Here is a 69,470-nt window from a genome sequence, read left to right on the forward strand (position 1 = left end):
GAGCATGAACTGGAGGTGGGGTAAGGCTATAAACTCTCAAGGCCTTCTTCCAGCGATGCGCTTCCTCCAGCAATACTGCACCACTTCCCCAAACAGTGCTACCAACTGGGCGGTAAATGTTCAAAGACCTGAGCCTCTGGGGAACAGTTCTCCTTCGAACCACCACAGACTTTCTGCAACACTGCCTTTGGGATGGCTGTTAGCGTTCTGTAGTGTGTGTCTATCACAACCTACATAATCCTTCTTATACAGGAGGATTTCCTTCTCTCTTTCTTTTTCTCCTTTTATGATCTACATTGATAGACATTTGTAGAAGAATTTTTGTGTTTGTCTTTGACTCTCTTCATGGGATACATTTCTAGGAGTGCTGTCCATGGTGCCACATGTCTTTGAATTCATGCACATAAGATAAAAATAAAGGACAAATGGAGTCTAAGTGAATGTTTACTGTAATCTTTTTTTCTTTTTCTTTTTCTTTTGGTTTTTCGAGACAGGGTTTCTCTGTGTAGCTTTGCGCCTTTCCTGGGACTCACTTGGTAGCCCAGGCTGGCCTTGAACTCACAGAGATGCGCCTGACTCTGCCTCCTGAGTGCTGGGATTAAAGGCGTGTGCCACCACTGCCCGACTACTGTAATCATTTTTAAACCTAATGAATAAAACTGTCTGAAACCTGAACTTCACTTATTACTGAGATTCAACATGTTTCATGTACCTCTATCCTTTTGTCTATTATTTGCTTGCTGAAATTTACTCACTGCCCTTTTATTTAGGTGCTTTTCCCTGATGATTTTAAGGTTTTAACAAGATAAATTAAGACTAGTCTTGATCAAACCAACCAGAAGTTATTCTAGCATTCCTTCACATGGGGGAAAACACCATGTACTCTTGGTGTCGTCTAAATGTTAAAGGAAGACAGTTCCCAGAGGAATTTTTGCATAATTTCTTAGCATTGAGAATTATTGAGCAATGTGTTCTTGAGACTCTCATCATTCCCAAGATTTTTTTTTTTAAACCAGTCAGGAACAATGTCCTAAATCAAACCAAGAAGCAGTCTGATGAGGACACCAATTGCCACCTCCTCTGAGCTCCAAATGTGCCATCTGGCTGACTGGTGCTGCTAGCTCTGGGCACCGGAGCCCACACGGCGGTACTGCTGAGCATTAAAAAAAATGAAAAAAAAAAAATGTGTAACGAGGATCCAGATCTTAAGATCTTCTGTCACACAAAGAGCTCAGACTTGAGCATTCAGCAAGATGGCAGTGAAAGTGACTGATGATGCTGAGCCTGATTAGGTTCACATTCTTGAAGATCATGTTGGTTCCTGGGAGGAGCTTGATCACAGAGCAAGAGAGGCTTTTGGAGGACCCGTAATCAGGCTGCTGGTTTTCAGGCATGGTTTTCAACTTTTGAGACAGCCCTTAATGGAGAAGAAAGTAGCCCTTGCCAATTGCAGGATGGCTCATCCGGGTATGAGCTTGTCAAAAGCAGTGTGGAAGTCTGTCTATGTTATTTCTATTAGTTCCCCTTCTGCACACGCAGGCAGAGACCATCTCAACGATTGCCTTAGCATTGTTTGACATTACTTCCTGTTCTCTGAAACAGTGTGTTTCCCTGATGGACTGTTATTGCTTTATTCATTGATATGGCCTCTTATCCCTTTTCGCTTGGATCTTGCCATAGGGAAAAGATCATACCTGAGCTCTCTAATTGAAATTCATTGAGTCTAATCTTTGTATATGTTTTCTAACTCCCAATGTCACCCAACAACCTTCTCATATCTTGGGGTCAGTTGCAGAGTATTGTTACCCATCTCTGTGTGCTTCAGGATAATTCATAGGCTATTTGAAGAAATTAAAAATATGTACAAGAATCTGTTTTGGTTAAATTTGCATGATTGTGAAAAAATATGGATGGGACTTTAAAATGTCTAAAAACACACTTTTTTTTTCCTTCCAAGACAGGTTTTCTCTGTGTAGCCCTCTCTAACCTGGAACTTGCTCTGTAGACCAGACTGGCTTTGAACTCACAGAGATCCACCTGCCTCTGCCTCCTGAGTGCTGGGATTAAAGGCATTTGTCATCACCACCCAGCTAAAAACACACTTTTAAATATATGAAAAGATTGAAAAAGATCTTGGGCTTTCAAGCTCCCATCCATATTTTCTGCTTTTGTGGGAAAATTGATTGTGTTTCCATTTTTTTTTTTCCAGAGCATCCATTTGTTGCTCTAACTATGATAGTGATACTTCGATGCCTTCCCCTGTGACTCTCTTGGTTTTCTGGCAGAGTCAGATGTCTTCTCTTGGTAGTACCATGGCCAAGAGAAATACCTACCATGTCACATCATGTATTAGAAATGTTCCGTGAATCTCAAGTTCATAGTCAAGTGTCAGATGGCAAGGGTTAAAGAGGGATCCCCTGACAGTTGACGTCTGGGTTTCCTTGGACTCGTGGAATGTCAGAGATTATCTGGAGCAAACCCGACCCTAGAGTTCAAGTTTGCGTTCCCACATTGTCACAAGGAGTGTCACTTTAGCTTTGAATCTGCCCCTTTTCGTCCTCCTTGTTTGTGCATGAGCTCTTTTGAGTGTGTGGGTGTATGTGTGTGTGAGCACATAGTATGTGTGTATGCATGTGAGGCCAGGGAGCATCCTCTGGTGTTGTTCCTCCCCAGGGAACATCTACCTTGCATTTTGAGACAGAGTCTCTCCCTGGGTCCTAGTGCTCACTGATTAGGCTAGGCTGGCTGGCCGGCCAGTGAGTCCCCGGGACCCAGCTGTCTGGGCTGGAATGATCATTCCTGCTTTGTCATGTGGGGGCTGAGCATTAAACTCGGGTTCTCATGCTTGTTCAGCACGAACTTTGCCAACTGAGCCATCTTCCCAGACCACTTCCCTCCTCCTCTACTGCTTGTCTTTCTTTTCTTTTTTTGAGACAGGGTTTTGCTATGTATCCTAGGTTGGTTCTGAATTCATGGGCCTCTGACTTCTGTCACTCCCAAGGACTGGGACTAGAGGCATGCCATCTTACCTGGACAATTTTGAGTCACGTCTTTACTGTGTCTCTTACTAGGTTCTAGAAGAATCTTGGACCTTGGAGAAGCCAGGGCCATTTGAGGAATCAGTCTGGGAGGGTCTTGAGGGCTGTCATCAGATTTGAAATTATTGAGGCAAGAAAGAGAGAGAAGGTTATAAGCAACTCTTGAAATTTTGCACTCAGACTTAAAAATCTTATATTGATTTTTCAAAAATTAAAAACATGAAGTTTTCCAAAGAAAGTCTTATCAACATTTTACATAAAATATCAAAAGCCACAGAGTATGGTGTTTGTAGAGTGGCTCCAGTGGCTGATTTCATATCATAATTCTAAAGGAAATGTTTGGACTGGAGAAATTACTTCCCTGATTCTTCAACACACCCACTAAGCTGAAGGTTAGGATCTGGGTTCTGACTAGGAAATGCTGCTTGATTTCCTTTGTCACCGAGTTGTGGTCACAAGTGATCCTGCCAGGGCTAGACATTTGCTGCCCAATTTTCTGACCTCATCCAAAGATAAGATTGAGAAGCTGTTCAAGTAGGCGGTGGCTGGCTTGCTCGCTTGCTTGCTTGTTTGTTCTTGTGCAAACCAATGTTGACAGATTCATTTTTCCCCCTGGGGCTATGAGGATGAAGACATTCAAACTCATTCCTTATTGTCTTGCTGCTTTGTCACCATATGGTAGGCTCTGACTGTTGCCTACCAATACCTACATCCACCCATCCTTTTCTTCACATAGAAGCCTGGTTTCTCAGGAGGCTGCTGGATCATCCTTCACATCAGGCAAGATGAGGTAACTCTTGTCTTGAATCAAGATTGCCAGACATCAGTGTAGACACGTGCCTGTCTGCCCCAGAAGACCAAAGGAGAAGTCTTCAGGGAAAGGCTTCCTTTCCTCAATAGAAAGACTGTATTACCCTAGGTAAGAGATGTATGTGGATATAAGTCTTCTGCTCTTTGCTATGTCCTAAATGTAGATGCAAAGTTCAAGAATGAAGATGTCTTAATTAGGGTTTTATTGCTGTGAAGAGATGCCATGATCACAGCAACTCTTATAAAGGGAAAACATTTCACTGGAGCTGGCTTACAGTTCAGAGGTTTAGTCCACCATTGTCAAGGTGAGAAGCATGGAAGCGTCCAGGCAGACGTGGTGCTTGGGCGGTAGCTGAGAGTTCTACATTTGGATCCAAAAGCAGAAGGAAGAGAGAGTGAGCCACTGGGCCTGGCTTGAGCTTCTGAAACCTCAAAGCCCACCCCCACAGTGACACACCTCTTTCAACAAGGCCACACCTACTCCAACAAGGCCACATCTTCTAATAGTGCCACACCCTATGGGTCTATGGGGGCATTTTTATTCAGAACACCACAGAAGATAATAAAACAATATGCCAAAACAGCAGAAAATCGGAAAGAATGTGGGTCTAGTATTCCTCTATGCTGTCGTTTTCCCCCATTCTGAACTGTTAACCTCAGACATCTTTAATAAGATACTGGTTGCTAAGCTAATGTTAGCTTTTCAAATACTTGAATAAAAAGTTGAATAAACTCTTAATCAGATCATATCCTTTTATTAAGAGACATAGAGCATCCTTCAGATTTTAATTTTATTCACAGACTCTAAAATAAATGCTAATAAATGTACAAAATGTCCCCATTTGTCAAGTTTCCCTTGCGGAGGTGCTATGGAATTACATATGTTTGGCCCTCTATAAGGCATTGCTCTTAATCATGCTTGTCGTGGCTTGTACTGAAACTCTGACATAACTCCAGTTGTAAAAAAATCTGGATTAGCCTAATGAAAGTCCCAAGGGCCTCATGATTAGGCAAGATTCCTCTGGGGAAAGCTCTCAGACGCTCACATGGAAACTGCTTCTATCAAAATCACTTTAAATTCTGTCTTCACTTCCACTTTGCTAGACCTATTAATATACGCTGTTGGGATCTTCAATGAAAACATATGCTTTCTTGCTCTCAGACCTAAAGACAACAAGAGGGTTTTGAAAGGCTTCAACACTCCCGTCCTGGGTACAGCTGTCTCTCGTGGCATCAGAAGTGTGTGCACCTTCCTCTTCAGCCAGATGCTGGTTTATTTAGGCACAAGGGCCTCTGCTTAGTCATTCTGGCAGATCCTACAGTAGAGGGCACCATAGCCTCCCTGAGGTAGGAAGCCAATACTCACTGAGTCATAAGGGTAACAATAAAAAGTGTGTGCCATGAAGGTGTCTTCACAGCATCATTTCATTTAACTCACAAGGTCCTGGTGAAAGAAATCACTCCTTCCTTTAAGTAAGAAGGCAAGGCTTAGAGAGGTTGTCACGTGATCAAGCTGGATTTCAGAATCTATATTCTTTTTTTTTTAAAAAACCTTTTTAGAGCTTTGTTAGGAGGAAGGAGAGAGAGACACACAGAGAGAGACACAGAGAGAGACACAGAGAGAGAGACTGCGCAGAGGACAGAGAGAATACAGAGAAAGGCAGAACCTATATTCTTAATGACTATTCTTTCTGAAAATGAAATTCATGTAAAATGGTTACTAGTAACTACCTAATAATTATATTAAAAACTAATATAGTAAGATGGACAATTTTCACTGGGTGGTAGTGGCACATGCCTTTAATCCCAGCACTCAGGAGGCAGAGCCAGGCAGATCTCTATGAGTTTGAGTTCGAGGCCAGCCTGGTTTACAGAGCGAGATCCAGGACAGGCACCAAAACTACACAGAGAAACCCTGTCTCAAAAAACAAACAACAAACAAAAAAAGATAGACACCCAAACCCCACAAGAAATAATAGCTACTCGTTATACAGGGCTTATGTTGTGATAGGTTTCATTCTGCTGGTACTGGTTGTTGTGAGTTGCCCACATGGGTGCTGGGAACCAAACTCTTGGTTCTCTGATAGAGCTGTCAATTCTCTTAACCACTGAGTCATCTCCCCAGTCCCTATGAAATTTACTGACCTTAACTTATTTACCTGCCTCAACTAGTGCTAGAAGGCAGATGCTATTTTCAGTGGTCCTTACCCCCTGAGTAATCCCTTACCCCATGCCACTGCCTTTCTGTTTATGTTTGCTAGAAAATGGAGTCGTAGGGTTTTTCCAAACCTTTCTTCTGTTGACCCTGGAAACAGAAGTATCTCCATTGCTGATTTTAACTGAAGTTCCCATGGCCTGGTTCCATCCTTGGTGTTTCTAATTGCTTGGTCCGAGGTATTTCCTGGTCACTGGAAGTTAAAGATGCTGGGAGCGATCAAATGCACACTGGATGCTGAGAACCACTGTCTATTCCCATTTAGCATCCGGGGGTTCTTTGCTGGTGCAACTGTCCTGTGTACCACAGCGTACTTATCAGTGGACCAGATGTCCATGGTTCCCTTTCAAGTTGTATCAACTCAAAAAAATCTCTCCCAGGTGGATGGGTCGTATTGGGGGTAAAGGAACAAGATGGCCCTGTTGAGAGTCACTGGTCTAGGGACATTTCTAGTAGCCTGGACTGTGAGAAGTCTTTTAGGAAGAAAAAACGAGAAGGGCGGCTGCTATTACACTCGCTTCTAAATGGCAGAAAGTACAGAGATGCCACCGAGGTCTGGCAGGAAACACTCCTGTCACAGAAGAAACTTCATCAGGGTGCTTTTTGTTCTTTGAAGTTTTTCATTCCAAGCCAAAAGATGGCAATTTTTTTTTTTAAGGAGCATCTTGGAAAATTAAGGAAATGACACAAATTTTCCTAACTGAAGGGAACTCCACACAGAAGGGAACTCATTTTTTTTTTTTTTTCCAGTTAGTGGGAACAGTCTGGCCTGGGTGAGATCTTGTCTCAGGATGCTGCTGCTGTAAGTGGAGAGATAAAGTTCAAAGTCATGGATGCTAAGTGCATGGAGACCCAGGCCAGGCATCTGGCCACCCAACCGATAATAGAGTGATAAAACGGGTTAGAGCTGAGGTGCTATGGGGCAGAGTAGGGTTCGAATGAACGCATCGAGGGAAGGCCGGGCTTGGGAATAAACTGCTTTAGTGGTGGGCTTAGTCTGGGATTGAAAGTAGCATGAAAATTGGGGGGTGAAGGGGAAGAGGGGGGTAAACAATAGGTGCATTAGTGAGAAAGTTGCCCTGTGTGGAGTGGAATCCTTTCAAGAACTGCAGGGAACCAGAGCTGAATGCAGATCTCAGCGGCACAGGACAAGAGAGCTTCCACCTTTATTCCAGATTTCCACTTGTTGTTGCCTGAGTGTTATATCCAGGCACGGTCACTTGTTAGTACTTTGCTGTGTTCTGACTGGACATCAGGAAGAGTGGCAGGAGCTGGTAGTTGGGCGCAGCCAGTTGGCATGGGTAGGGTATTAATGATGGGGTATATGCTTCAGCTACAGCGGTTCATCTTCAAACATATTTGAAGGTAGCTTTGCTGTATAATTATGTTTCATATTTATTTTTTAAATTATTTTTATTTCTAATCATTTAGCTGCTTCCTTCCGTCCCCTCCACCCTCGAGGGTTTCTCTGTGTAGCCCTGGCTGTTCTGAAACTTGCTCTGTAGACCAGGCTGGCCTCAAACTCCAAGACCCTCCTGCCTCTGCCTCCTGAGTGCTGGGGTGAAAGGCATGTGCTACCACTGCCCAGCAGCAATGCTTAATTTTGAGTAAAGATTCTGTTATATTAAAGATACCTGTACCTTACTTATTCATTTGTTTGTTTATCTGAGACCACAAAAGACCACTTCCCCAAACCGAGAGGCTATCTCAGTCCTGCTCTCAACTCTTCTTTCCACGAGTCCTTTCAGGTCCACTCAGAAACATTCTCCTGTCTCTGTTTCTCATTCATTCAGACAATGTCAGGTTTTTGGTGACGGCTGCTATTTTCTGTTTCTTTTCTTCCTTTTATGGACTCATTCCGATTCTTCTTTCAGTTCCTTGAATCTAGAAGGTGTTTTGTTGGCACGTTTCTCCTTCCCATCAGCCCACCCCTACCCCCAATGACTTCCTTCTTCCTCTTCTTCAGGTGTGGCTAAATGCCACTTCTTCCCTGGAGCCCTCCTTTCTAGAGAAAGGCCTTCCTAGTCCATCTCATTCATTGTTATATTCCAATCTATTTGGTTTTTTTATCTGACATGCTTGTAATTGTTTTGTATGTTTTTTTTATTTATTTCCCTCAGTAGAATACAACCTTTGTGCAGGCAAGGATCATAACTATATCCTTGAGGTCTCTAGTAAGGTTGCCAGATTTAGCAAAGAGAAATATTGGTTTCCCAGTTAATTATGAAGATACGATGAACCATGAATAACTTTTTAAGTATAAGGCTGTCCAAGAATTAACTAGGACATAGTACCCACTAAAATTATTTATGGTTTATCAGAAATTCAAATTTAACCGAGCATCTTGTACTTCATCTGGCAGTCTAGTCCCTGGGTCCTCACATATGACTCTCACCACATATTATTAGAGGAAAACTTGGTAGCATCAAATTTAAGTTGCTGCCATGGCAACAGAGCAGAGAGGGTTTGCTAGTCCTATAAAATCAAAGCCAGGACAGCTACCACTTTCCATATTTCTGTTCTGGCTTGCATATCTTTTCACCCCAGAAGAACATAGTCAACCCACTTCCAAAGTCTTGGGCAGCCCCATACTGGGAAGGATGATGACCTTATAAAGGAAGCTTTATAAGTTGGGTTCACCTTGCTATACAATCATGCCTCATTTTCTTGGTGTGGCCTCCTCCTTGGGTATCAGTTTCTGTCTGCTCTGTCTCCCAAGACTGATTCTTCCACTTCAACCATCCATCCAAAACACCCTGCTCTAGGGTTGGTAGTAGGGATTTCATGCAGGATTGCCAAATGAGTCCATTAATGAACTGTCCCAACTCAAGGAGGTCAATGGGTTTCCTAGGCTACAGGATGTTTCCTGCAAAGACCAGAGAAACCCAGCTCTGAGCATCCTCAGACAGTTGCTCCCCTAAAGTGGATGGATTACTACTTCTTCTTGGTGGCTGAAGTTCTTGTTTAATTTCATTGGACATGACTACCAGAATTAGATGCCTGGTGTTCTGGGTAGGCACACAGTTTAGACAAATGGCTAGTTGTTTGGAACTTTGCTGACCCCCAAGCCTGGAATGACCCTAAGGCTTGACTTTGGATTCAACCTCGGCTCATGGTTCTAATGCTTGTCCTGCCCTGCCTGGTTCAGTCATTGGCAGATACTTAGACTTGTGGTCTTAGAGTAAAGGCCCCAGACTAAGCACATGGGAATTGCCCCCACCCCCAAATCTTAGCCATGGGCTTATCTGGCCCACCAGTCCTGGACATCGAGACCTGAAAATGACCATATGCAACATCCACAGAACACATATTTATTGAGTAATGAGAAAGCCATAGCCATTTCCAATGCATTTCCACGAACACTCTGGGTTACTTGACTAGGAAAAGTGAGCTCTCATTTTAATCCCTGCCCCCATATCCCCAGAGGGTGTGAGGTTCTCAAGGAAACCGTGCAAATCTATTCTCAGTTACAGGAGCAGGCTTCAGTCTCACTTAGGTTCCGTCGGGTTCCTGGAATTGGGGGTGAAGTGGCTCTTGAGGGGCTCCCAGCATTTGTAGTAGTTCTCATCCAAGCATCTACAGGTCTTGAGTCCCCACTTGGTGACTGCCAAACTCAAGGAAGATTCAAACATGAATGCCTACAGGAAATAAGACAAAGAGGAGAAAGGAGAGGTCAGGCGACGATAAAGCGTGTTTAATTAGATGCATAGAGAAGGTATGGGTAGACCACACATTGGTCTAATAGTTATACATACTGCCATGATGAGGAGAGGAAACACAAGCCCTGGGTTCTGGATCTGGGTTACCAAATTGAAGCTGTATACGAGGTTTCTATCTACTTAGGGCCTTGAGTGTGAGACTAGAATTGCTCATAGCATTCCAGAGGCAAAGTTTTTCTTTCCAAGGGCAGACATGGGAGTATCCCGGGGTCTTCTCAGGGAGCATCACTTGTGGTGATGTCCTTGTGTGTAGAGCATACTCTTATTTCACAAAGGAAGAAACAAAGCTCAGAGCTGGGAGATGGCTTGTCTAAGATGGGTAAGTGATGGCCGAACTGAGGTCTAAGCCTGTTTCTTCAGGATCCTGACCAAGAGTTCAGCTCAGAAAAAGGAAAAGGAAGAAGGGAAAGGAAATGGTCCATAAAGGGACTGATGCTGCAAACCCCACTGTGTTCTGGATGTTTCTGGTCACAGTAGAAAGAAGCCGGAAAATATTCTGTATATACTAGACATTTCAGCTTTTTATCAGTGGTTGATTTTTCCTATCTATAGTGTCTTTTGTAAAATAATAACAAACAACCCAAACCTTTCCATTCTTTTTGTTCTCATTAGGAAATTAAAAAACACTCTAGACAGGCCAAAGGAAAATTATATTATTCTTTTGTGACACCTCTCAGAACAGCTGCATTAATATGTGGGGTCTCACATACATTAATTTCTTTTGTCTGTGTCAGTGGAGATGTGTGTCTTTGCCTGACTTCTGTGACAGCCTTCGAGGCAGAGTTCTGAATGAGATGCAAAGGTTTAAAGCCCTAGTCACACACGAGGGTAAATGTTACAGCCTTTATTATTGTTGTCTTCTGCTGACTTCTTGGGAGCTTCGCTGTCAGACTGAGCTGTGAAGAATCATATAAACCACTTCCCACTGGGATATGACAGATTGATCTGTGTCTACATTATATAATGGGGAATGGTAAAGGAGACATGAAGTTAGGCCGAGGTCAAGTTTCTATTTATGTATATGTGTGTATCTCCGTGTGTGAGTATGCACACATGTATGTGAGTGTCTGTGGAGGGAGCCTTTCAGATACCCTGGGCCTCCAGAAACCCAGTCCTTTATCATTCTAACCTCCTTCCCAAGTCAGCTTCATATCCCTAGCAATCCAGGTCTCAGACATTGCTCAAATTCTTAGTGCACATAAAAACAGCCCTGCACCTCACTATTGTAGAACACTGATGTTGGTAGTATGGCTTTCAAAAGCCCATTTGGAGGCCCAAGGGTGGTTGACGAACAACTCTAGGGTGGGTTGTGCACTTTCAAGGGCTGTCAGAGGCAATAGCCTAACTGAGATCATCAAACTGTGTCTCACCAAGATGTAGGTTCCTACAGACACTCTCAGGAGGCTCTTGAAAGGGTTAACAGGGCCTAGGCTAAGAAGATGGGAAGAACTCTATGTCCCTTCCTCCATAAAAGAAGCTCTGGCTTTGGAACTTGGGCCTAAAAGCAAACCCCACTGGACAGGTGAACAGTTAACGCTAGGGAGTTTACAAGCCATACTTTTAGTCAAGCAGGTCTGTGTTATGGGTCTTAAACTATGTAGCACTGAAGGCATTTGTTTTAAAATATGGAGCAAGTTTGCATATGGTTTAGCATAAAATTATTTCTTGTGGTCCATTAAGTCTATTTCCAAGAATGCAAAAAAAAAAATAATAAAATAAAATAAAGTCAAGGACCGCAGCCAACCGCAATCATGTTCCGCCTCGGTGTTTACAGCCTGACACAAGAGGAATACAAAGCAGGCTTTAAATCCCATCTGCTTCATCCCATGCCAAAGGAGAACAAAGAAAATGAAAAAAGCAGCTGAGATTTGCTGCTCACAAGTCCTGACTGTCGAGAGGCAAAGGCTGCTTGACCCTCCTTTGCTTTTGGAACTGGCTGAAGGTGACATCTGTCTCCTCTGCTACTGTGGTCCTCAGGATTACTTTCCATATAGAATACTCTGGACAGAGCACACACACAGGGCTGCATTTAGATCCAGCAAGAGCCTTCAAAGAGAATTAATACTGTTTCCTTGTATTTGAAGTGATTGGATGCTCCATAAGGCATTATAACTCACTGATGTCCTCTGGGTTGGACAGTATATCCATTCTACAGAAGGGGAAATAAAGCATGGAGAGGTTACATAGGAATTAAGAGGATTTGAACTGGTCTGACTCCCGGTTCAAACTCTACACTATCACACCAAAAGTTTAGTATATCCACACAGCTGATTCATACTTATAACACGCACATACAGACACAAAACAATCCTCACTCCACTTCTGTGACTTTGGAGAAGTAACACAGAGCTGCTTTTCTCTATAGATGTTTCAGAGCCCAGAGGCAGGCCCTGAAGCATTAGCTTGCTTACCATGGTGCCATCAGCAATTCTCTCGGGTGCCAGTTTGGCCTTGCTGGCCTTCTCAAAGCAGTCTGCATCCGGGCCGTGAGGGGTCATGATACTGTGCAGGCTGCCTCCCCCTGGCAGGAATCCACCTTGCTTTGCCTCATAACGACCTTTGATGAGTCCCATGAATTCACTCATGCAGTTCCCTGGGAAGGTGTAAGCAGTATTATTTTTATTATCCAAGGCGTGACCCATAAAAAAACAGTACTTCTTCTAGGAGTTCATGCCTCATATTCCAAATTCACCAAATAATTCCACAACAGCACATGGCTTCACCACATTTCTAGTTCCCAGTCTAGAAAGTAAAGTGGGGTTTGTGAGTGTGTGAGTGTGTGTGTGTGTGTGTGTGTGTGTGTGTGTGTGTGTGTATGTGCGCGCGTGTGTGTGAAGGTAATACTACAAGATAAGCTCCAGACTTACAGTCTATTATCAAGAGATAATCTATGAGCCACATGGTCGGTCTCTGTAAAACAGTGATTTATCATAACAGATAACTGAATCTGAACAGGAGAGAATCTTATTCTTCTATTCTCCTGGAACCTGAAATCTGAACATTGGAAATGATCCTTTCTTCTCCAGACAAAAGACTTTTCTAGCTCATTCCTTATGGATTACTCCCGGGATCTGCTCCGTGCCTTCAAGGAATGGACGGCTCCACAGAGCAACTTATCACGTAATTGAATAGCTCTCAGTGTTTGGTTATTTTTTTTAATAACTAAATGGACAATTTTACATCACCTTCAAGAGTCACACGGAATTTGACAAACAAAGCCTGCCATGCTTCCATTCTTTTGGTATTTTATTTCTGTGGAACTGAAACTCTTTATCCACATGGCAAAAACCTAAGGGTGAGAGTTAAAGAAATCTGACCCCTGGGTGAATGCAAATACCTTTCCAACTCTGTCTATCCACTCATCTGCCTGTTTCCCACTCCACTAGCTTGCCTGTCCATCCACGTTGAAAATGAATCATTAGATACTATTCTAACTACTGGGCTACACCGAGGAGTAAGAAATGGCCTGCTTAAAGCTGCTCCTTGCCTGTCCTGTGGGCAGATGGAGAGTGCAGAGCATGTAACACTGAGGTGGCAGCCCGTGAAGTCTAACACTTGACAGGCCAGCACCATGCCCTTCTTCCTTCCGTGTGAAATAAAAGCAGGTACCATAATCCTTCTGTAATCACCTGCACAGCCGCCCATCCCCTGCCTCCCACACAGCACACTGCTCCAGGCCCTACAGAGAAAGTGAGGCCCAGATCATAGCCCCACATGCACCTCATGAAGCAGATAAAGGAAAAGCGAATGGAAGTCCTCAGAAACGGTATGCTAAGAACAGTTCTGCACACAGCTTCAGTCTGCAGTCATACTCCTGGCTGCACTACGTGTCGCCAGGGTCACCTTCACGGCTCAATTTCCAGAAGAGAGCAAGACAGGATTTGGTTTTGATCTGAATGTGAATTTAGTTAGCAATGAGTTTGGTGAAGATATTCCACATCACTTTTGATATTTCAAAGGACAGTGGGAGGGTAGACCTTGCCTTTCTGATTAAAGCTGGATCCAGTTGACTAAGGTGCATTAAAATGACTAGAGGCAATATTTCTATAGAAATAATTCCCCAGTTCCCCTTAAAGTCACATCAAAGTAACAAAGATTTGGAGTATTGCTGAAGCAATATTTTTATATCTCTGATAAAACTAATTTCTAACTTCGGGTTCTATGGTTGTTTTTTTTTCCCAGACAGACTCGGGGCACCATATCTTTATGAGATGGAATTTGGGGACAAGTCATCAAAAACACCATAGGAGGCATTTCACAAGGCCGGCAGTCTGCAGCACAAAGGGAGATTAAGGATTGGGAGCCGAAGAACAGCAGCCCCGTTGTAGCTGCTCGGAGGGGAGAGACGCCCCCCCCCCCCCTTGCTCTCAACAGAAAGTCTGCAGACCTCTGGGTCAGAAGCCTCTGGCTTCCCAGTTCAGAGGGCAGCCTCTGAGTTCCTACTTTAAAGACAGCGAATGTAAACTCGGGGAGAGGGAAGTTTGAGACTAAACTTAAAAGAGAGAGGGTACTCTTGATGGTGACCTTGAAGGGGCACACTGCCTGTCCTCTGGCTGTGAGGGGGCCTTCTTTTATCCTGACAGCCTTACTTTCCCACCCTCACAAATGCTTAAATGGCCCATTCAGCACAGCTGTACACCATTGAGCTCTGGTACCTGGGAACTGTTACAGAGAGGAACTCATATAGACAGAGGGTCCTGTAGTTAACTATGGAAAGTAGCTTGTTTTCTAGAATGTTCCAGCTGAAAAATGCATGTTAGAGCCGTTCCAGAACTCTATGTTCAAAAAAAATGTAAAATTCTCCTGGATGCAGAATTGTACCTTGACCTTGTTTAATTTGCACAATTAAAAATGTCAACCTCATTAAACACAGCTGCGGCGTACTTATTCATTCTTGGTAATGTGTCCACCGACTGAATAAATATTTCTAGATGTGTATTATGTACAGGCCACAGCACTAGCTGCATCAATTAGCGGTCACATGTGTCTGCTTTGGCATCAGACAATCCGCAATTAAATCCTGACCCCGCCACTTAACTAACTGTGAAACCTTGAGAATTGCTCACTCCCCTGTGTCAAACTTAGCTCCTGGGAAACAGAAAGGGAGGTAATTGATATTCTCTGTCTCCTGCTGCTGTTATAACCCAAATAAGTTAATACTTTCAAAAAACTTACAATAGAGCCTTAGAAACTTGCCAACCATCGTTAGTCATCAGCCTTAATAATACAGATAAAACAAAACTGGGTTTGTTTGAATCGCCTTCTGAGCTGTGCTGGTGGCTTGGAGGAGAAAAAGCTATCGAGTGGCCTTGACCCATCAGTGAATTCTACCGATCCTACCTGTCTATAACATCAACCTGCCAGTGAGGTGTGCCTCTGTGTGCAGCAGTGGTATGACTACCATGGGGGTAACCAACTGCTCTCTCGATCTGAGGCCTGGGCCACAGAAGGGCTCCTTTGCTTGGTTTTGGTCAAAGCCCCAGCCTTGGGAGGTCGTAGACCCTGCAAGGACGCTTACTACTGATATTTAACTGCATAGCCATAGTGTCAAATTTCCTTCTAAACAGCCGTGCTCATTTCTTAGGCAGAAGCCACTCTCAACCTCACTCAAAGAGGCTTCTACTTGCAGTAGACATTGGTGAGTTTAGAGTCTCATGGCTGCTCAAGATGCTGAAAATATGTGGAAAATGGGGAACTCAGGCCTAAACAAGTTTTTATACTATCCCACCTAAGGCTCGGGGGATGTGGTGCAAAGCCAGAATGAAATACCATAAAAGCCGGAAGATAGGAAGAAGACAGCAAGCACCATTCTCTACATACAACATAGCCAAGCTGGGTATGAGCTCATGGCAGCTTCAGTGACTTGTGCAGGGCCTGCACATGGCAGGGCCTCTCAGCGGTCAGTCATGGATCGGGGAGGGGCTGATGGGAACTTTCCCCTCACTGCTGAGCTATAGGCCACTCATGGAGGGTGCAAGGAAAGGGACCAACTCCATGATGGCCGGCCATTGTCCTTAGTTTTGTACCAGTTGGTATACCCGCCAGGCTCCAGTGAGTAGAAGGTCAGAGAGAAAGTCTTAGTCAACTCAGAAGGACACCAACTAAACAAAAAGAAAGGAATGTGGGAAAGAGATGAATAGAGATGAGGGGGGTATACAGGGGATGGGGGAGATGGGAAAGGGTAGGGGTGAGGGCAAGTATGACACTGTCAAAGAATAAACTTGACAACATCCCCATCTTCCAGAATAGTTTATCTCCCAGTTTAGATTGTATCTGCGTTGTCTTGCCGAAATAATTAAAGAAGGAACATTTTACTTGTTCTTGTCCCAGATTTAAGTGTTTTCCCCAAACAAACTAAAATCACCACTCTTCCCCACCCTTTAAAAAAAATCTGGAATGAGCTGGGTGGTGGTGGTGCACGCCTTTAATCCCAGCACTCGGGAGGCAGAGGCAGGTGGATCTCTATGAGTTCGAGGCCAGCCTGGGCTACAGAGCCAGATCCAGGAAAGGAGCAAAGCTACACAGAGAAACCCTGTCTCGAAAAACCAAAAAAAAAAAAAAAAAAAAAAAAAATCTGAAATGCACTTCTTGCTTCACTCTTCCCAACATTTCTGTCTCTCTTCCGGCCCAGAGATACCGGAGCCAGGTTAGTCCATGACTCCCTGCAGATATCGGGAGGTTGGAGCCTCTTAAAGCCCAACAGTAGCCAGAGAGGCCGGACTCTAAACTCAAGCCCCGGCAGGCAGGGGATCCAAGAACAACCTGGCCATTGTCGCCAGTGCCTCGCTGCTGTTTCTGCTTTCCCGAGGTATTCTGGTAAAACCGAGACTTACGGTGGTAATACGGAGGCCTGAAGGTCTTATCGGCCACCCCCCACCGAGGTGGGAAAATAACAAAGTCGGCTATGGCCACTCCAGGTCGGGTAGACTTGGCAGTCAGCACTGTGAAAATGGAAGGATCCTGTGAATACACAAGGGGACACCGAAGGTGAGACAGACCCCTGGGAGGTGATTGGACAGCGACAGCATGTCACCTGCACATGTGACAGTTTTCTGATTTTTCAAGTGACGGTTTCTGATTAACTGACCCACGGCAGGCTTAACTATTTGGGCTCTGATTGAGGGGCAGTAATCACTCATGTGAATGTCCTCTTGCTGTGATTGAAGCAAAATGCATTCATGCCAGATAAGGGGACATTTTTAGCCTGCTGGGTCTATGTTAGGGGCTCCCTGTTACCCTACAGCTCTGAGAGCCAGAGCACCTGACTTCCACCCCAGGCTGAGGGGCGGAGAGCTTGGTGCTGCTAGGAGAATGTTGAGAAACCCACAGAGCAGCAGCACCCACATCCTGGTGCGGAGCTAGGTATGCTTCTTGGGGAGGCGGGGCATCAGAGGTTCCAGATGGTGTCCCTGGGCAGGAAAAATCTGAGAACTGGTTAAAATGAATGAATTCGGACTCTTGATGGACTCTCAGAAGGGCGTATACACTTTTTCCAAGAAGTTCCGAGATGGAAAGACCAAGGTTCAATGTAATTGATGCCCGTGTTCACTTTCAGATTGCAGCGCTGACGTCTGGTGATTCAAAGATTGGGAATCTGTTCTCTATTCCTTTAACTTGAATTGGGGAAAAGAGAATGTAGCTATGTCTTTTTCAAAATAACTCTTTGTTGAATTTGTTCTTTGACAGTTTCACGCATTTATATAGCGCATTCTGGGTGACAGTCAACCCTCTCCTGGCCGCCACCCATCCTCATCTCCTGTGACAGGATCAGGGAAAGCTTCAAAGACCTGTGACTTGAGCTAAATCTTTAAAAGTGAACAAAAGAAAGGAAGCGGGGTGGGGTGGGGTGGAAGAGAAAAGAGGAAGAGGGGGGATTTTTGTCAGGGAAAATAGAAAAGATATCAAGGTACATTGAAATTTTGTAAAGCAGGGGGAAGGTCAAAGCCAGGGGTTCTGTGAAGGACGAAGGAGGGGTGAGATGTGGTACTAGAGAAAGGAGCCCAGGGCCAGATGGTGAGGAGTATCAAATGCCATGCTTCAGAGCCCAGACTTAATCCTAAGCCACGGGGAGCCTGCAAAGATTTTCTAAAGCAGCGATGGATGGGATGACCAGATCTGAATTTAGGGGAGATAGCCACCACAGCAGTACAGAGAAGACTGAACCTCTGTAAATTCAAATGGAAGACAAAACCCAAAACCACGAACAAAGAAAAAAAAATCAACCCAACATTTCTTGCTGGAAGAGTTACCGTTTTTTCTGCCCTCTGTCATGGGAAATGGTTGGAAACTATTAAAAGAAAGACAAGGTGAGAAGGCTCAAACAGAGCGTTAGCAAGGTCTCGGGTGCTTCTCCGTGATGCCTTGGGCTTGGAATCTTGATTTTCTTTCTCCCCTTTGGTTTTTATTAAGATCCACTGTTGTTCAGAAAGGTAGTTCGGGCCCCCCAGAGATAAACTGAATTGGCTCAGAGTAATCCTTCTATCTCTGACTTTCTGGCTTCTGCCCCAATTATCCCTCAGCTTGTGGGTAAAGTTAATCTATTATGAAGTACACTGCAAAATGAGCTTCCCCTCAGGGTCTCAGAACTAGCACTGTATCGAGCATATGGGCTCTCGGGAGCCTGTACTGTAGACCAGGGACCTATCCGTGGCCCCCTTAATTGACTGAAAAATATGACTGAATTCAAACACTAGGCTTAAAAAAAAAAAATCCAAGTATTCAAGCTTTGAGCAACCTTAGGAGAGTCCTGCCTTGCTCTTCACAGCCAGAAGCACAGGCTGGTGAGCAGGTAGGCAGCCAGAGCAAGCAGAGTCCATACCCCAGGTTTACAAGGTGGCCGGGTCTGTAAATGACCTTTCCTCCTGACTTCATTATTATCATTAGCAGGATCGCCTTTTCCCATCCACGAGAGTTGTGGTTACACTGAAGAAAAGTAAATTAGGTTGAGTATTTCTTGGCTTCCTCGTTTGTCATGGAATGGATTCCTTCACCAAAGGACAAATGATCCTGTTGAGGCTTTGCAAGGATGACCTTGAAAACTTTAGATCTGTGAACACCCCGGGTATACTCTGGATCCCAACCATTCAAGGGTTGTCCCATCCCCAGGATCCATGCATGGTCCAGACTTACCGCATGGTCAAAGGCCACTGCATTGATGACCATGAAGTTCTCCAGGTTGTACTTGTAGGGTGTATAATTTCCATGCCAGGCCACAACATTGAACGGGGAGACATCCTAATCGCAGAAACCAGGAAAGCATGGTCTTAGAACGTAATGTGTCTGTAGCTGCAGACTTAACAATCCTTACCGACATAACTCTTTTTATTTGATGCTGTTCTAAATTTAATGAGACCATCCTTTGGGAGCATCATAGCTCATAATCATGCCATGGCTGCTTCACCGGCCCTCTCCTAGGTCCTCACTTTGTCACTAACCCCTTTTCCAGTTCATAAGCTGCAGCTGTCAGTCCATCACACAGACAGCAGAAGCCTAGCACACTCATCAAGCCATGCTTTTTCAGTTTTTAACATAGCTGCAGGAATCTGTGGATGCCAGCAGTTCTCCAACAATCTGGGCTTCCCTCTGCTTCCTGGCGCAGCAGGCGCTTGCTGTGATATTTCTCCTAAAGGAACTTCTCGTAGACACAGTATCTGCTGTTGAGTTCGTGGAAGAAGACACCTTGAAGAGATCCAGCCTAAGTGTTTGAGATTTCAGAATGACATTAACACTGTTCCCTATGTCGTCTCGGCTAGGAGATCACTTTTGTGCTACGGTATTAGGATCTTCCTCATGGGTACCGTGCATCTAGTCAAGGAGGATCCGAGGAAGAATATTCTAAAGTTCAGGATGGATGGATGGATGGTCACAGTGCTGAGGAATAAGAGATTTGAGTGCTCAGCCCTAAATGGGACATCTCTGCCAGCACCCACCCAGCCAGCCTAAGGCTTAAGGACCTTCTTGAAAGAAGAAGAGGCAGAAAGAATATAAGAGCTGGAAGATGAGAAGCAATGTAGTGAAATACTGTCTTCTAGACATGACATGGTTGTCAAACTAATGAACTAGAGCAGCTGAAGTCACCAGCACGTGATATGCATAAGAGAGAGCTAGCCAAAACTCTGGTAGAGATGGCAAAAATGATCACCAGGCCTCTAGGCACTGAAGACATGCCACTGTTAGGAGAGTCCCATGTTCCTGAGGATGGTCCTACATCCATGCACATATAGAGAGCACTAACTGTAATTAGAGGGGTATAAACAATAAAAAAATATTAAAATATGTGAAGTTGGGAGTAGGATGTGTTGAAGGGGATATGGAGACAGGAAAAGGGCAAAATGGGGGTGAATATGATCATATATCATTGTGTTTATGATATTATAATATTCTCAAGAACAAAGGAAAAAAACTTTAGGGAAAAGCTACTCACAAAGGCATGGTTAAGGCTAAGTGGAATGATTAGAGTGTTGAGGTATCTGAGCCTTACAACAGTGGGAAGACATTGACATTCCTGGGCATGAGGAATAAAGAGGGAAAATACTGTTATAGGATGTCAGCAAGATCTAGAACCATGGGGCTGGAGAGATGGCTCAGAGGTTAAGAGCACTGCTTGTTCTTCCGAAGGTCCTGAGTTCAATTCCCAGCAACCACATGGTGGCTCACAACCATCTGTAGTGAGATCTGGTGCCCTCTTCTGGCCTGCAGGGGTGTGTGCAGACAGAACACTGTATACATAATAAATAAATAAATCTTTAAAAAAAAAAAAAAAAAAGATCTAGAACCATGAAGAAGTGTAGTGGTATTTGCTCCGCCCATGACTTGGGCTATAGGGCCTGAAGGAGGCAGCGCTTCTTGCCATTGTATGTGACCTCTTAGAAGGAGAGGGAGAAGGGTCACATGCCCCTTCTTACTGCTCCTGCCTGCCAGGTGGAAAGGTGGATTCGCTTAGGGTCAGATCAGAGGACGACCTCAGCTGTCTACTCCGTTCTGTATTCGTGAGTGTATTTCCTCAATTTACCTTAATAAATTTCCCTAAGACTTCTTAAACGGACTCCTGTAGATTTATTGCTTTAAAGAAGAGTAGATTTGTAAATATTTTTAGTTAGTTCTCTGGGGGAAATAAAGCTCTGATTTATAGTATTTGCTAATGTCTGTGGTATGAATACTCTCACTATGATATTTTATCTCCCCCCACCAATAATAATATTTTTTCTGGTTAAAATAAAAAAAACCCACAACATTTAGTGCTTTTAGTTATGTACTGAGATCTGGTTTTGAGTCCCAACGTGACACTGCCGAGCACCAGGGTGGGAATTTTAGTTATGTACTGAGATCTGGTTTTGAGTCCCAGTGTGACGCTGCTGAGCACCAGGGCGGGAAGACGTGTGAACATCAGCTTTTACAAGTCGCAATGAACTGACCTCCCACACTGAGGCCACCCAACAGTAGTTAGATCAGGCTCATTTATGTCTTAAATAGGCAGGAAGCAGTGAAGAAATGCCCAGCTCTTCTCCCTCCTGTCATCAAGTCCCTTCCAGTTGACTCAAACAACCCATAGTAGACTAAGGAGCCCAGGCTACTTTGTGGATAAATGCCAGCCTCCCAGGGCATAGACCATGGCAGAGGAGAATGGACCAGTGGGACCATTACAAGGGCCCCCTGGGAAGTAGAAAGGTTTCTACAGCAGCTGCTGGCTACTGCCAGAACAGAGCTTCTCTATCAATTGTATATAAAATAGTAATAATAATAAAAATATAATAATAATTTCATTGCCCACTGAGAGTATTCATGTAGGTGTGAGCATTTTACACAAGGCTTTCTGATTCTAAAACAAATGGTCCCTGAACCACTTATGAAAAATCCTGACCCAGAGAACGTGAGGCTGACACATTTGCTCCAGGGTTTAAGCTGAAGTTGCAGGCTCATGTGCTTCTGCTAGCTGGCATGGCCTTTTGGTGCTACTCAAGGAAAATAACACATGCTAGGCAAATATAGACAGTACGTCAGACAAATAAAAAAAATAAAGCAAACAATAATAACAGAAGGGCGAATTGGGTACCTTTCATTACATGATTAATCTGTTCTAACATTATGCACTCAATAAGTTAAGTAATTATACGTAGTGATAGCCTGGCATGGTGGTGCACACCTGGAATGTTCTCTCTTGGGAGGTAGAAGAAGCAGGAGAATCAGGAGTTCAAGGTCACTCTCAGCTACAAAGCAAGTTCAAGGCCAACCTGGGCTATATGAGATCTTGTCTCAAAAAAAATGAACAAGAAGCCGTATAGTATTATGATAGCAGGTTATATATTATGTTATTTTTTCATGTGACATTCTTACAGAAAGGATAGACTGTTACCAGCTCTCAAAATTAATTTTATATTATTGCCTGTGATTTCATGTTCTGAGTTTACTAGGCCTCTGATATAATTGAAGCTAACTCACTAAATTCTCTGTGTTTTGGATCAACCATCAATCACTTGTATTTGAAATAAGGTGGCCACGGAGGAATATCAGTCTTGGCTGATCTTTGTGGTGACTCATCTTCTTTTTCAGGACATATTAGGTGGCCTATATGTCGTGTGCCCCACAGTCATTTTTAGAGACCTGTTTATTGCCAAATTTCCATTGCTAGATAAGTAGAAAGAGCACCACCTCGAGAGTCAGTCAAACGGCGTCACTTACTGGGACACGGACGAATTAATCATCGCTATCTGATCTGTTTCCATGACGAGGAATGTAATGGGCGGTACCTTAGAGGTGTGATAAAGACAAAGGCAATGTACCTAAGGCTGACCTGGGCACTCAACGGGTGCCTTATAACTCCACATCCACTTACCTGTTTGGAAGCAAACAGCTTGCCCTGGTATTTATTAATCACAGTGTAACCACCAGGCACCTGATGATCTTCATACCAGGCAACAGGGATCAAGAAATCACGAGGATTGGCCAAGCCATTCGCTCCTAGAACACAGTGCCCCGAACCCCGTTTAGAAACTTGGGCAGCCAAAGGAAAGATGCCACAAAGGGGAAGGCTTTCATCTGTGTCATGAGTCATTCCACAGATTACTTTCATCACCACAATCCTTACTGGGTTCCCAGCCGGGGCTATGGCTGAGTGCCTGCCCAGCATCTATGAGGCCCTGGGTTCAATCCCAAGCAGCACAGAATCTGTTGGATCTGAGTCTGGTAGATTTGTAGAAAGATCCAAGAGATCTGGTTGAAAAACAGAAAATTTCAAAAATCCTCATGAGCAGCCTTGTCTTCTAAAGTTGAAGAGTGATGTGGCTCGGATGCTTTTTATATACATTACCTCATCACTAATCATATACCACAGGTGAGAAAAGGGGAGAGGAGAGACTGGAGAGGAGGAAAGGGAAGAGTTGGGAGAACAGCGGGTCTCTGTCCCAGGAAGCCCTCGGGACTCCCCAACACACCCTTGGACCCTGATCTCATATAAAAAGGCAGTAAGCTATTGTTCTGGGCAGGCCTTTGCCCTGTAGATAGAGCTCAAAAGCCAGGCCTATAAAGCTGTTGTCCAGTCTGAAAAATATGTGCCTGCCATTCAGAGAGGAAGAATTGAGGAGCTGCCTGTTTAGCTTTGTTCAGGAGTGAGTGTGCCCTCCAGAGAAAGGAAATAAATCAAACGACAAAATATGAAAAAGCGTAAGTGCAAAAACATAATTTAACTCGGAGAGGAGAGGCCTGGGGAGTGTTTTATCATTTCCAGCTCCTGGGGTTAAAAAAAAAAAAAAAAAGCCCCAGCTGGTTAGTAAATTATATATATTTTCCAGAGGGTACATGCTCCGTGGAACCTGGAGGCTCTGCTGCCGGCACAGCAGCAGGAAGCTAGACCAAAGTGGGGAGAGTGGGCGGCAGGCAGGATGACAGACGGCCCACCACGGCTCCAGCTGCCTCTCTGCTGCCTCCCACCTTCCTCTGAATATTTGGATCCCCAGGGGAGTGACCAGAAGGCACATGCTGGCCTGTCCTTGTTGCTCTGAAAAGCTGTTGACAAGGAAGGAAAGAACTGGGAGGTATATGGCCCAGGATGAAACCAGAGGCCAATTTCCCGGCTCCCCACCCCTTTTTTTTCTCCATAGGAGGCTTGAGAACAATTGCTCCTCAGATCTTCGCATCTCTCCAGCAGCCCCTGCCTTCAGCTGTTAGAAGAGCAGGGGCCGGGAGAGAGGAAGTTTTAATCTACCTCATAGGGTACCCCTTGTAGGGACGGTTTGAACGTGATGTTCAAAGGCCATGTGTCACTCAGCCCAGTCCATCTTTCCATGGGAATAGAACCCAGGCCATTTTTTATGGCTGGAGACACACAGCTCATTGACTTAAGAAAACAATTATTCACAAAGCTCATTCTCATTAGCATATATTTGCTCAAGCGGTTCCCTTTCCTCTTCTCTTTAATATGCCATTAAAAATTAATCAAATCTCAGGGCTGGGGGAATGTATCTCAGTTGGTAAAGTGCTTGCCTAGCATGCATGAAGCCCTGGGTTCAGTCCTCTGCACTGTGTGGGGCTGGGAATGGTAGTGAACACGTATAATGCCAGCATTCAGGAGGCAGTAGAGTTAGAAGAAGTTCAAGGTCATTCTCATCTGTATAGAGAGCTGGAGGTCAGCCTGGGATATAAGAGACCCCAACTTAAAAAACAAAAAAAAAACAAAAAAACAAAAACAACAACAACAACAAAAACCCAGAAAACAAAACCCAGAAGAATGTAATCGAATCTCAGATCTCATTCTTGGCAAAGCTATTCTTATGGCCCCCATCTGTGTCCTTTGTAATATATACTATCTAACCAGAAACCCGCTAAATGCCTTTATCATCATTGTTCTGTCGTGTTATTTTAGAGACATTCTGAGCAGATTGGTTTGGGTCATTTTCTGTTATATCCTGATTTTGTAGGCAGGCACTTGGTCTAAGGAAGCTGTCTGGAGAGGGAAGTTAAGTTGGAGTGTGAGAATGAGGAAGAGATGGAAGGCAATGTATCTCAAGTGAAGCCGAGAGTTGAAGGTTTACCAATGGGTCCCAGGTCAGGTAACTCAAAGTGAACACCATAAACCTCCAGGATGTAGCCCCTGGTCTCCTCGAAGACATCAACACTGAATCGCATTCCTCTCTGGAGGATAAAAACACAAGCGTGCCCTCTTAAATAAATCATAACTTGTAGTTATATGCAGAAGTAATGTGATCATGTTTCCAGGCATATTGTTGTCGTTTGAATGTAATTGGCCCCCATAATCTCATAGGGAATGGCACTATTAGTAGGTGTGGCTTTGTTGGAGTGGGTGTGGCCTTGATGGAGGACATGCGTCACTGTGGGGGCGGGCTTTGAGGTTTCCTGTGCTCAGGATACCGCCCAGTGCCTCAGTCAACTTCTTATTGCCTTCTGGTCAAGCTATAGCCAGCACCATGTCTGTTTACACGTCACCAAGCTACCCGTTGCCCGCCATGCCCCTCGCCATGTGGATCATGCACTGAACCTCTGAAACTGTAAATGAGCCATCCCAATTAAATGTTTCCTTAGTGAGAGTTGCCAGTAGTCATGGTGTCCTCATAGCAATAAAACCCTAACTGAGACAACTGTGAAAGGCGAGCAGATTAAAGATGGGTTACAAAGAAAAATCTAATTCCTAATCATACCCATAATTAATCTCTCATTGGGCCCAGAATTAACAGCAGCCTCCAATTAGCCAAAAACTATTTTTTTTGAATACCTCCACCATCTCCTACCTTTGACCCAGCCTTAAGCAGACTACAAACATTTAGGGAAAGGAAGTGATAAACATTCTCTGCTTTGTGACTGTGTGCTATATTCAACAATGCAGGCACTAAGCCTGCTTACTCTGAAGTCTTCTGTGGAACTCACATTCCTCTCTGGTCCCCAGACATGACAGAGACATTTTAGTGTTAGAAATAGCAGCAGCTGAAACATCTGATTGCTCCCGAATTAGGGAGAGGCTGCGGGGAGAGGGCTCATTACCAACCTGAATGACGCAGATCTCGTTGGGCTGCAGCAGCATCTTGCCAAACTCTGTGTAAATGAGAAGCTTCCCTTTCTGGGGAACTGGCAAATGGGGAAAAAAAAAAATCCAGTGCGGTGATGAGCAACCCTGTTAACGGAGAACCTGCCGGCTTAAGGTCTGTACGTGTTTGTTATTGCAAATGAGGAGACCTTTACTTTATTGTGTCTCTCGGGGTAAGTTATATTCTGACAATGTCAGTTAACTATTTTACTGTCTAGAAGATTTTTGAAAGTTCTTCAAAAATCTCAATCTTCTCCCCGACCCCCACCCCTTTGAGGAGCTTGTATATATCCTTTTTTGTGAATTGACCCAAAAGGGTCATAGAAGTAGCACAGAAAAATCACTCTTTTCTGACATTTCAGCGGGAATTCTGGCATTTGCATGTCTACCGACTACACGAAAATGTTCATGCCTGAATACGGATTCTAACACCACCAAACGCAAGGGAAGACCAGAATAATCTCTGATGGGACTTACATTTTAGATGGTTTCCTAAAATTTTTATCTGAATGGTGGTTATTGATGACAAATGGGCTTTCCTTGGGTGAGTTTAAAAACAAATAGAATTTTCCTAATAAGTTAGTCAGATGTTATTAGCTTCATTTCAGCTGCCAAGATCTCCCACATGAGAGAGGCCCAACAGAGAGAGACGGCCACAGGCAGAAAGCCCAGAACATACATTAGACACTTTGAGGTATGCTAGGAATCTTCTCCAGACCACCAGTGGCATCTGGACCTCACTCTGTAGATGATACTTCATTTAATAAAGCAGATGGGAAATGCAGGTAAGAAAAATACAACAACAACAACAACCAACACCTGGAACATAGTTCGGGGCTAGGGATCAGTCAATCTTCCCACTCAGGAGCTTACCGATCAGGAAATCTCCATCTGAATTGTAAAAGCACCTGCAATAGACAGAGTACTTTCTGTGATTTTTTTTTTTTTTCAGCTTTAACACATTCTGGACAAGTGTATTCATTCTACAAATTATTATTTAGTGCCTTCCACGGACTAGGCGCTGGGTATAAAATGGCCTGCAGAAGCCCCCCTGTGGAGTTAAAAAGTCTAGCAGATTGCAACAGGAAACACACAAGTGCAGCACTCGATCCCTGCAAGGCATCCTGGAAAATGCTGTGAAAGTCAAGTTCAGGAACAGGAAAGAGGGACCTGCCCTGGCTTGGGGAGAAAATAAAGGCCTCCCTACTGATGAGACGTTTGCCAAAGGATCTACAGGTATCATCTAGGCAAGAGAAGGAACGCCAGGCAAAAAGAGACGCGAGCTCAGGTGCTCTGGGGCAAGCAGGCTCATGGCATGCTGAAAGAAGTGGAGAGACTCCGGCCATTGTGGCTTAAGTGGAGAGAAGGAAGGTGACCTGATACAAGACTAGATCCAAAGGGGGGTCTCCAGTGTCTCACAGGGCTGTAATCTTGGCCTTGATTCATGACTCAAAAAGTGGAACAGCTAGGGCAGGAGAGATGGGCTGGCAGTTACGAGCATTTGTTTCTCTTTAGAGGACCCACATTCTGTTCCTAGCACCCCTATGGTTGCTCACAACTGTCCCTATCTTCAGTGCCAGGGGACCCAACACCCTCTTCTGGCTTCCACAGGCACCAGGCACACATGGTGCACAGATCTATATGCAGGCAAGACACTGATACACAAACAATAAAAATAAAAATAAAAATAATTATATAAGGATATCCTTGAAGGTCACTGACCTCCATTTGTTAACAGTAGCATGCCAGCTAAGCCTTTTCATTTTCACAATCCTCTTCAAGCTGGTGTAGTACCTACTTTTCAGGAGTGGCTCTGTGCAACATTTATTGGCCTCCTGAAATTGATACCTTAAAATTTATGAGCCTGAATGTAGCCATTATGAGACCATTAGTTCTGCTCCTTGTGAGCTGCCTGTTTTTTCTTTATGGTTCTTAGTTGTTCTTTTGCAGAGCTGCCAGCTTAAGTCGTGCTGGGATCAAGAAAAATGGGCCTTGACGATTCGTGTTCCTGGAGTTGTATCCATGCCAGTGGATGCCCATACACTCCAGAAGAGAATTTGACATCGCTGCTGCTGTTGTTGCTGTTATAGCAGTGGCGGCCACCACTGCTACTGTTTCTGGGATTGCCATTTCATAATTGGTTACTACAGCTAGCACAGTGGAGACCCTGGCAACAAAAGTAGCTACCACAATTAGTTAATCTTTCATTCTATTGGGCATGGCAAATTTAATTCATTAGTTATATACATTTCTATTGGCTTTGAAAATTATAAATTTATAAACTCAAGTTCCATTTACTTTTGGGATACCATCTTACAAGGATTCCAATTTGCAGTAAGGCTTGTTAAGGAAGGGAATGGCTCAGTTGTCTTTAGCCTACTGGCTATGGGTAGGTTAGGACTTCTGTTGGTCTTTTCTGTGTTGAACACACAGATTGCAAGCCCAGCACCACTTTGAGATCTTTGGCAGCAGTTAACTCTGCAGCTCACACGACTGAGCCTGTATAATGAGTATTCAGAGACGGGTAATGCCTGGGGAGCACTCACCAACCTAAGAAAGAGCGCCTGTGTGGCTTGGACAGGTGTCTCCATGACAGGTAAGGTAACCTGTTGATGTCCCACATAACCTAAGTCAGAAGCTCACTTTTTAGTAAAAGGGGGACCTGTAGGGCCCTGGCCCCTGTTTTGGGTAACTGCTGCCTTACTTGCTGACCTTGACCTTGATATCCTTCCTATGCTAATTCCCTGCTGGGTTCCACTCTCCTGAATGCTTAAGGGAAGTTCCTTGTCTGTGTATCCCGCATAATGGACATTAACAGCTTAGATGCAAAATTGTAAAACATTGGTAGCAAACTTCTGCCCTCCAGGGTTCTCCCATTGTACTGTAAGCCTGTATTTAAGACCTCCTCCCTCCTTTAATAAACGGCATTCAGCATTAAAAAAAAATCTTGTGGAGAATAACAAAAAATAAAAATAAAAATAATAAAAATAATTATAAAAAAGTTGAATAGCTCACACAAATTCATGAAGTCAGCAAGATCAGACTTCAGCTTTAGACACAACAGTGTTGTTCTAGAGGTTGTGTGCAAAGTTGCCATGATAGTCTGCTTTCCACAGAAAAGGCAGGTTGTCATTTACTTTTTCAAATTGAAAAAAAAGCAGAATATAGGGACCAGCGAAATAGCCCAGCAGGTAAAGGCAACTGCCCCCAAGCCTGAGGATCTGAGTTTGATCCCTGGGACCCACATGATAGAAGGAGAGAAGGGACTCCCTCAAGTTGTCCCTGACTTCTCCACACATGTGCTATGACGTACACACCCCTTTAAAACAACAGAATGTAAACTTCTATATGCAGGAACATTCCCCTCACACAAAGCTGCCAGCTCTCAGCCAAAGCAGACACTTTGCCCTCATAACTGCTCATGCAGTATGACTTTGGACTTGAACCCTAAAGTGTTGTGGAATATTATTTCCACTATGCAGAGACGTGCTACATTTGTTTCTGCTGCATTTGTTTAACAATGTAAGGATGTGTGTTTAGCTATGTAAAGATGTGTTGCATTTGTTTCACCTTGCCTGCTGAAGGCACCTGATTGGTCTAATAATGACCTAAATGGCCAATAGCTAGGTGGAGAAAGGCTAGGTGGGGCTGCCAGGCAGAGAGGCTAAATAAGAGGAGAAGTCTAGAATGAAAGAAAAGAAGAAGAAAGTGGGGCTGGAGAGATGGCTCAGAGGTTAAGAGCACCGACTATTCTTCCAGAGGTTCTGAGTTCAATTCCCAGCACCACATGGTGGCTCACAACCAACAACCATCTGTAATGAGATCTGGTGCCCTCTTCTGTGTACATAATAAATAAACCTTGAAGAAGAAGAAGAAGAAGAAGAAGAAGAAGAAGAAGAAGAAGAAGAAGAAGAAGAAGAAGAAGAAGAAGAAGAAGAAGAAGAAGAAGAAAGCAAGGGAGAAAGAGAAGGTCACGCCCAGGGCAGAAAGCCAGGCAGCCGCCAGCCAGCCAGACATGAGAAGCCATGAAAGTAAGACGTACAGAAGGAAAAAAAGGTAAAAAGGCCCAAGTCAAAAGGTATAAAGAAAGACAGGTTAACTTAAAAGAGCTAGCCAAAAATGTGCCTAAGCTAGGCCAAACATTCATAATAACAGACATAATAATAAGTCTCTGTGTCACGATTTGGGAGCTGATTGGTGGCCCCAAAGAAGAAGTCTGGTACACTAGGGAGCCTTAGAAATTAGTTCCATTTGTCCCCAAGCTACTTACTTGAACTACTTCTTCATCCCAGGGTCCTAGCCTCTCCTTTCTGCCTACCCTGTTACATGACATTTTATGTCTATGTCTTCAGAATAGAAGTTCTCAATTGATATCATTATCAAGAAATCCATACCACCGTTTCCCTGAAACTAACAAAAGGACAGTGTTTGTGCCTGTGGGACTTTATTAGGGTCCCCACTCTCTGGCCGACAGGCCCTGGGGCATGGGTAGGTCATGCCCCAGCACCGAGCCTCTTACCTGTTCTCCATGGAGGAGTTACAGAGGAAGATGTGAACAGCAAGTCCGTTGTTAGACTTGATGTCTCCAGCTCCACATAAGGTGTGCAGCCCCTGAGAGAGCAGGAGACAGGGTGAGAAGCAGCAGTGTGTGGGAGACCCAGCCTGCCCCCGGCCCCTGAGAGTCAAGAAGCTGGCAAGGCTCTAGTCTTCTCTTTGAGAATGTCCCAGAAGTCTTTGGGAGCTAGGCTGCCTGAAATGTATTGACTTACACTTAGTGGACTGTGTCCCATCCTAGTCGACCTAGAACTTTTAATGGCCGTGTCAGATGAACTTACATAATTTCTTTAAATGGATTTGAGACTGATATTTTATTATGATCCCAATAAACCGGGAGGAAGGAGGCGATACCTGGTAGAAAGATGGGGGGAGGCACTGAAACTTCCCTTGACATTTAGTGCCCCCCAAGTCTACCCCACCCTGGGGCAACCCTCTCTTGGGAAGAAAGCCAGGCTACTCTCCCCAGAGCAGAGCAGAAGACCTTGTGACTGACTGCAAATCCTTGTGCTTCAGGACCAGCCGATCTGATGATCCCCAGTGCAAGAAGTGTGGGGGGCGGGGGAGGGGAACTTCTTATATCACTCTGCCCCAAACCTGCAGGTAGGGGATTTATTTTTCTATCATCACTTAACTGGGAAGTTTGAGGTCGACTAGAGCAAGTCCTCACAAGGTGTGGGGACACCTCTAAGGTCAAAAAGGCTTCCAGATGCTTTCAACAGTCTGGGCTAAAGCGGGGCACTTGGAGTCTTCCTAAGTAAGCCGAAGCCAAGCTGGCCTGCGGAACCCTCCTCGGTCCTCCTGGAGCCCTACGGCCTGAGAGCTCCGGTCCCTTCACCCACAGGCTTCTTGCTGTGGGAGCAGGTGTTCCAGTACCGCCAACATTACTAATCAAGAAGGGCTGCCAGCTGGCACTGTACTTAGCCGGGTACCACCTGAGTTGATGCCATCCTAGCCCAGGGATCCATTTCAGAGGTTTCAAGCTTTTGGATGGGAACATTTTCTTTTTTAAAATTTTTTTTTAACTAATCTGAATGAAATTTATCATTTCCTTCAAGTATTATGAATACAGACAGCAAACCACAAACAGCACCGGAAGTGCCTGTAACTTTTTTAACGACTGGGACATTTTTGTAGCATTCATCACAGGTATCTCAAAGTATCATTTGGGCTCATACTATAGTGAATGGATTTTCCCATAGGTCTTATGATCTAGTACATTAACTAGGAGACATGTTTATAACTATAAAACACATATAGTATTTTTAAAAAATATTTTACCATTGCATTTCAACATAGTTGTCTGTATAATTTGATGTGACTTATTTTTACCCTGTCAAAAACACAGGTTGTGCCAGGCATAGTGGCTCATAGCAGTAATCCAGCAACTGGGACGGAGGGAAGAGGACTGTCATGAGTTCAAGGCCAGCCTGAGCTACAGGGGGAAATCCTATCTCAACCAACCCAACCAACCAACCAACCAACCAACTAACCAAACAAACAAACAAAATCCCCAAGCCCCCAAATTAAAAACCAACAACAAAATAAATACATAAATAAAAGAAGGTGTCACCAGACCATCAAAGGCGCCATGGATCAAAAAGTTTAAGAGTGCCTGCTCTAACCCAAAGAAGAAGTGCTGGACGGAGGAAATTCGACTCTCCTTGGCCTTTCTGTGGTAAAAAACTCCTGGGTGCCCTTTGGTGTCAGAAGCCATATGGTGCCTGTAAGTAAGACATCCCTCAGCCAGCCCCACACTGCACACAGGTGGCTTTGTCTCTGCCGCCTCCGGTTCAGGCTGCTCTGCTTGGCATTCCGGACTGCAGATGGTTAGCTCTCTCTCTCACCGCAGGACAGAGGAGGGCAGTGGGAAGGCGCGGCGAATATTGACTTACGCTCACAAAGTCCACTTTCTTCTGAGATGCGTTTGGAATCTCAAATGGTTTCCATCTAAGCTGGAAAAAGAAATACCCACACAAGAAAATGACTTCACAGGGAGAGGCCACAGGCTTATTAAATAGATTCAGTACAGAGAGGAAAAGGGACAATGGCTCCCTCTGCGAGGTTCTGGCCATTTGTGATTTTGTTGTGTTAGAACTAATGATTATCCATCCTTTCTTTAAAGGGGTTCTCTCTCTCTCTCTCTCTCTCTCTCTCTCTCTCTCTCTCTCTCTCTCTCTCTCACACACACACACACACACACACACACACACACACACACACACGCGCGCGCCTATGTGTGTGCTCTGTAAGGGTGTATGTCTCTGTGTGTATGTGATATAGGAGTGTGTGTCTATGTATGTGCTGTATGGGTGTGTAGCTCTCTCTTGCTATGTGTGTATGCTCTGTAGGGTTGTATGTCTCGTGTGCATGTGCTGTTGGGGTGTGTGTTTCTGTGTGTCTGCCTCAGGGCTGTATATCTCTTTCTGTATGCTGTAGAGGTGTGTATATTTAATATGAATATAAAGCGCCTTTGTTCCTTAGTGCTTTCAATTATAAAAATAAAGAGAACCCATTGCCCCCTCTCTCAGAAGGTGTTTCTTTTAACATTTCGCTCAGGCACATCTGTGAGTTTTGACTGATGCTGCTTTCATGCTATTTATAATCAGCTCCCTTTCCTGGCATGCCAGCCTCTCTGTGTGGGCTCCTGACACTGCAGGAGAAGGTTCTACTTTTACTTCCAGCCCTTGGAGTTTTGAATTATTTCCTTAAGAGACAGAAAAATGCATCCAGCTGAGATTGGATTTGGTGACTGCAGCGCCCGGTTCAATTTCTTCCCCAAACCTTGGGTTTGTCCCCAGGCTGCCCCATCGTTCACTTTAAATCGCAATGATCTTTAATTCAATAATGAACTGATGTAAGGAAGTGGGGAGAGAAACAGCAGTGCAGTGCCTGCTCAGAGCATCAGTGCAGTGTTTATGAATCAATGTAGCACAGTGTCTGAGGCAGCCAGGCTGGGAGCTCATCTGCCCACCAGCCCCAGAGCACATCTTGCCAAGTGACCGGCATCCTGGGACCAGCTCCCTTGGCTGTTAGACCTGGTGGAGTTTGGATGGGCAAGGGCTTCATCAAGGTCCTGGACTCTGTTCATTCTGTGTTTTGAGAAGGCAGCCAGGCAGGAAAGTGAGCAGCAAATGGAAAGGGTGCGGCTGGGATTATCCTGCCTCTGATACATGCAGTCAGGCTGTACCCACCATTTCTTAAAAGCAAAGGGGGATGAGGACATTCTGAGACCACTTCAAAGGGATGCAAAGTGCGGGTTTGAAAAAGACTATTGAAACTGTGCTCGAATTAGAATTAGAATGCAGGAATACTTCAGGACTGATTCCATTCACGATGGTACTTCTGGGGACACAGGGGGAACCCAAACAGCAAGGATCTAGAAAGGGCTTTCAACCATTGGCATGTGAGACATTTTGTGCTGGGTAATTCTCTGTTGCAGAGCTGCCCTGCTCATAGAGAGATGCTCAGCACTGCTCCTGGCTCCTGCCCACAAGACACCAGTTGCATTACACCAAGTCATAGCGATCCAAAATATCCCCATTGTCAAAACATTCCTCCGAGTCAAATATCCTGAGGAGAACTACAGACCTAGAGGAAAATTCCCTTGACCTCAGGAAGGGCCATAGCTGAGCACTGTGCATGTAGGATGGTGTGTGTGTGTGTGCTGGGGACCAAACTCTGAACTCTGTAAATATGCAACAGATGCTCTCCTATGGGACAACACCCCCACCCAAGTACTGCTGCAGCTTTAAGGGGTGGCCATGGTCTACTACTAACCATTGCCTACTGCCTCTCTCTCTGGTAGCAGTGAAGGAAAATCACCTGAAAAAGAGTCATCACCATAGATTTCCCAGAGGAAGATATTTAAGTATCAGATCAATCGTTGCCCTGGCAACCATTCAGCGCTAACCAGAGATTCTCAACCCTGGATACCCATGAGAATCAACTGGACAGCCTTTGAAACCACAGCCAAATTAAATCAGAACCTCTGGAAGTGGACCTAGGCATCAGCATTTTATAAACGTTCCTCTATGTGCAGCCAACCAGCACTCAGAGATTCGATGACTACTGCATCATGCTAAAAAAAAATCTACCTAGTCAATGAGCGATAAGCCATCCAGCTAAACCAAATAAACCATGGCATCTCAAGCCAGATGTGGTGGTGGCAATGCCAGGCTTCCAGAGAGCAGCGATGTTTAAATAATACAAGCTTAAGAGTTAGCAAATCCGCCAGGCGGTGGTGGCGCACGCCTTTAATCCCAGCACTCGGGAGGCAGAGGCAGACGGATCTCTGTGAGTTTGAGGCCAGCCTGGGCTACCAAGTGAGTCCCAGGAAAGGCACAAAGCTACACAGAGAAACCCTGTCTCGAAAAACCAAAAAAAAAAAAAAAAAAAAAAAAAAGAGTTAGCAAATCCAAGGAAAAAAGAGAGATGGGCAAGGGATATGAAAGAGGGAGAGACATTTTATATATGTATATGTGTAATTATATATTATATAGAAATATCATGTATATATTAATATTTATATGTAATATGTAAATGTGTTTATAAACATGTACTATAAAATATATACATGTATATAATATTATATAGTATATACATTATATATACTATAGAGAGAGAGAAAGGGAGAGCATGGGGAGGGCAGGGAGACAGCCCAGTGGCAAGTGAATTGCTGCTGGCTACCGGGCTGTTGTACTAGGACACCTGTGTCATCTGCCTAAAGGTAGGATAGCTGTTGTGGGTAGAAATGAAGCCCCACCTCACAGGAAAGAGGCTCTTCTGTGAGTGGGAAAGACTGAGCCCGAGGCCTGATGGGTTGGCAAGGTCTGCTGCGGAGTTTTCCAGTTCTCCAGCCACAAGGAGAGAAAGGCTGAGGTGGTGGGTGAAAATGCAGCCACCTGCTGATGTAGGAAGCCTGCCGCAATAGGGCCCACATTCCAGAGGAAGGAAGCCCCAACAAGCCTGTCTTCACCAATGTAAAAATGACCGTCTTTAAACGACAGATGGTACAGGGAGAAAATGAATGCATCTGTTGGGTCTGATGGCAGTAGATGGGATAGAGCCTACCTATATGGTGAGGAATAATAATGATCCTGATGTGCTTCTCTGATAAGGCCTGGACCACAAGAGGAATTCAACTTTGGATCATCAGGAAAGAGATTTTGGTCAGGAGCTCTCATGTGATGTTTTGGTGAATGTGAAGAGGGGTGAACAGAAATTGTCCTTGGAGCGCAGAACAGAAGCTTCCCTGCTGAGGCCGGAAGCTCAGCCTAGTGCATTTGCTGCAGAGCAATCACTGTGGTAAGCCCAGGCCAGTAAGACCATGCATGGGGCAAACCAGAAGATTTGGTGTCTGCTATTTCCTCTGTGGGCAAATTATTTTACCTGTTTGGTTTGCTTTCCTTATAGGTAACAATGGGGTTATGGAAGGGACTATAATTCCACTAGCTCCTATAGAAGAGCATCTGGCAGTAAAAGGACACTTTGTGACTGATAAAACTCTTTGATATGGACTGACACCCATCTCCCCCTCCAACACCAGTTTATATATTGAAGCTCTAACCTCCATTGAGACTGCCTGGGAGGTAAGGCCTTTCAGTGGTAGATAAGGTCAAATTAAATAATACAATTTAGGAGTGATAGCCTAAGAAGAATTAGATCCAGGTACTTGGGAAACTGAGGCAGGAGAACTGAAAGTTTTACAGCCTGGGATATATACAAAGGTCTTGTCCAATAATAATAATAAAATAAAACCCAGAGTACTAGCCGGGCAGAGGTGGTGCATGCCTATAATCCCAGCACTCGGGAGACAGAGGCAGGTGGATCTCTGTGAGTTCAAGGCCACTGTGATCTACAGAGTGAGTTCTAGGACAGCCAGGGCTACACAAAGAAACTGTGTCTCAAAACAAAACAAAACAAAACAAAAAAACAACAAAAAAAAAACCCCAAAACCAACCAAACAAAACACCCCAAAAAAGTAAAAAAGCAAAAAAGAAAGCCGTTACCAGCCATTAACCCTTTGTAGACCTTGTTATTAGACTCCAGACCCTTAAGGGTTATTCGAGACAGTACTTTCCTAGATCTTGCTCTGTAGACCAGGCTCTCAACTCACAAAGATTGCCAGGCTACTCTTCCTGTTATTTAAGTGGGCAAGCCATGGCATAATAGAATGCTACAGTTTCATAACCATTTTTTTCATACTATATATAACCACTGAATAGCTCCTCCCATATGAAATTTAATTAAGTCTTTCAAAAACAATGGCATAGATTATAGTATCTAATATCTAGACTATAGTATGTATGAATATATACTTATTGAATTATTGAAGAGATTAATAAATATAAGCATGGAGAACATTGTTTATAAAAGTTCAAATATTACTTCCAATGTGTAAATCAGTTCCTCACACATGTATAAAGTTGTTCTGATTTTCTGTCCAGTAGGTCTGTCAACTACTGAAAGAGGGATGTTGAAGTCCTGACCATGACTTTTTCTTTCAGGGCTATCAAACTATATCACATAGTTTGCTTTTCATTTTTGCAAATTCTATTGGAGAATAAACTTCTATTCACTAAAACTGAGGTGCTAAAAGAGTTTGAAAAGCATTTCCAAGGGTGTTCGATGTTTGAATTAAAAATTCTTTAGCATTTCCAAAGGAGGGGGATGAGAGGATCCCTGTTAACATTTAATGAAGGAGATTCAAAATTCATACCTGGAGATGAAAAGGAAACAAGAGAGAAGAAGCCTCAATATGTCTGAAGTTGGAGGACTCAAGTTTGGCTGGATGACATGAAGATCCCTTCCAATACTGAGAGTCCTTGATTCACTGACTCCATCCAAAACTGCCACGGACTCAACCACCCTGGGTGACCTGGATTCTCTTCACATTGGTTGACTAGAGGCAGACACTTTATTCCAAGCTGGTGACATCATCCAAGAACTTGGAAGTAACTTGTGGATAAAATCTTAGCCGTAATGCTTAAGCCAGAGCCAGCAGCAGCTATGATTGGAGGAGGTTCAAGATAATCAGTAATGTTGACTTTTAGACCAAGGAGGGAAGAGGGGGTGGATGAAATAAAGAGTGACTCACACAAGTCTTCAGAAAATCTATCAGTCTCAGGAGAAGAGGAACTATAATTTATGGGGAGAGAGACCAGGCTTTGCTTGATCTGCTGGAGATCTTTGGCGTAATGGGCTGCTACAGAGTTTCCCAAAGTCTCTGGTAGCACTCCAGCTCTCCAGCCACAAGGAGAGAAAGGCTGAGGTGGTAGGTGACAGACAGGTAAAGAGGACCCAAGTCACAGTAATTTGTTTAGACTTCCTAAATTCTTTCATGGTACTTCAAAAAAAAAAAAAAAAAAAAAAGAAAAAAGAGTCATCATAGATTCCCAGTGTGACTTTGCTCCTGAATGCAAAGCTGAGGATTTTATATTCATTATCCAGTGTTATGGTTTAAATGTGCTAGTCAGCCCTCCATTATGATAATGAAATGCCAGAGTCAGTTAACTTATAAAGAGAAAAGGTTTATTCATAGTTTTGGAGATTCTAGTAGAAGAATGAGAAGTCCCAGGCTTTGGGCCTCTGGTGAGGGTGGAATGTTATGACAGAGGTAAATCGTTCACCTCCCGAGTCAGGTAGTGAAAGAGAGAAGAGAGTGCGTTTCTGTACTCCCCTTTGAGACTGTAACCACACTGACCTAAAGGCTTCATTGCCTAAAAGTCCTACCACTGCCCATCAGTGCCACTCTAAGAACATTACACGAGACCCCAACGTGTGAAGATTTCCCAAGTAGGAAAGTAAACAGATAGTGGAAATGGCTTTGGAAGAGATACATAAATAGAAGCATTCCTTCAGGAGCATGTCCTGGCACAAGGCCTATCTGACATCTGTATACATGAAATCATTTGGTTTGCAGGCAGCTCCAGTATCTTTCCAGGGAGTGAAATGTAAGGTGATAGAGATGAACTACACAAAAGAGCTAGCGAGCTGTCCAAAAAGACTGCCCAAGGCAGTATGCACTGCAGAGCCGGCCAGTGCCAGAAGATGCATTTAGAGAAATGCAATCCTGTCTATTTATAGGCTGGTGAGAGCCGAGCTACCGGAGAATACGTTCAACAAATATTTGCGATTTTTGGAAATAGGTATGTGCTAGGTGTTGCAGACCAGAGAGAGATAATGGAGACCTGAGCTCTCTCAGACACCCTAAGAAATGCTCCAGTTCAATGGAAGAAAGCAGTATTTATATTTAGGACCAGCTTTAAGTTATTCGTGGGATTTTGACAGATAGATGTTTATAAGGGAAGAGAAAAATTCCAGGAAGACAGAAAAGCATAAAGCATCAATGCAGAACCATTTAGCGCATTTTCCAGGAATGGGGATGGTCTAAGTGCAGCCGGCAACCGGGGGACATGGCAGGAAGTAGAGCAGTGGTTCTCAACCTGTGGGTCGAAACCCCTCTGACAAACATCTGTCTCCAAAAAATATTTACATTTGGATTCACAACAGCAGCAAAATGACAGTTATGAGGTAGCAACGAAAATAACTTTATGGTTGGGGGTCACCATAATAGGAGGAACTGTAGTCAAGGGTCACCGCATCAGGCAGGTTGAGAACCACTGAAATAGAGGTTTAAAAACTCATGGCAGTGCACGAGGCTCTTCCTCTCTGGTGTAGGAGCCTGCACTTGACAGCCTGGCAGTGGGACCAAAGGATGTTTGCAGGATTTGAAGACTTTTAGACAAGAATAAGCTGAGTCAGGCATAGGATGAGGAAGCCATATTGGATCAGTTATGAGGTTGTTATCATCATCCAGGTAAATGGGAATAAGTTCTGTGCTATCTAGAGTTAAGGAAAAGCAGGAGAAAAAATTAGAGATATCTCAGGAGTAAATGCTGCAAAATTTCTTAAAGTGTGGTTGACACTTTAATTTTTTGAAGTGAGCTGAAAAATTCCTCAGTTGCTCAAGGAATTCTTCTGATTGGTTCATCTCACCCAGGCATTTTCCATCAATAACTATCCCTTTGTACTTGCGGGAAAGAGAATCCAACGAAGGGGAATTTCGTCAGTTGATATTTAGAAGGAAAGGGTGAGGTAGAGTATTTTGGTCTGGACCCCTCCCCCCATTCATATATCCTTATACCCAGAATGTGATAGAAACGTTTGTTTGTTTGTTTGTTTTTGAGGCAGGGTCTCACAAGCTTGGCTTCCAACTCATGATCCTCTTGACTCTGTCTCCTGAACGCTGGGCTTGTAGGCATGTATCACCATGACCAGCTGGGGCACACTCTTGACCGCATACATAGGGGAGAGGTTGGTAACTAAACAGGGTTGGTAACTAAATAGGATGTGAGCCCTTGCAAGAACAGGCATGAAACAGAAAGGAGAGGTGAGAAGACAGAGGAGCAAGACAGCAGAAGAAAGCCACCTCAGTTCGGGAAGCAGAGCTTGGAGAAAGTGATGCTTCAAGTTCTGCTTTGGTTTTGTTGTGGCATCCTTGGCAAACAAGGAGAGGAAAGGGAAGCCGGACATAAATCCAAAGGAAGGATAGAGGAGGGTAAGAACAACCCAGAGAGAGGAGTGCCCCAGTTTCCGGAGGGAGATGGCCACAAGGGGGAGGTGATAGTCTAGTTCAGGACCTGGAGAGCCCTGATTTGATTTTGCGGATTTTGAGTCACTGCAATGCCCTGGTATCCAGGGAAGGGCTGAGGTTCAGAAAGAAAAAGAAGAAGAAGAAAAAAAAAAGGCAAGTCAGCATTCATGCTTTGGAGTGCTGGGAGACAAGGACTGAAATGGCCGCAGATGATTTATGACAGTGAAAATGGAAAGTATCAGAATGTGACAGTAGAATCCATTTACCAACATGGGTTATAATACAGCATTACAGATGGTCACCAAAGTGCTTGTCACCAAGCCTGAAGATCTGAGATAAATGCCTGGGGCCCCATGGCAGGAGATACTGAAACTCTGACTTCTCTACTACACCAGTGCTGCAGTGTGTGTGTGTGTGTGTGTGTGTGTGTGTGTGTGTGTGTGTGTGTACACATGCACTCATAGGCATTTGTGTATACAACACACACATACACTAAATAAATTTAATTAATTTTAAAAAAGTAATGCCAGGTAGTGGTGGCGCACCTTTAGTCCCAGCCCTTGGGAGGCAGAGACAGGAGGATCTCTGTGAGTTTGAGGCCATCCTTGTCTACAGAGCAATATCCAGGACTGCCAGGGCTACACAAAGAAGCCCTGTATTGGAAAAAAACAAAACAAAAAACAACAAAAAAATCAAACAACAAAAATCTACCAACAGGAGTATAAGACATGGGAAAAGGTACAAAATAAGCTGTTTTTTTTAAATATGAAACTATTACATCATGAGCTAATTATAGTAGACACATGCAAATAATGTTTTTTAATTATTCATATTCAGTTCTTTCCCTACTCCTTCCTACTCCATGGAGAGGAATTCTGACTCGCACATTCTCACTGGATATCCTTGAACTCCAGTCTCACTGTGGATATCAGTCTGTGTGTGTCTTAGGAAGAGAGGGTGGGGAAGATCCATGACTGACGCCATTTTCTAGAGGCAGAAGGTAGAGTGTAGAAAAGTCAAACTAAACCAGTGGGGATAAGGCAAAGGCTTGGGGCAGGCAAGAGAAAGAGAGAGAAGATCCCAGCTCAGAAAAGGCTTGGAGTCTGGGTAAAAAGAGGAAGAGGATTTTGCAAAGTGATGCTTCAGGACATGTATTAGACATTTGTTAATGTTTTAAGGAGAATCAAGTAAGGATTGATATTGTTTTCAATTATTTTTGGTACTTGCTTGCCTGGAACTCTAAGAATACTTCTTCATGCCTATGTACAAGGAATAAAATGAAAAGGGATAAGCCAGAACATTAGATGCAGTTAATTCTGCATTGGTGGAATTCCTAGGCATTGCTACTCTTATGCAAGTTTTGAATAAAAGTGTGTTATTCATGGGGATGTAGTCCCCTATTAGTCTAGTACCTACTCAGGAAACTGAGACACAGGATTTTCCAAGTGCAGGGGTTCAAGGCCAGACTGGGCAAACATAACAGATCTTCATCTCAGGGACAAAAGGGTCGGGGGGGAGGGATGTTTCTTTTTTTTTTTTTTTTTTACCCTTCCTTCTTTTCTTTTCTTTTCTTTTCTTCTTCTTCTTCTTTTCTTCTTCCTCCTCTTCTTCTTCCTCCTCTTCTTCTTTCAGTTAGGATCTTGTTATTTACCCAACTATATCTCAACTTCCTGAGCACAAAGGTTAACTTCTAAGAATAGGCAGGATGGACGACTTATATAGGATGGAGGAGTTAATGGGGTAATTGGATGTGAAGGGTTAAATTATTTTCTTAAAATGTCTGTCAGGACTGGGAGTAGAGTGCATATTTAGCAGGAGACCCAGGTTCACTCTGCCAAGGAGGGAGAGTAGAGGAGGAGGAGGAGGAGGGGAGGAGGAGGAGAAGGTGTGGTGGGGGATGGGAGGCAGCAGCAGTTGAGAGAGACTTGGATAAGGAAGGCAGGAAGGCCTAAGGTATTTTGGAGGAAAGAGTCTGTCAGTATGGCAAGATCTGGGGAGTTGGATAAGTTCACTAGAAAATATTCTGGAAGGATGGATTGTTTGGCAGCATTTTTGATAAGTTGCGTGTTCTGGAACAGAAGGAATTCTATGATATGACCTTTAATTAATTCTGAAATAATTCCCACATGGTTCAAATCATACTAGTTGAAACCCAAGTGGTAATTTCCATAGTCTAGGCTTTAACTGTGTCAAGGGTTGGATTGTCCAACCATCAAACATTAGGGATTATAATAAAAACAAGCTCTAGAAGACCGGCTTCTAGAAAAGATTGCTGACTCAGAGTGTGAGTTGGAATCTGTAAACTTGAATTGGATTTAGATTTGCTCATTCAATTCTGAGCTTCCACAAGTTAGGGGAAGAGATCTGATAAAGAGAATTAGGCATGCTTCTTAGATGAGATATTAACAGACTGAACTAGCCTCCAGAAGCTGGATTTAAAAACACTCGAGAGAGCTTCCATTAATTCTCAGATGTGGATCCAATATAAACTAAAGAAGACGACGGCTGTGGTGGGACTGTCCCCAGGCTTCTGGGAGGGCATCAAGGATGATTGTCACAACAGCCTATTGGTGGGTGGTGATCTTTATAGGACTGAGGTTAGATTAGAGGAAGTATTAAGCAAGCCTCGAATCTTCAAAGTCTCAGCGACCTTTAATGTGGGTACTTGGTGAAGCTACTGAGTATTAGAATCAGACTTTGACAGGTAAAGACACACCTACCATACAGGCTTCTGCCAGGAAGGCCTGTCAGATTGGAGCCTAAATATAATTTCCTCAGACTTCCGTCATGAGAGCCTGGAGTCCATATTTGGAAAAGGTTATGAAGGGGGAAGTGATGAACGCAGAATGCTGTGGTTAATTAATGAAGCATGAAATTGGAAAGAGATATTAACTTGTCAAGGAGTAAATGAAGACAAAAGGATAGATGTGTACAAGAATAGCCAGAGTGTCTACCAGGCAAGGGGAGCCGATGGCAGGTGACACAGATCACAGGTCAAGAAGATCGTTGGCTGCTATTTCTACGACACTGGTGGCACGAAGGTACTGAGGACTTTTGAGGCACGTCTCTCCCAGTATGTGAACAGAGGAGACACTAGGGGGAAGGATGTTTGGTCATTGCCATATACAAAGTGTTCAAGGAATTCGAAACAAGGGTAAGGTAACAAGTCCAAGCAGAAAAAGGCACAATGTCAAGCCATGTGTGGTGCTACACACCTTTAACCCCAGCACTCGGGGGGCAGAGGCAGGCAGAACTCTGAGTAAGAGGCCACCCTGGTCTGCACAGTGAGTTCCAAGGCAACCAGGACTACACAGAGAAACCCTGTCTCGAAAACCAAACCAAAACAAAAAAGAAAAAAAGGAAAACACAATGCGGTGTTGGAATGGAAAACCCAGGAAAGGGGTTCGTCAGTGAATCAGGGGTCGACTAGAAAGCGGTTGTCAGTTCCAACACTGCTGGTTTGGTTTCTTGTCATTGACTCAGGCTTTGAAACACAGTGTCAGGAACTTCTCTGCAAAATGTATGTTGACTAGTTGTGACATCATGATTTAGCATACACAACTGAAATTCGTGTGACTCTTGCCTAGGGCGAGAGGGTTCCACTTTCTACATTATTAATTCCTACATCATTTGAGGTTTTAGAAATTAGATACTTTTACAAGAAGGCAAGGCTGGATGTGGTGGCACCTGCCTATACTCTTAGCATTAGAGAGGCAGGGGCAGGGGGATCATGAGTTTGAAGCCATCCTGAGAAAACACACACACAACACACACACACACACACACAGTAGGGAGGTGAAGAGAGAAAAAGAGGTTCAAACTAGGAGAACTGTATTTGACCTAAGGTTAACTTTATAATTCTGATGTGTCCCAAATTTAATGACAGTGGCCAAAGTGATAAGAAATAGAAATTAATCAGAATTTAATTCAAAACCAACAAAATATCAGTTTATATTGAAACCCTGACTTAAATCTAGTTGCAGTGATGACCAGGACCACAGAATCCTATTTTACATATTAATTGTTGTAACCTCAACTAATCCAGACGTGACCACAACTCTCCTCAAGTCTTGTGTCTGCAGACTTTCTCCTTCGGTGTCAGATTTGGCCGCTCCCCTCCATAGCCAGTGTGGTGCACTTCTTCCCTATGTTTATCAAGGGACACCCTTAGCTCTGGTCTGACAGACATCTGCTAACTACTACCCAGGTTGTAGGTGACTATGGGAACTTGTCCCAGAACCTTGTCTCTCATTTTATGGCTAGCACCTGCTATGAATCAGTCAACAGTTTATTGCAGAGATCTGCTGATCTCTACACTTTGTGATTTTTACAGATGCTATGAATTGGAACCTGTACCTCCAAATGACCTTGAGAAGAGATGTAATCACAAAACAAAGGGCAGCACGGTAGTCATGGAAACAGCAGGTAATAACAGCCTATTCCCAAGGACCTTACACCTCATACGCGCAGAAGGTTTTGTTATATATTTTCCTTAAAGGTTAGATTTAAAACCTACCCTGCCCCTAATAAAATCACTTGAAAGAAGTAATGGCTTCACTGTCGCTCACACAACCACGGACAAGACTGAAGTTTGGATGCTGAGGCAGCTGCTGGGAAGGATGTGCACAGGCAAGGACGCTGGATCCTCTGGCCCTCCCCACTTAACATGAGTAACGCGACTGTGATCTCCATTCCTCCAGTCTGCCTCGGAAACTTGCCCTGTAAGCATTCATTTAATCTAGCTCAGTTGTCCTCGATTTAGTTTACCCAGGAATTTCCTTCTGTGGGTAGCCTGTACAGGATCATATAGCCTATACTTGAGGGTCGATGAAGAGATTTTCAGAGATAATGTTGTTTGTACCTAATTTCTTCATGTTTGGTCATTTCACAGCCTCTTTGTTCTTTTGTGTGACAGGAGATTTGGCTCTATTAGGGAGAACTATAATTGAGGATTTCCTGCGCCACCTGAATAAAGAGCTGGAAAACTCTCTGTGGTCCAAATGCCCTCTCAATCCTCCCACACTGGCATATAATAAGCATCACATTGGCATTTATAAAACCCATAGGTGCCACGCTTCCTATTTTTCTGGTGAAAATAGAGTCCTGTTGCTAAGCAGACGGGCAACTTTGGGAGAGAACTCAGAAATTCTGAAATTTAACTCTAGAGGCTCAGGAAGAGAAACCCCCAAAGTGACACTTGGGCATGATGAGACGAAGAAGCTGTCTGGGAGGCAAGGTCAGACTCAGGTCTGTAGCTTCCTCTCCTGGGGAGGGCCTGGAATGTCCTTATCTGACTGGGAAACCATCTTCCACAAGCAATGAAATTGTCATGAACTCCCTGCCTAGCAGTCTCACCAAAGGAAAGGTTAACTGTGGAGAAAGAGAAGAAACTAAAAGTCACTGGCGAGACACAACCCAGACAGTAGTCATCTATTGTTCTGATTTAGCACCCCGAGGTTACCTGGGAGGGTTTCTCTACATGATAGAATCTCTGTCCACAGTGAAGCTCCCTGGCTCATACTGCTGGCAGCTCGTGATGACAGTTTCTAAGCATCGGAAGCTGTTGGTTGTTAGGTAACCATTCTGCCCTGACTCCCTCCTCCACGCAAAACGCTGATATACTTGCTTCTCTTTCTCCTGACTTCTGTCTGGTGCCAGGTCGTGCCTGCACTTTGTCCACGTCACACATTTAGAGGTCGAACGGGAACTCAGAGAATGAGCACAGATTTTTATGGCCCTTTGTGAGATACGTGGAAGGTGGTAAAGTGAGGATGCTCTGCCATGCTAATTCCTAGATGTTTAGACAGGGGTGAAAGCCTGAAGCCTTACTTAGGTGGGGGCTGCATCTGTGGAGTTTGGGTTAGAGCTGAGTGAGGCAGGGGCTGGCTTTTCCGCACTAGGCTGAAAGGAGACACACAGGAGGGGACCAGGGACAGCATCAGCTAGACCACTGAACTTCCCCCAAAGCCAGGCTTACGGCTCAGGTCCTCAGTTCTAGCTACTCAGCAGGCTGATGCAGGAAGATTCCAAGTTCAAGATATGCCCAGGCCACAGAGTGAGTTCAAAGCCACCCTAGGCAACTTAGTGAGACTGTTACAAATAAGAAGTAAAAAGAGAGGAGACAGCTTAGTTAGTGTTGGAGTGCTTGCCTAGCACACGTAAACTCCTCGGTTCAATCCTCAGTAGCAGAAAAGAGAAAGTCACACAAGGTTAAAGGTCAATTATTTAGGGACTGGAGAGATGGCTCAGTGGTTAAGAGCACTGACTGCTCTTCCAGAGGTCATGAGTTCAATTCCCAGCACCCACATGGCAGCTAACAACTGTCTGTAACTACAAGATCTGACACCCTCACACAGACATGCATACAGGCAGAATAACAATGCACATAAAAAATAAAAATAAAACAAATTATTTTTAAAAAAGGTCAATTATTTAGAAAAAATATCCCTGTTGAAAAAATGGCTGAAGTCGACAATATTTTAAAATACATGTTGGACCACTCCAAATGCTTCCATTTCTGTCCTTACTGGAGAAAGTATTTAGCCTTCACACTGCTCAGTCCTCTGAGTTCCTGTAATCATGGGAACAAAAACAGCAAGGCAGGAAACAAAATGGCTAAAATTTTCTGGCTTTCGCCTTACCAAACAAACCCTAAGCATTTAGGGGAAGTACATTTGCGGATATTTTCAGGAATCGATGAAATATCATGAGTCAAGAAGAGAAACAAGAGGTTTCCTTGGACTTGGGAGAGAAATGAGATAGAAGTGCAGACAGAGTCCTCAGAATGAAAAAAAAAAGAAAAAAGAAATCTAACTAAGAGCTAAATTGACCTGAATATAAATCCCGAGGCTTACAGGGACTGCCACAGCCTGTAAGTGACTGCATCAGGACAGCCGTATCCCAATCATGGTTCTTGCCTATTACCTGTCAGGCACCATGCAAACACGTTCACACCTACTGTCTCGTGTGTAATCTTCACCACAGCACCTCAAGGCCAGTGCTGTCAGCACATTTTGTGAGGCATCACGGCTCAAGGGCAGTTGGTAAGTATCCTGCCCAGGGATGGATACAAACCCAGGGCTGTTTTTCTCTGCAGGATATCACACCGGGGAGCAGAGACATGTACCTAAACCCAGAGACAAAGGAGTTGTCTCAGACTTCCTTGGCTTTAAAGAGTTCTGTCTGGTATAGCATTGGGTCATTGCTGCGGGCTGAGGATATGAATAGTGCTGGTCATGAGGGGAAACTTCCTGGACCAAAAAATAAAAACAAAAGGATGTACCTGAGGCGGAAGAGAAAGTGATAACAGTCTGTCACCACAAGACTTAGAGAATCCTTCTCAGCAGTTTTCTCATCCCTATACCAGACTTCAGAAGTCTCTCTGTAAGGATGTCAGTACTGAAGGTGTTTCCTATATTCCGTGATAAGTGGAGGTCAACAATAAAGACCTAGGTGTGCAGATAGTTTGACCATACCTAAGTCTGAACCATGCCCCTGCCTATCTACATGGCATTAAACCAAGAAGACATGCTTACTTCCCCTGTTCCCCCCCACACACACACACGCACAATCAATCAATCCGTTTCAAGATCCCCACTCAAATATGAGTCACAAACAGACATGCTAGCACTTACTTTAAAAAGCAGTCTAAGTTTTCAATGACTTCAGCCCAGATTTGGGCATTTCTGTTCAAGGCTTTAAATAAATGGGATGTTTCAGTTCATGGGGTCAGGTTACCTGGTTAGGATCAGGACCAACTTCATCCCAGTTGTGAGTGATGTGGCCTTGGTCAATGGACTCAAAGGGCTTGTGAGAAACTGAAGGGAGAATCCTATACAGCCAGCTAAGGGAAAGAAGAAAAACAGAAAGACACAGTTTTTGGTAATGTTCTGAGGGGACACAGATTGGCTCTGGAGGTGCCGTCAAGAAGACACTCAACCAGCAACCATCTGTGGGTTTTGATGTGAGAAGCAGCGACTCATCATTTTTCAATAGCCATCTCCTGCCCATTACTCTGGCCTTTCACTCCTTCCAATGACACGCATCCTCGTCAGGTTGAGGCTCTGGCTCCTACCTATTCACATACTGCCAAAAAATGAAGCATTGCCTTTCCCAACGACTGTAAGGGAAAAGGAAGCACTATGGGGAATATGCACACGGAAATCCACAGAAAAGCAACATAAGATGTTAATTCTTGCCTTTCAAGTCAGGACAAGGATTCTCGATAGCCTGATATAGGGACTACCTTCATTATTTCTTAAAATAGAAACCAGCTTAGTCCTTTAAAATTACAAAATGATTTATGACAATGGTGAAATAATTCCATAAATTCAAAAATTCCTGGGGGTGATCAGCGTTTCTCCAACGTTTTCATGGCTATTCCTTAGATATGCAGAGCTTAACACTTGTCTCATTTATTTCCTTGGATATCTCCAATGCATATGTAAGCAAAATTGGCAAATTGTAGGACTACTGTCTTCACACACTAATGATACAGGCGAGAACTCATTCCCACATCATCCCCAATCTGGGATAGTATTATAATTGCACTTCTTAGGCATATATTTATTTTTAATTTTCTGTGTGTGTGAATGTGGTGTATGTATAAGATATGTGGTCATATGTGTGTGTGTGTGTATGGGTACACATACCTGTGTACATTCAGAGGCCAGAGTAAGACATCGGTGTCCTGTTCTATAAGTCCCCTTCTATTTCCTTGAGACAGGGTCTCTCATTAAACCTAGAATTAGGCTGGCCCCTAGCAAGTTCTGACAACCCTCCTGTCTCTGTGCTTTCTAGCTTTGGGGCTATAGGTGAGGGCAGACATACTGGCTTCTTTATGTGGGTGCTGGGGATTTGAACTTGGGTCAAATGCTTTTACCCACTAAGCTATCTCTCAAGCTCCAATGACTATACTCTTAAAAGTGAAATATAGTGTCTTATTTTTAATGTGTCCTTTATTTTGAATAAGGTTGAATAAGTTTTGCTTATTTATCAGTCCTTCGTCCCTTTTCTAGGAATTGCTTGTAGAGTCCCATATTGGTTTCAATTGGGTTGTATTTGGTCTTTCTGGCATTATTAGTTGAGAGAAGCTTTAGAATTTTCACTTCTCTACTATGTAGTTATAAAAAGCGTGCTCCCAGGCTTTAATGAGCTGTATTTATGGTTTTGTTTGGCTTTCCTTTTCTTTACCAAGTTTTGCTGTCCATTGTGTACGTCAAGGCCTGAGCCCCACTCTTCTCCAGGATCAGATCTGACTCAAGGAAGGGAAAAAGAGTCTGCTGAGGGAATCTTGAAGATGAGAGGGACACTGCCTCACAGGTCTTCTCAGGGGGTAACTAAGGAGGGAGAAGGACCCTTCTCTGACAGTGGAAGACCGGCTGTGCCCACCAGGCCCCAGGACAGTCCAAACTCAAGAGTGGAGTTTGCCTGTCTAGTCACTGAGCATCCGGGGATAAGTGGGCTAAATTTGTTCTACTCCCATCTGATTTCCCCAGCTCTCGATGCAATGACTTCAGTCAGACCTTGGACTCACTAAACCTTACCAACTCCCAGGAGTCTGTAGGGCTGAGCACATATGTATGTCTTAGCCCTGATGGTATGATTCAACAACTTTCTGGATCTTATCCTCTTCATCTTTAGTTCCTAAGGTTATGGTAAGCACTACAAGGTCATCTAGGCACTCACTGGATGATTATTGAATTGCTCTCTCTTGATCATCTGAGTTTTTACCACAATTTAAACTTTACACATTTGCTTTCCAGAGAGATAGATGGACTCTCTAATAGTTTTGGTGCTCCTAATGCTTTGGTGTTTAAGTGAGTAGTAACTAGCTGAAAATACCAAGCTGACCCATCTATAGACAGGGAGAACATACTTTCCTGCTGGAGGTTTGAGCATTTTCATACATTACTTGTGCATACCTTTGGAGAGTTCTAAGCAGATGGGTGAGCCATGCCTAGTGTCCCTTATTTTTCAGCTGAGTTTAGAAAACTCCCCAGGCTACACTACATTGCCCTGGACAGAGATTTAATTCTGATGCATGGAATGTTGCCAGCTTCTTAATGAAATGCCAAGAGCTCCTTTTCAGCCTCCTGGAACAGAGCTCAGCTCCTGCCGGCTGAAGATATTGCTGAATAATGGGGACAGGCAGCAGATTCTGGAGACCGGGTGGCCCGAGTGTAGATAGACCATGAAGTCAAGCACACAGTTGTGGAGGCCAGATAGTCATAAATAACAACAGATATGGTTTGTGGGTTACCTTATCTTGTCTAGAGGAAGAGATAGCCGAATAACAATAGGAACAACTCTGATTACTTGTTTGCTTTTGTTTTGAGTTTTCCACTACTGGAAACCATGTCTTTCTGTTTTTCTTCTTTCCCTTAGCTGGCTCTGCTAGGTTGGTTTGGTTTTTTGAGGCATGATATGTAGTCCAGTTTGGCCTCAAATTCCTGATTCTCCCACTTCAGCCTTCCAAGTCCTGAAATTACAGGCACTCACTGCAATGCCCAGCTTAATCCTTGATTTTTGACAAATATAAGAGATTCTATCCCTTTGCCTACATTTATCTCTCAGGATCCAATGTAAAAATGTAGAGGATCTGAGTGGGTCAACACCATTCAACAGTAGAAGTAGGAGCAAGGACTTAACCACAGGGTGCCTGCCTGCCTGCCTGCAGAGAGGACATGATTCATCATGAAGGGAGGTGATATTTACTGTGCATGTGGCTCTTTGTGCTGTTGCGCTCACTGGCCCATCTGCTTCTCAGGAGGACTCAGTGGAGACAAACCCACCTCCTCCTTCTATCTAGGCAGTCTAAGACCACTCCAACTCTCCTTCAAATCTCCAAAGTCAGCAACATCATTCTTTACACATACCTGACCTGAACTCCCTACAGTTAGATACTATGAATCCAAACCACAACACACAGCTGCCTCCTGGGTCTTCAGGTCTGCATCCAACCTGCTCCGTAGACGTTGATTAGAGGGCAGGTTCACTGAGGTGATGTGTAGGATTAGAGTGAGCATAGAACATGCCATACTGTGCTAATGAATGTGCTAGTTTCTGGGAAAGGCAAATTCCGAAGAGGAAAAACCCTATTAATTCAAACCACATGGGGCCATAAGACATGACCTTTCAAGCACTCCAGCTTGGATTATCGGTTTTCGAGCAAAGAACATAATGCTTCTAATCAGCCGAAAAAGATGTCTGAATCTTCTCTGACTGCAGTTTGAAACTATATAATCCTTAGAGGAAAGTCAGAGTGTGAGAAACATTTCCTGTGGAGTTCTAGTGAGACTTTGTAATGGACTGGACTTGGGTGCTTTTTTTTTTTTTTTTTTTTTTTTTTTTGCCTCTGTACAGCTGTTTCCTAGCTTTCTTCTGCCAATCACTCGCTGGAAACAAGCCTGGATGTCCCGATGTGACCCCAGAACGCAGCACACAAGGAGGACCCTGGGGGAGACTGTGGCTGGGATATAGGTCCTCCAGACTGTAAGTCAGATTTGATCTCGGCATGTACCTTCTCTTATTGGTGCTCCGTGAACAAGTGAAGGCTGATCCCGAGAGCTGCTCCGCGTAGAGGTTGTAGGGGCAGACCTGAGGATTATTCTAAAACAAAGGAGGCATCACTCAGCATCACTCCACTACCTGAAGCATCCTACTTTCCCACCGACCAGCACAGTGGGGAGAGATCCTAGCCTGAAGGGGAAGGCTCTGGGCCACTGCACATTACTACTGTCACCCACCCATGGACACTTGGAACACCTTGGTGACTTCCTCCAATTAGAAGAGTGATACAGGCTTACTGTGGAAAATTCATAACGTATATGATGACCCATTACCTCACCAACCAAAGCCGCCCAATATTAATATTCATATATTTCTGTTCCTTGCCTCCAAGTGAGGATCCTATGTGACATATAAGCCTATAATAATCAGGAGTTTTTCTTTTGAAACGTACACACCATGTCACAAGCTTTTCTTTTATTTTGTTTTGAGACAAGTCTTGATATGTAGCCCAGCCTGCTTGCAAACTCAAGATCCCTTGCTTTTGCCTCTTGAGTGCTGGGATTACGGGGCTATGCCACTATGCCCAGTCTATAAGTACTTTACATACCATGAAATTGCCACCAAAATGTTTTGAAAATAAACCTGTTTCCAGTAGCTTTGCTATTATAACCAGCATTGGTGAGGACATCGTCGCGCATATATATTCTCAAGTAACTTACTTTCTCATCATGGTCATATCTGATGCACTTCAAAGGGGGCTCCCAGGAAGTTCCTCCACCCTTGGACTTTGGGGCATATCGTGGAAGTTCTGTAGTTAATTTCATTAATTTGGGTTGGTTCCTTTGCTGTAGCTAATCACCAATTTAAATCCAGTTTTAATATCCTTGTTACTATTATGCTGCAATGCCATTGTCCTCGTGATCTTGGAAACCAGACAGTTTGTCTGCCAGACTAGAAGAGCTGCGCTGGGTGGAGCTGTCGGGCCAACAGGCTTGTCTTCTAGGTCTACAGTTCGGAGCTCTCCAAGCATTCCCTTCCACGCTTACCTGTCCTTCGGGCAGGGAACCCGGGCAGCGAGGGTCCTCTGAAGCACACTCGTTCCCAAATCCAGAAATGTACTGCAAGTGACAAAGACACAAATTTCATTGTTACTGGGATGGATGTGCTTTTATATGGGTGCGGGTGAATATCTGTGTGGATGTGGAAGACCACAGTTGATTTGAGTGTCTTCCTCAATTGCTCTCTACCTCATTGACGGAGGTACAGTCTCTCTCTGAACTGGAGGCTCACTGCTAGCCTGGCTAGCCGGTTTGCTGCAGGACCTGCTGGCCCCAACTCTCCTAAGCTGGTGCATTCTGAGGATCCGTACTCTGGTCCTCACACTTGAGCCGTAAGTGATCTACCTGCTGAGCCATATTCCCAGGCCCTAATAGGATTTAAAGAGCATTTTACAACATTGCCATTCTACAAAGGCAAGGATAACTACAAGGCCATGCGTTGTAATATCTGCTCTGTCTTGGCTGCTGAGCCATTTAGGAAATACAGTATGTGTTTGTGCATTTTAAATATTTGCAGTTAACCAGAGAAGAATACTGGATATTGCACAGGCTTTTCTGCCCTTAACCATTCTTGCCTGATTTTATAAGCTTGCTTTTAATGATCCCATTTCAAGAACATGCTCTTTAATTTTAGTTCTGCCTGGAAATTCCTGGGAGGGAGATGGCTCAGGCACTATTTCAACTCCAAACCAGCAGGAACTTACTGGCTCTCCATTGCAACTCCTCTCCCCCTGTACACCCTAAAACAAACAGACAAGAAACCAAAATCCCCAACTGGGAAGAGGTATGTGGTTTTAAAGAGACAGGAAGACGTTTGTTAGAAAACACCTTCCACGGGAGCCAATGTTACCTGGGTCATTGTGTGTGTGTGTGTGTGTGTGTGTGTGTGTGTGTGTGTGTGTGTTGTGTGTGTGTGTGTGTGTGTGTGTGTGTATGATATGTATTTGCATCTGTGTGGATACAAGAAAAGAAGGCTTAAAGACAGAATGGTTTTTAGGAGATGTTCCAGCCAAGAATCTTTTCAAAACAATGGAATGGCGCCTACTATGATTGCCATCTCTTAGGTTCACAACACAGAGGGAAAAATGAAGTTTCTCAACAAGATAACTTACTGGGGCCTCCTGAAATTTATACCCCCCTCAATGGTAAAGACTGCTTTGTTGATGGCAGCTGGTAAAGTCAATAAATACTGATCCTCAAAGAATATCTCAGTTATCCACAGACAGCTGAGCTAGGACCAAGGAACTGCTGGTTTGAACGAAGTCAGTCTTGTTTCTTGGAAAATGAGGGCACAGCTGACGTCATCATACGCTGGTCCACAAACTGTGAGAACACTGTGGTAGATCTATACAGGTAAGCCTCTGCTACCCTGAACTTCAGCTCCATTGGAATTTCATTAGCCCCCTGAACACAGCTCAATTCCCCTCTCTTGAAATCTATTTACAAAATGGTTGCATGAAATCATGCTTATGATCGCTTGGCCATTTGAGGAAGAACAGCCGATTCCAACAGCTTGGCTCAGTTACTGCTCATCCATTGTGAGCCAAGACTCCCTCTTGCAACGTCTAGCGCACCTGGCTTTTGTGTATAGGTCTGTCACTGTCTGGCTTCTTCGCCGTTCCATGTTTCCTGAAGGTCGGGACTATGCAGTTTTATTTACCTCTCTGCACCTTGTGCCTTGGCCCACGGAAGCTATTCAGTAAGCCCTCAGAGCCAGTCCTCAGAGTGCATGATTGCTGTGGTGAGTGGGATTTGAACTTCCTTTGCTCTAACTCAAACCCGAGTTGATTTTAGCCTAGGGTAAGGAGAGTGCAGCCTTCCTGGGTGAGTGAAATGCCGCCATCTGAGCACAGTTCTTTAAGAGATATAAGAAGGATGGATGTGGGTGGAGGGTAGGCCCTACAAAGTTTTTGGCAGCTCTGGGAAGAATGAGTTAGATGTAACACGCCTGGATGTGTGAGCGATGATCAGGCCAGCAGTGTCTATATTTGGAAGGAATATGAAATGTGAAATGTTATGACCTAGAAAGCAAAGGCAGTGAAATTATTCATTTGCCTTCAGACACAGGGGTTTTTTTGGGGTGGGGTGGGGTGGGGGGAGAAGGTGTTTCTGGGGATTGAACCTGAGGCCTCATGCATAGGCACTTTACCACTGAGCTATACCTCTCAATCCCCACAGTTTTTAAACATCTCTTTGAAAATTTATCAGAATCTCCCCTCCACCCCCACCCCCACCCCACTTCTATGCTAATGAGATTTGTTCCAAGCTGCATGCAGTTTGGAATTACAGCTTTGGGGAAATGGCAGAGCCTATCCACTATCCGCGAACCTCCACGGAGCAACAATTTTCTTCTCTCAAAATGAACCTCCTGCTCACCACCGACAGGACTGAATTTGAGCTGCTGAGAATCAGTAACGACCTCCAATTATCTTCCATTCTGTGAAACAGAATTGTAGATCAGCCTGTGACAGAAGCCACTGAGGATGACAGCGGCCTCTCTTTGTTGGGCTGTGGCCTTGTTCCTGTCTGCGGGGAGGAGGGGAGGTCTGAGAGCCTGCCCTGTCCAGCTGAGCTTTCGGGCAGGCAGGGGTGGATTCACTGATTAACCTTCCCTGATCTTGGCTACCGCTGGCCTCGGGACAAAGGTTCTAAGTGTATTCCGAACAAGGGGTGTGTGTGTTGGGGGGAGTTGGTGATTCTGAAGCATTTGATGAAGGCTGTGCTCTAAGGTGAAGGGAAAGAACGATTGTTGGTTTAGGAGGCAGCCACCCAGAGCTCTGAGGGAAAGAGGGAAGGAGGCAGGAAGGGAGGGAGGGAGGCAGAGTAGGGGGAGGGAGGTAGCAATTTTATATCTTTTTTTTTTCCCACCTCATGGAAGTGGCTTATGAGGCGGCCGGAAGATGCTGAGTCACCGTTAGCTCATTGGTCTTCCTAACCTTCCAGGAGCAAAATTATAGAGGCGTTTGTTAGATTTTTTTTTTTTTTTTTGCCACCGAAAGCTTCGCAGGGGAGGGAGGAGGGAGCTGTGCTTCGCAGCTGCTGTCTCAAGGCTTTGAGTCCAAGGACAGACTCTGGCCTGGGCTTTTATCAGCTGTGAAAAGCCAGGCACTCCAGCTCCAGCTGCCTCTGGGATTATATAAAGATGCTCCTTCTGCAAAAACGTGAAATAAAAACCTGACATTAGGCGAGTGTGTTTATGTTTCTCTCAGCTCAGATTTCGGGAATAATTTGGTGCTATATAAAAATACGATTTTCTTTCTCTCCAAGAGAAATACATGCATACTTGTTAAATGAAAGAATACATTTCTGGGGCCCGCGTGACTTGGGTAGAGTCGCTTCTTTGGCAGCTCACTGGCATCCAGTTTTTCAATTCTTGCCTGGCCCCCAGGATGTGATTTACTTGTTAGTCATTTGAAGGGGTCCTTTTGAGTCAGGTTCTGGGTAACACCTGATGTGGGGAGCAGATGGTACACCTTGTCTCCTTGTACTGGGTGCTATAGAAGTAGGGACATGTGTGGGGAGACAGAGGCCCTGGGCTCTTCTATTATTATTATTATTAATTATTATTATTATTATTCCCTATGGAAGGATCCAGTTCTCTTGGATAACCTTAACAGAATCATAGACTCTAAGATGTTAAGCAAACACGCAGGTTGCTGCTGCAGGCTGAACAATGGTCTGGAATGATCCTTGTGTCTTACTTCTTATTGCCTGAGACTAAGAGGCAGGCTTTTAAATAGACAGTTTAGGACTTTGAAATCCCAACCCTTTGGAAAACAGCCCTCAAAGTGCTTGTTGTGGCTTAGTTAACGATGAACCAGAAGCCTCGGGTGGGCGCAGCCTATGATCTCTCCTGTAAAGCAGATGAAGAAGATTGGGAGTTCAAGGTCATCCCTTTCTGCATAGTGAGTTCAAAGCCATCCTGGGCTACCCAAGACCCTGACTGGAAGAAATGAAAGACAAAAATGAAACAAAACAGACCAATGCACCAGAGAAGCATTTTGGGGTTCATAACTGTTGGGTAGAGGAACCAACTGCAGAGCTTAAACTGGCTAGAAAGCTAAGAGATAAATTAATAACAGCCAAAACAAGTTGTTATTCCTTCCTGTCCCAAAGCAAACAAAGGCTAAAAGGTAAACTCATGGCCAGAGATGGAGTTAGCCGTCTCTAATCTCAAATACCTTCAAAGGTATTTGAAAAATACAGTTCAAAGAACTGCCTTTGACAGCAAAGTTAAAAAAACAAACGTGTCCTAACAGAGATCAATTCTGACTTCCTGAATTGGCCTGAGGAAGGAGAGCAGAGGTTTTTCTACCTCTCAAGTCACGGGAGCAAATTGCAGTTTTCATGCTCTTCTTAATAAAAACCTGAGGAGAGGCAGTTAGTTGTTCACACCGGTCTCTGTCACCTTATTATTCGCTGTCTCCTCTGGTCTCCATCCTTTATCTGGGAAGGAGTCTAAGGAAGGTCTCCCTAACCTCTGGCTGCCTCACCCACGGCCTGAGGTAATTTCCCGGCTGCCCCAAGGTAACTTAGAAGGAACTTGGAAACGTGAGCAGATACACATCTGCAGATGTGATTAAGTAATCAGCTTTGGGGATAGGGAGGTTCCTGATTATTTGAGGCACTCTAAGTGAAATCACATGTGTTCTGTTAGGACCGAGGTAAAAGGTAATTTGGCTGAAAAAGAGGAAGCAGAGATCTGAGTAATACACTTTGAAGATAAGGGAGGGGCTGTGAGCCAAGGAATGCGGCCTCTCTAGAAACTGAAGCCGGAGAAATATTCTTCTCTAGGGCCTCCAGACGAGCTCAGCCATGCCGACCCTTTGATGTTGGCCCAGTGGGACTGATTTCAGATATCCTCTCTCCAGAAGTGCAGGAGAATGCATGTGTTGGCTTCAGCTAGTAAATCTACGGTAATTTGGTGTAGCTCAATAGGAAACCGTAGGCCAGTGGTTTCTCACTAACCCTAAGAATCCTTTCAGACCCAAAGCCAGCGGTCTAGGGTCCGCCGGTGGGGCCCAAAGTCTGCGTGTGAAACCAGCTGTGCATCTGTGAAATGGCAGCACGTAAGTGACATCCTCAAGCATGTGGTGGCTCCACCTTAGACCTCCTGTCATCGCTTTAGCGTTTGAATTGTCTTCCTCTAGCCCTGCTTTTATGTAAATGTGACTTCCTTCCGGGTTTGGGGTTGATACAGTCACTGAAATGACGGAGGAAACACGATGGAACATTTTAAAGTAGGTTTTATAATGTTTATTGATTGGGATGGGTGCGCTTCTGTCTGGCTCTCTGTGGTAAGAGTCCTGACCTCTGGAGATGCCCTTTCCTTCTGGAGATTAGACAGCAGGCAGGGCAAGCCTTTGAAACTGAGAACAAAGGCCAGGGTGCCATTTACATGCATAATGAGTTGCTTAAACATTGCGGCAGGACGGGATTTTGGATATGATTTATTTATAAATGGTAAGGATGCCTTGATGAGCTTCCTCATAGGATTTCTACCAGAAAACAAAGCTCTTAGGAATGCCCCTTCCTCCACATCTTCAACTGAACCACTGGCTAACGGACTCCATTATCTGTGTCCATGCCCCTTCGGTTCAGATCTGCACATGGGTCCCCTCCTGGGCACCCCTATTCACGCAGCAGCTCCACTTCAGCTGAAACCCTCGGTTCCTGGGATGCACAGATCATCCTGCATATTTTGCACCTTCACACATGGTATTTCCTCTGGCCTAGTGCCCTGTCACTTCACCTAGGAACAGCTTCCTTCCAGAAGCTTCTCCAAAACTCCTATCGTGCATCAACGGCTATGTCATGAACTAGCACCGAATGAGAGCTAACACTAAATCTGGGGTGACGATAAAGAAGAAAAACTCTTTTGCTGTGGTGCTGTGGGCCTTCAAGGTGCCTATTAATTAGAGAGCTGCTTGATTTACCATCCCAGTTTTGATTGAAAAGCATCCTGGCAACATTCAATCCCTAATCCCAGGAAGAGGCCCAGGAAGTCTGTGCCACTAGGCTTGAGGTCATGTGCCAGGATGTTCTAGGTTCTGGTTGCATGCAGTGAGCTTTAGACACTGGAAACACACTCCTCTCCCTGGCCCAAAGACACCAGTCCAGCAGGTGCCCCCAACCCTCTCTTGGGGGGGGCGCGAAATTTGAACTCCAGGAAACCCAAGTTCTACTGTGGTCTCCATCATTTACCAGCAGGGACTTTGGATAGTGCCTTAGTCTCTACGAACCTTGTTTTCCTTATTGGTTTAAAATAGAAAAAAGGGCACCTACACCCCAGGGTTACTGTGAAGGGTGCTAACTCATACAGCACCTGTAGCACGTGGCCCACTCATTCTTCTCAACGGCACATTAAATACAGAAGTACAGTCCACAGCCGAGTCTGAGCTACCGAACGATTAAGCTGAGTAAGCACATTGAACTGGCTGGCCTTGAAGCAGTCCGGGAAAGTTGCAGCCACAAGGATGACAGAGAGCAGGAGACACAGAGAGAAATGCACAGTGTCCATTTGGAACGGGAGCTCTCAACACGCCCACTGATCCACAAGACCGCATCAGAAATTAGCAAAGGCAAGGATACAACTGCCTTCTTCCGTCCCTTCTCCCGTGTGTCCTCAGCTCAATCAGCGTCATCACCCAGCAACACTGCGATGCAGCATCTGAACACAGGGCCTAAGGTCAGGCCCCTTCAAGTGTGTGTGTGTGTGAGTGTGTGTGTGTGTGTGTGTGTGTGTGTGTGTGCATGTGTGTGTATGCACATGAGCACCACAAAGGCTAGAAAGGGGTGTCAGAGCTTCTGGAACTAGAGTTGTGAGCTGCTGATCAGGTTCTGGGAACTGAACTCGGGTCCTCTGGAGGAGCATCGAGTGCTCGCAACGACCAAGCCCTCTCTACAGCCCCCACCCCAAGCCTTCTTCACCTCTGACGCCAGAAAACTCCATACGTTCTTGCTGAGGAAGGCACGATAAACCTGTGAGCTATCTCTCCACTCTTGCTCTTTCCTCCTCTCTCTCGTTCTCTCCATCTCTTCTCAGTTCTTTTTCTAGTGTTGGTTGGGGCTTGACACACGCTAAGTGCCCACTGTCCCGTGTAAGTGACATCCCTAGGAAGATCCTCCCATCTTAATCCAAATCCAGCCAGAAGGGTCCTTACCTTTAACTCTGCCATTTTAACCCGGGCCAGAGAGTCTACGAGACACCAGCGCCTCTGTGTGTGTCCCTTTGAAGCTTCTCTCGGAACGTTCTGGGTTTCACCAGTTCACCGTGTCTCCTTGGTCAGCACGTCACTCAAGGCAGAGTTGCTTAACGGACACATGAGGCAGAAAGTCCAACGTGCTTGTATCTAAAATTCTTGCATAACTTTTTTTTTTTGTATTATTAACCCCAGGTCATTTCTGAGGGCATTTGCAGAGAACTGGTTCCTTTCTCCGGAGGTAAATATTGACCAATTATTTGTTCCATTTTGAGGCAGGCTTTTTTCCCCCAAAGGCAGAGAATGTAATGCTAACCGAGAAAGGAACTGTGGGAGTTAGCACCTGCCAGATGTGACAGAATTCTCTCTCAGTCCTGACTCAAGCTGGGAAGGAGCAGGGCCTATAATCAGTGCCTATGGAGAAAAGGCAATGTGCTTTGCCCCAAGTGCAGAGCTGCGGGAGGGAGGGGACCAGGACTGGACGCTCCCTGCCACTGCCTCCCACGGATGAGCTCAGCTCCCGGGGTTGGAACTGTCGCGAGCCTTGCCTATTGCACTTAGAGCAAGCTGGGATGTTTAACTGTCGTTCATCTTAATTTCTGAAAATACATTTAGAACGTTTATAAATTCTTTAGTCATTTGCTTCCTAATAATGCCTTTAGTCCTCGAGAGCCGACCGCCCTCCAGCCTCCTTCTCCTGGACTCCCTTGTCCTCCATCTTGGCCACTGGTTGCCATCACTGGAAGGTAGAGACCTCATGACTGGGGGTGTTCAGGAAGGAAACATATACCGAGGCTGACCTGGGCCAGATTTTTCCCACAGACGTTACCTCACTTCATTTTACAAAAACAATTTTGCAAAGTAGGTTTTACTATTACAAACTCAGACGCAACAGCGCGGGAAGGAAAAACGGCTGAGTCGATCAGGCTAGGTGATTTTCCAGAAGTGAAATCCTAATCTTGAAATGCTGGCAAAAAGAAGTGAATGCTAAGTCAAACTTCTGCAGCTAGAGGCTTCTGACAGAAAAGGGCTTATTGGGCTGTGTAGACACTAGCTGAAAGGTAAAGGACCACAGTCCCTAATACATGGATGACAGGACTAGAGAACATCTAGAACATGTCCACCCAACCCAAGGGTAGGGTGTTTTATAACACAATTTGTGAGAAAAGAAATAAAAAGCATTTCCATGGAACCTCTACTGGTTACAGATAAGACGGGCAGGACACACAGGGCCATGGGGGCCTAAGTCAGTGCACAAACAGAAGTCTTGCTACTGCTTGCTCGCTTGTCTTCGCAGTATGGCCCTGAGGAGTGATCCTCAGCACACAGAAGAGGGATATGGAAGAGTTCTTCTTTGCTCATTAACCTCGAGTTGTGAATTTAAATGGTCTTCTCTTACCTCGTTACTCCTCTATTGACTGGCATGTAACTTAATATAGGACATCTCAGGATGGAGGGAAAGGAGGAGGAAGGAAGGAAGGAGAGAGGGAGTAAGAAGGAGAAAGAAAGGTGGGAAGGAAGGCAGGAGGAAGGAGAGGAGGAAAGAAGGGAGTGAAAAGAAACCATTATAGTAAGTTGCAGGTGTTACCTAGTTTCTGTGTGCCCCTCGAATGTGGCTTTACTGTTCCTTCCATCAAGAAAGTCTTTAGCTAGGCATGGTGGCATACAGCTGCCACCCCAGCACTTGGGAGGTTGAGGCAAGAGGATTTTGCGTTCATGGCCAGCCTGGACAACACAGTGGGACTCTATACAAAAACAAGCCAAGAGATGGAGTCTTTTTCTTCTCTGGATCTTGTTAAACATGACATGAGAAAACAGTGGCTTGAAAAATTGGCCATAGATACTTGTGTATTTCTAGAGGTCTCAGACTAACGTGTGAAGAGGTGGAACTAGCTGCCAGGGGCCAGGCTGCAGCTCCATAGCCTACACTAACTGCCACACATGTGGATGAGGCAATCTGGCTGCCAGGTGACTGCAGACACGTAAGCGATCCCAGGTGAGAACAAACCGTTAGCTAAACGGAGCCTAGATTGTTGGCTGAAAGTCTTGTGAGTGAACAGAACGGCATATTTTACATGGATAGATTTGGGAGTAGTTGGTTAACAGTGACAGATAATTTTACCATATAGCTAAAAAAAAACCATGTGTTCAGGTCTAAAATGGATCCAGGCTGCCAATCTGAGATCCTGCCTTTAGATGATGGGACTAAGCACCCTTCAGAGCTCAGGACTGTGGCATACTTCGTTTGCAGCGAAATGCTTTGTCTGTGTATGAGCTGTTCCACACGGAGGGCCAGTCTTAGGGGCCACATTAGTTGAAAAAAAGGGATGTTGGTACAAACTTGTGGACTGATTTCTGGCAGGCAGCTTCCAGGGAATTTTAGCATGTTAGAGTGTAGACAAATGACATTAGAAGGTATACAAACTCTGGAACTGATATGCAAACTTGGAAGTGTATGGGGACCCCCGTATTATTGAGGCTAACCAGACAGTATGCAGACTGGAAAGAGAAAGGAAATCCTATTCAGTTCTGAGTTTCTGAGTACCTTGGCGCTTCATTACTAACTCACTTGCTTTGGTAATTAGAAAACAATACAGCAGAGCCAATACAAGACACTTTTCTATGGAGCCAGCTTCAGAGACAGGCTTCAGGAGTGTTTCACGCTGGGTGTGGAGCGCACACCTCTGATCCCAGCACGTGGGAGCCAGAGGCAGGTGGATCTCTGTGAGTCCGAGGCCAGCCTGGTCTACAGAGTGAGTTCTAGGACAGCCAGGGATATGTAGAGAGAGACCCTGTCTCAAAAAAAATGTTTTACTTTGTGAGAGACTGAAGAAGTAAGAAAGTGATGAGGGATTCCCGGTTGGATGAAATTTTCTTTAGGGCCCTGAAATTATTTAAGTCAGAATTAACCTATTAATAGGCTTTAGGAATTCCTCCTATGTGGGTTAACTTTATTTCTTGCCTTTACTATTTTTAGAACAATGATTCAATAAATCAAGTATTTGCTTTGGAGTTACTATGCCAGGTACTGTGAGGCTCACATCCGGGGAATGAGACTACAAATCCTCAGGTACTGGTAGCCTTGAGTCTTTGCCTAATGGCTTCCTACTTTAACTAACGTAAGCACATAGTCATTCACTCATTTTTCTTGAGGACCACTTCAACAGTGTATGTTACGTGCTAAGCTAGTGACTCCTGGTCCAGGGTATTATTGGAGGGATTAGACAGGGCCCCAAGCCCAGGCTAGGAGGGCCAGGGAAAGCCTCCTGGTGGAGATGATGTCTGAACCAGGTCACTAGGGTAAGAGTTAGAAAGGGCTGGATCTGAGGGAACAGCATGTGAGGACAGAGAAATGGCAATGAAGCACACTGTGATGGGGGCCGGGTGACTGAAATTAGGGGTCGGTGGGAGGTCCTATTGAGAAGCCTTCTGAGAACAGAGTGCTTGGGCAGACTTTCCAAGCTGAGGAAACACAAGTGACCTGGCTAGGGGAGCCACATTTAAAAAGACACCCGGCAGGAGGATGAGACGGTCACTGTCGGGGGTAAGCCAAAGGAGTACTGGACCAGAGCAGAGGGACAATACCTACGCAGCAAGCAACAACAACAACAACAACAAAAAATGTTGGTAAAACTCGGAGCGAGGAGGGGGTTGGATGAGCCAATACTGGGCATGTGTGGAACAGTGAACAGAAACGCAAGATCTGAAGCCTGCAGGTAATTGCTGCTTTCTGATCTGGCAGACAGGAACTCCACTCTCTGCAGAAGCTCCCGGGAAACAGGTCTAAACACTCAGATACCCCCGAGTTGGGGGAAAGGATCAAAACCAAGTGTCATAAATGGTGATGCATGCCTGTGATCCCAGGTACTTCGGAGGCTGAGGCAGGCAGGTGGTGAGGTTCACTGTAGCTTAGGGATCAGAGGCCAGCTTGGGCAACATAGTGTGCCCTGTCTCAGAAAAACAATAAAAATCAAATCCTCAAATCCCAGCTTTCCCTCCTGCCCCCTACTGCACTTTTAGGACTTTTATAACATGTATTCCACTCTTTAGATCAGTGGCCTGAAATATGACATATTTAGATAACTTTGTATTAAATGTGGGATACAAAATTTCTGGAAAATTTCAATGTATTTTATTTTTTGTGGGATGGGGGGTGTTGCACGACATCACAGTGCATCTATGGAGTCAGAGGGCAACCTAAGACTACGGTTCTCAACCTGTGGGCCACGGCCCCTGAGCGTGTCAAACTCTTAAGATATTTACATAATTCATAATGATAGCAAAATTACAGTTATGAGTAGCAATAAAACAATTTTACGGTTGGGGTCATAGCACTAGGAAGGTTGAGAACCACTAACCTAAGGGATTGGTTGTCTTCTTCCACTATGTGGGTCCTGGGATCAAATTCTGTTGTCAGGTTCAGGAGCAGGATCCTTCTTCACCTGCTGAGCCACCTTACCAGCCCTGAAACCCTCCCTCCCTCTCTCTCTCTCTCTCTCCCCCTTCCTTTGTGTATTTATGAATGAATAACCCACACATCTGAAACAGCAAGACTGTCATTTAATTCTGCTTTTTGTGGTTTTACATTTGAGAAAATTTGCTCACATAAAAATAGATATGAATGAATGAGATTTTTTTACTCACTTCTAAATTCAGTATCAAAAATCATTTACCATTAAGTATTACTTCTAATGATCTATAATTCAACACCTTACTTAGGTTTTTTTGTTTTTTTATGTGTGTGTGTTGAAAGGGGATAATTGGAAGCCTGATTGAAAAAGGCTTCATTTCCCAGCTACTGGGACCATTTACTTTAACTGAATATTACACTTTGTCTAACCTGTTTACTCAGAAAGGATTGGGGAAATAAAAATGTTAATTTTTTTATAACTTTTTTTTATCCTGGTTCTTACTTTGAGAGGCTAAAGAGAAGCTTTGTTATGGGAGGATGTGACAAGGCCTTGGCTTATTTTCCTTTGTATTGATATAAATTAATTATACATAATAATGGCTTCCTTATGACATCTTCATACATGTATATAGTATATCCCAATCACATTTACCCCTTGCCTTTACTCTCTTCCCCCCACCACACTTCTTCTTCCTCCCAATTGGCCCCATTGTAGCAGGCTTTCTTGGACCCACCAGCCCCAAAATCATGATTCAGAGACTTATTTTTATGAATGCTCGGCCTCAGCTTAGGCTTGTTTCTAGCTAGCTTTTTATTTCTATTTCTATTAATCTATGTGCTATCCCAAGGCTCATTTACCTCATCTATGTACTGTCCATCCTGCTTTCCTGCTTCTTCCATGTCTGGCTGGTTTCCTTCCCACCCTACCTTTGTTGGCTGGCCTCTGGGTTTGCCGGCTGGCTCCCCTTTTCTCTCTGCCTGCCAGCCCCGGCTATCCCTCCTCTGCCTAGTTATTGGCTGCTCAGCTTTTTATTAGACCAATCAGGCACCTTAGGCAGGCAAGGTAAAACAGCAACACATCTTTATATAGTTAAACAAATGCAGCATAAAGAAAATCAACACTCTTTTCATGGTTAAACAAATATTTTGCAACACAAACAAATGTAAAACGTATTTACATAGTTAAATATTCTCTTCCACAACACCCCGCTTCTACTTTCATGACTTCTGGTTTTTTGGTGTTCCAGTGAGCATGTCAGAGTTGCCTAAGGGAACACAGATGAGGGTCTGATTATAGGTTTGGGGGCATTTACTAGTGGTGCTGTTACTGTCTAAGAATTCTGGGTCAGGTTTGTTTGCTCTGTCAAGTAAAGATTGAAATGGCAGGAAATAAACCAGTGACAGCAAACACAAGTTTTATTGAAAGCAAAGTGCATGTGTCCCACCCCACTAAAGAGACGGACTTCTTTCCACAAGTGGAAAGGGGAGCCAGACGCTGAAATCTGTTTTTCTCTTGGAGGGCTGGGGGTTTTAACGGCGGCCCAGGAGGGGTCTCCTATCTCTCACTTTGTCAAAGCCAGCTTAGTCAAAGAAGAGTGGGCTGGCTGGCACCCAGCCCATGTCTGGACCTGCCTAGGACATATCGAGTTTAGACAGGTCAGTCAAAAGGGAATTACCAAGGGGAGGGGGTGAGGCCTGTCAGATCTTTGTCCTGGATGAAGAAGCCAGAAGTAAGCCATCCTTCTCATTTATGTCCCTCTTTCCCTCTCTGCCTGCCTCCTGAACGTCTCTCCCTCCCCCATCAACCATTAACTGTATAAAAATCCTTGGTGGGGGCATGGAGTCTTCCTCCATCAGGACAGGGTGTTGATGGATCCAATTGTGTAGGCAATCACAACAGCTGAGTTTTCAAGAGTGCAACAGTCACGCCATGCTTAGAAGCCAGCATCTGCCACCACCCGAGCCTTCTCCATCTCTTTCTATTCCTTCTACAATGTTCTCTGAGCCTTGGAGGGCATGATACAAACATCTCATTTGTGGTTGAGCATCCGATTGTCATTTATTCTCAATACTTTGTCCAGTGAGGAGTTCCGGCACTAACTGCAACCACTACCAGAAGAAGGTTCTCTGAACAAAGCTGACAGTAGTTAGTTTAGAAGGCAATTTGATGGGCAAGCCATGTCTATTTAGGAAAACAGCGACAGCTCCACCACTAGGGCCTATATCTGAGCGATAGGCTCTTGGGGCTTACAGTACCAGACACAAATTCCTTCCTGTGCAGTGGGTATCAAGTCCAATCAGATAGTGGCTGGCTCCCCAGTGACAGACCCGGTATTATTATAATGCTGGACTCATCTTATCTAGCTAGTAGGTATTGTTGTACACATGGTTCAAGGCTGAGAAGACTGGGGATGGCAATCTCGCCCGGCATCTGCAGAGCATCTTTGGGCACTGAGGACTAGCCAGCAGGGAACAAGTATTCCAGCTTGATTTCTCTGTATCGTGACCAAGGCATGCAGCATCCTCAGAAATAGGTTCTGAGCAACCAATAGCAAGCAGCGCTGGGTTGGCTCTTTCTCACTACAGCTTTCTTTGCTTTGTTTTCAGGAATTCCACATTTTTTTAAAATGTTTTAAAGGAAACTGTTAACAGTTACTTATTTTCAAATCTCCTTGTTGCAATGTTTTCGAGATTCCCAAATTTAAAAAAAAAAAAAATTGTTGACAGTCATTTAACATTTTCAGATCTTAGTTTCGGTTGTTTCTGCTTTTTACGTAACTATCAATTGTACAATATAATGGGTTTCAATGTGACATTTTCACACATGCCTATTAGGTATTGTTGTGGTAGGAATAAGATGGCCCCCCTATAGGCTAATAAATTTCAATGCTTAGTAGGTAGTGGGACTCTTTGATAAGATTAGAAGGATTAGGAGGTGTGGCCTTGTTGGAGGAAGTGTGTCACTGGGAGTGAGCGGGTTTTGAGGTTTCAAAAGCCCATGGTAGGCCCGGGTTCTTGCTCTGCCTGAGGATCAGGATGTAGCTTTCAGGTCCATCTCTGGCACCATGTCTGCCATGTCTGCTGCCAGGCTCTCCACTGTGGTGATAATGAACTGAGCCTCTGAGACTGTAAGCAAGCCCCTAATAAAATGCGTCCTTTTATAAGCACTGCCTTGGTCATGGTGTCTCTTCACAGCAGCAGAACAGTGATGAAACTTAACTAAGACAGGTCTATTTAAAAATAATGGTGGGGATTAGTACAGGCAAAGTCCTTAAATGAATAACTATTTAGAGTTGTCCTTTTGTTGGCATCTGGAAGACATGTGCACCTTGGGGAAATCTACCACAGCGCTACTGTACAAGTGAGCTGTTCCTTTGCCGACAAGGACAAAAGTGATGGTGAGCTGAGGCAGGAGGTAAGAACCAGCAATGGGCTGCATTCAGAAGCCGCTCAATTCTGTTAAAGGTGAACACGCAGAAGTCCACCGAAAATGGCAACATGGGTCCCCTAAAATGATCTGTGCCTACATACCTATTGATGCTTGTGCTAATCCAGTTTAAGACCACTGGTGCCCCCTCTCCACTCCCAAGCAAATGGAAAACTTCAGGAAGTTGGGGTAATGAGAAGCACAGTCAGTTAGTTGACAAAACAAAACCCTGCCAACAGAAACGGTGTGTTAGGACAGCCAGCAGAGCACTGATTAGAAATAGCTAATAGATACCTGTAAGGAAATAGCATCCCCAGGAATGGTAGCCATATACCAAAGATAAATATCTCCTGTTTACAAGTAGGTGGCATGGCTTTGAGAGGGAGAGAAATCGACCAGATCACTAAGTAGAGATTAAAGTTGAATGTTGGTAAACTTTGTTAAAATGTTACTCATAAAGTACACGATTTACAATCTATGTATTCTGCATTTCTTAGTTCGCTTGTCTTTCAGAAAGACTAGAGCCTCAATTCCTGTATTGGGGGGTCACTTGGTTTGTCTGTTAAATATATATAATCTAGGGGCTGGAGAGATGCTTAGCAGGTAAGAACACCCACATCAGGCAGCTTACAACTGCCTGGAATGCCAGCTCCAGGGATCCAATGCTGTCTTCTGGCCTCTGCAGGCACGCCTCCCCACCCCCACCCTCACCCATGAGAAAACTAAAAATGCCCAAAAACATAAAATTATTATCTTATTGCATAACATAGAATTAACAGATGCGAAAGAAAACAGGTAAAACCTTGGAATCTGAATTTAAATCCAGCATTAAAAGAGATTTTTATAGAATTCTAAGTTTGAAAGCAACTGATTGTGGAGTCCTACTGCAGAGGTGTGGGTTAGTTGTAACTGGAAGCTGCATTGTTTTTTAAACCTATGGAAGAGCCCTGGCAAACTATGTTGTGCACTGGCAAACGTCCACTGGGATAGTTGAGGCCCAGGGTTAGACTTCCTGGCACCCCTCTTTTCCCTGTGCAGTGATGGAGCTGTCTTTCAACTATGACAACTATGTCTTGTTTCTTCTCTTGTTTTCCCTCAGTGTCTTCTGAATTGTAAGGTATGCTGAAATTCCACTGAAGCCATCAGATTACTTAGAACAGGATATTACCTGTACTTTAAAAACTACAATGAAACCATTATGTCTTAAGTATCTGCCCACAGCTCTACCTGTTAAGTGTTCTCACACACACCACTGAGATGAGGGAAATGGCAGCAATCAGGAACACCTACCTCATGCCAGTCTGATGGCCCAGCACATCAGTTCCAAGAAGTTCACTTCAAAATGGACAGAAAAGTAACAGTGACTATATAGATGGACACCCCAGGTAAGGGAAGACATTTTCTTTTCTCATTCATGGTGGAGGCACCAACAACAGGTAGATTAACAAGAGAAAAGCATACAGATGGTTTGAACCTCAAACAAGCTGGGTGTGCCTGACAGTAAGGCATAATTCTCAGATTTTGCTTGGTATCTCCATCTTTGAGGACAATGATTCTCCTTCCTCCCAGGATGAAGAGCAGACATGTAGAATAAAGGTTTTTGTGAGCAAGTTCATGGAAGAGGCAGCTGGTTTTACAACCCGCTTTGGGGGAGAAGGAATAAGGAGGGGTGTGAGTACCCTCACTTTATTTTTATTTTTTTAGCTATTTTCTAAGATGCCCAGGTATTGTATGATAGAGTAGTGTGTCTGCACCCCAGTGGCACTGAGGTGGAGAGACCACCTAGATCTTCAGTAGGTTCCAAGTAAGGGTCCTGTCCACCCAAAGGATGGATGAATGCCTCCATGCTTTTATATCTGGTTGCCTCTACACCGAATGAGAACACTGGTCAAGA

General features: G+C 44.4%; 1 protein-coding gene across 1 annotated transcript; it reads right to left on the reverse strand.

The window, feature by feature from the left end:
- Nucleotides 1-9,351: 9,351 nt before the first annotated feature.
- Hgd (homogentisate 1,2-dioxygenase) lies at nt 9,352-59,872 on the reverse strand. Its single transcript, XM_028894993.2, has 14 exons — nt 59,700-59,872; nt 52,525-52,596; nt 51,489-51,577; nt 47,705-47,810; nt 32,265-32,324; nt 30,335-30,426; nt 26,689-26,723; nt 25,777-25,856; nt 24,809-24,908; nt 22,615-22,739; nt 18,912-19,016; nt 16,616-16,742; nt 12,194-12,375; nt 9,352-9,701 (listed from the first exon to the last, which is right to left on the reverse strand). The coding sequence occupies exons 1-14, from the start codon at nt 59,712-59,714 to the stop codon at nt 9,552-9,554; spliced, it is 1,338 nt and encodes a 445-aa protein (XP_028750826.1). The 5' UTR covers nt 59,715-59,872; the 3' UTR covers nt 9,352-9,551.
- Between the last annotated feature and the right edge of the window lie 9,598 nt (nt 59,873-69,470).

Source organism: Peromyscus leucopus, chromosome 12 (assembly GCF_004664715.2).
Source record: "Peromyscus leucopus breed LL Stock chromosome 12, UCI_PerLeu_2.1, whole genome shotgun sequence".
In the NCBI taxonomy this organism is placed as follows: domain Eukaryota; kingdom Metazoa; phylum Chordata; class Mammalia; order Rodentia; family Cricetidae; genus Peromyscus; species Peromyscus leucopus.

Bases quoted from the DNA above. Each gene is read 5' to 3' on its own strand.
- Hgd (XM_028894993.2), bottom strand. The intron at 19,017-22,614 runs GTAAGTGGATGT...TTCTGCGATTAG, and splicing joins AGCTGTTTGCTTCCAAACAG to GATGTCTCCCCGTTCAATGT. The intron at 12,376-16,615 runs GTAAGTCTCGGT...ACACCTTCCCAG, and splicing joins CAGGCCTCCGTATTACCACC to GGAACTGCATGAGTGAATTC.